Below are 72,089 nucleotides of genomic sequence, written 5' to 3' on the forward strand. Positions count from 1 at the left end.
TAACACTGACAATGACCTCACATAACCAATAAATTAACCATATAATGGCACCAACACATACCAGGTGCCTCCACATTAACATATTAACATATTAACATATTGACCACAATAGGGATGTACCGAGACACCCCTACCAGACCGTTTAACCAAATTATAATTATGTAGGGGCATACCGAGACACCCCTACACCACCGATTTAACCAAATTACCACTGCAGGGGCATACCGAGACACCCCCACACCACCAATTTAACCACACACCAATGCAGGGGCATACCGAGACACCCCTACACCACCCCAGGTTCTGAGCCACAGGCCAGCTCGAAACCTACACCAATAACTTGAACCAAGTCAAATTATTAACCAAAAACATAACAAAACGCCGTATTAGGCAATAATCCCCAACTAACCCCGCCGCTGTGACAAAACGGGGTAGTCACCCCCCACAACCCACCTTAAAGGGAGGGAGGGTGGGACAACTAGGATTTGGATAAGCAGTTAAGTGACAGTTACAAAATGGTTGCCACTTATATACCCTCTTAATAACCCCACCCATAACAACTCTAAGCCAATTAAATTAAAATCCTTCCTTTTTGCACACCACCTAGCTCTGTCAAGGCCCACTCCGCCTAAGCTGCGCTGCTCCATGGGCTTCAATATATATATATATATATATATATTCCATGCGCTTTTTTCTCTAAAATTTCCAGTAGCCGGTTTTGAAGTTCAGAGTAGAGTTACACTTCTGCTGTTCTTCTAAGACATTTTTGATCATCAGTACATCCCTAAGCATGTATCTAAGAAACAAAAAGAAGAGGGAAGTGCTTCTCTGTCTCCAAATTTCTTATTAAACAATATTTAAAACCCCTAGTAAATTACCGGTATTATTAACTATTCTTAACTTGTAATTATTCTTGTTCCACTGTCCGCTTGAAGATCGCCAAATTGTTTACTGAATGCTGCGGGTTGGTGGCACACTGCCAAATAATACTCCACATCAGAGGTGCTCATAGAATGAATCAGTAACTCTAGTACCTCCTGAATCCAATCAAACTCAGATCTAAATCAGGACAAATAAATTATACTCTTAGTCTCCCCATCCATAACACCTACAAGAGCTTACCTCCCTCACACTAAACAAGGCAGGGTGTATGAGGAGTATTTGGAGGCTACTACAGAACCTTGCAGCCTCCAAAGTCCCACTCTCTTCATAGATATTTTAGAACATTTGTCACAAAATGCTGGAAGTAGCTGGTTCTAAAACCAGTTCTCATGGAAACCTTTACTCACCGTGACAAATGGCGACTGAGCCAACTTTTTTTGCAAGGGTTTTATCTATTGCAAAAAGTAAAGGAGCCGTGTGATATCAGTATACAGTATAGAAGGTAGAACAGGGGACCAATAAATGTCACTATGTTCTGAATGTTTGGTGAAGAGATAGAACACCTTTCTATGGACACTGGAGAGTTCCTCATTCCAAAATCAGCCCATCTACCCCATCCACTGTGCCCCCCCCCCGGCCTATTGCTATCACAGTGTGATATGGAGCACTTTAACCAAAACACAGGAATCTGATCTAAAATGCTGGGTACATATAGATTGTCAGCAATGCAGATCTACAGCTCACAATATAATTTTTTAATCTGGGGCTAGAGCCTTGGACACTGCATTGCCATCCTATTTCCCTGTACTGTCTTCAGTCTGTCCTGCTTTATTGCCAGTGATGTTATGCATTATCCTGCAAGCTTAACCGACTGTATGTCACCCTCACTGCGCCCACATTACATGGCACCAGCATCACGCCTTACCAACACAGCTCATCAAAAGCCAGATGATGGACAGGGTGTTGAGACACTGGCCAAGGTACCAGGAGTCTCAGTATCCAGACTGCTCCAGCCAAAGAAGGAAAGCTCTCAGCTACAGAGAATGAAGCTACAATTGGCTTAATATCCTTGTGCAGTTTTCTCTTTTGATAATAAATCATCTGTGTTTAATCTAGTTTAACTTTGCAAAGACTGCAGACCACATTTTGTCACACAATTATCCGAGGATTCAGTTTCACGGGTAACAAACAATGGTGTCTCCAGCAATCGTAATTGGAGGGGGCATGAGAGACAGGGACAAGAGTAGGGGCAATTATAGAACAATATATATATAAATACACAATCCAGCCATACACATAAACACACATACACAACCCCAGACAGACATAATCATACACATAAGCTAACATACCACACACACACACACATAAACCCATGCACACACATTTACCCACACACATACACAAATCCAATACACACACCTATGCAGACAGATACCCAGACACACATGCTTTCGATGGGGGGGGGCACTGCCCTCTGGATTTGCCAATGGAATGGGGCAATTGCCTGTAACCTCCAGAGAAAGCCGACAGCATGAGTGTAAGTGCTGGCCTTCCCTAACTCACCTGAACTAAAAATGTTTTGTTTTTCATATTCCTGGGGCCAAAAGAAAGAGTAGAAATATCTTTGGGATTTAACACCGGGTGGAAAAAAGCGGGTTTTGAAAGATTGAAAACGCTGTTTCTTTAAAGTGAACTTTTGAATTTAGGCATTTAGGAGTAATGCTTTTTCACCCACTGCCTCTACATATTTTGGGGTCTAATTTTCACTGTCACAGTCATGCTTTGGTACAATCAATTCACCTGTCCCACTAACCCTGTCTGCCTGGGACAGTTCAGATACTTAGATATAGTTTACTATTAATTAGGAAAAAAGTATGTACTTACTTTTGGGCAGAAAGTCATTAGTAATCTGACAAACTAGACTTTGATATTCCCACAAAACCACTAAAAAAATAAACGAAAAGGCCAGTGCTACAATTTCGATAAGAAATATTAAACCTAATAAAATGAAATGAAAAATCTGCACTTGACATTTTTCTTTCACATATTATGTAGCTTTCGGTAAATTTCCTTAAATGTAAAGTGTCATTAATTAGTTTTTATTTCAACTGCCTGTAAAAATTCTAGATCCCATTATTGTGCTGTTCAGAACTGTTACATGTTTTACCATAGTTTTATCATTACTTGGGGAAAATGCATTAATTATTGAAAAAAATGATAGGGGTTTAATGTGAAATAGAAATAAAATGTTATTAGGAAATAAGTAAAAATATAATTTGATTTTAATATCAATGCAGAAATGTAAGGTTTATGAGTATTTAGGCACAAGTCATTGGACATATCCCATTTTAAGGTTACTAAGAAATGGTCGACTCCTAACCATGCTCCCCAAGCACCAATATTATATCTATATACACCGATCAGCCATAACATTTTGACTACTGACAGGTAAAGTGAATAACTGATAATCTTGTTATCATGGCACCTGTCAGCAGGTGGGATATATAAGGCAGCAAGTGAACATTTCATCCACAAAGTTGATGCATTAGAAGCAGGAAACATGGGCAAGTGTAAGGATCGACTTTGACAAGGGTCAAATTCTGATGGCTAAACGACTCCATAACCATAACTGCAGCTCTTGTTGGGTGTTCCGCGTCTGCAGTTGTCTATTAAAAGTAAAAGTGGTGACGACAGGGTCATTGATGCAAGTGGGGCGTGAAGGCTGGCCCGTGTGGTCAAATCCCACAGACTAGGTATTGTAGCTCAAATTGCTGAAAAAGTTAATACTGGTTCTGATAGAAAGGTATGAGAACACACAGTGCATCGTAGTTTGTTGGGTATGGGGCAGCGTAGCCACAGACCAGTCAGGGTGCCCATGCTGAACCCTGTCCACTGCTAAAAGTGTCTACAGTTTATCCTTTATTCTGTCCTTGGTGTCATCTTACATTCAGGATAACCATATGCCTTTCCCATTCATGTTTAAATTCCCTTACTGTATTAGCTATTTCTTCTGGGAATCTGTCCCAATTATTTACCATCCTCTCGGTAAAGTAAAACTTCCTTACATTACATATAAGCCTCTGACCCTCTAGATCCATCTTGTTCTAACAGTCATACACATTGAGATCCCTTTCCTGATCATTTCTATCCTGCAAACCGTTCACAATGCCTGAACTTCTGTTTGAGCCTGTCGGTGTAACCTGCTTGCAAACCGTCTTCTCCCCACCATGCCCAGTGTTATTCCTTTAGCACCGGATGAGAGACCGGCCACATAGATGCACAGTCTACATTAGCCTAAAGGCAAATAACACATTTGGCAAAGACTCCAACAGAGTGATTATGGAGTAAGAATGGCTCGTCCCCAGCAGGTCCCCACTATAGTGAGCTGAGACGTGTCCACGAATGGGTTGACATCACATAGCCCTTCAGGAAAACTATATGTATAATATGAAGTACAGGTCCTATCATTTTTTATTAATATTAATATTTAATGTGTGTCCTGTGGTCATGGAGCTTAAGTGCAACTTAAAATTATATAGAGTTAAATATTTAAAATCGGAGTATGTGGAATCACAGTAATAGTAGAAGGAGATTAACATTCATATATGCTGGAAAATTGCTTCACAGATTTCTTGTTTTTCTTAAAATTACATCCAAATGCCGATCCTTTGGAACATGTCATTGAGCATGGATAATATCAGTTCTCACTTATGTCCTGGGAAAATAAATTTGGCAATTTTGCACTATAATAATACAGTAATGCAGTAAAAAGCAATTTGCGCATGCCTGACAATAAATAATTGTAAAAGTCATTAGCGGCAGATATCATTAGTGCTAGCATCAAAGCAGAAGCACATCAAGATCATAGGATCCTGAGGCAACACGGTTGAATCCCCAGAAATTTTAATTAGGGGGGACAGTCAGAGGATGACAGACAAAGCTAGAGGGACTAGCATGTAAAGCAAGTTCATTTCTTACATTCTGCAGAGTAAATTTAAGGAAAAGGCAAGAGTTACTTTGTCAGGATCCCTTTGGGATAATAACTTCTAGCAGCATGTGAGTGGAGAAGAATATCTTAATTACATGGATTTTCCTTTTATTTCTTTAATATTTAGCACTGTTTCTATTTTTATATGTTACTATGGATTGGAGTATGCTTGTTTAGTGTGCAGACAAATATATAAATTACCGTATTTGCTTGATTATAAGACGACCCCCCAAATCTGATTATTAATTTAGGAAAAAAAAGAAAAAGCCTGAATATAAGACGACCCTATAGGAAAAAAGTTTTACCAGTAAATGTTAATTCATGTAAACTATTTTTTTAAATAAAAGCTATGATTGAGAAAAAGATTTTGGTTTTATTTCCTTCTATTTTCCAACCTGCCCCCCAGTTATGCACATCTGCCCCAGAAATGCCTTATACCCCCTATATGACAGCCGGGGAAGGTCTGCACGATGGATGCAGACAACCCCCGCTGCTAGCCACACCTCCTTCCTGCTGCAGTGGAAGTTGTCTACGCGACATCTACACGCTGCCCCAGCTACACACCGGGGACTCAGAAGTACCGGTAAGTGGGGCGGGGGGGGAGACAGGAGGATCCAGGTCCCCTGCAGCTGCGGGGGATCTGGATCTTAGTCGTCTCATAGTCAGACCTATTTGAGGTCTGATTATAAGACGACCCCGATTATAAGACGAGGGGGATTTTTCAGAGCATTTGCTCTGAAAAAAACCTTGTCTTATAATCGAGCAAATACGGTACATACCAGTAAGTAAGCAACAATTGGGTGTCTCTTGCTACCAGGGGCAGATTTCATTTTTGCCCTCTTATAATCCCTCACTCACCTGCATCTCTAGTTATGTTGGCATGCTGCACTTGTGTAGCAAGTTGACCAGCAGGGTGCCAGCAGAGTCTTAATTCTCCCACAAAGTGGCACGCTAAGGCGGGCATATGGCACCCAGGCACTCTACATGTGTTATGTGGCCTCATGGTAGTAGAGCAGCAGCTCTCACACAGCATGCGTGCTTCAATGAAGAGGGGGCTCTGCGTGAGATAAAAGGGAGAAAGGGGAGCCAGGAAGAGCAGCAATCTGTATTGGAGTGAGATAGGAGAATAGAGGGGAGAGGAGTTAAGGGGCAGAGTGTGTATATGCATGTATGTGTAAGTGCATATGTATGTATGTGTAAGTGCATATGTATGTTGTTAGCATGTCTGTTGGTGTATAGTGTTGGAGTAAGTGACTTAGTGTATCATTATGGAGAGTGCGTATATGTTAGTGTATGGTGTTAGAGTGTGTTCATGTTCAAGTTCATGTTAGCATGTAGTGCTTGAGTGTATGTATGTTAGTGTATGGTGTTAAAGCATCAGGGATGAGGCTAGTGGCATGGGGGAGATGGAGTGGAGATGCTGGAGAAAGAGACAGTGTGTATGTATGTGTATGGTGTTAGAGTGATTGTGTTTTATTGTATTGTGTTAGGATGAGTGAATATTATAGTGTATTTGTGAAATACTGGACCCAGACGGTACTACCCAGGCTTCTACAATTTTACAAGAGGATTGTTTCCCTTCTCTTTATAGTTGATATTGAAGTAATGCTTTCTTTACATAATGAATGCACACAGAGTCTTACTACATTATGAACACAAATTATGGAGATCAAAAACACTGATTGAGATCCTCTTGTACTAAGTGCAGTAATTGTAGCAACCTCTTATGGTACAAGAACATAAGGCAAATGAGTTCTCAGTGAATGATTTTTCATTCTTCTGCTTTATCACCATGCTTAGAGGCCATGTATTGCAAGCCTGCTCAGCCCCCCCCCCCACATTGTCTGGCCATTCTGCCACCCAGTGTTTTTCCCATGCTCAGGCGTGCTACATTGTCTGCATGTTATGGCATGCTTGCACACCCGGTATTATATCTCTGAAGGTGATATGCAAATTATACATTAAGAATCAAAAATCACAAAGCGGCAGCGTTCATACTTTAATCCAAAATGGAGAGTTTTAAGAAGAATGTGGCTCACACATGCTTTTAAGAACTAAAAAATCTGGAATTTCTATTATCTAAACAATGCATATGTTGTAAAAATCCAATGTATTATGTCAACTGGTGTCAATAAACATTTTTTTTTTTTTTTCTGCAAGAGCAGAGGCGAGTACTTCTGGCATTAAATTAAATTCTGGCATTTATTTTTCTGCAAAAATCCAGACAACTGCTTGTAACTTTGATATTTATATAGAGTAAGTGTAATTGCTTACATTGGAGAAGTTACCCTTGAATGGGGAAAGCCGTCCTGTAACCAACTCCACAGAGGGTTAAATTGTGAAAGTTTCAATACTGAACATTTTGTACTTTCATTCAAGCTCAAGGGGCATTTGTTTTAAAGTGGGGGGGGCTTTTATCTTATGTTAATGTTGTTGATATATTGTTTAGTTAAATAAGCTGGAAGATCTAGTGGTTGATGCTTAGTGTCCAGTATATCATGAGGTGTTCACTGTACACATTATTGGTATCTGGGTAACCATTAAAAAATATATACTTGCCTGGCCTAGTCCTGCAGATTTTTCTGATTATGTGGCAATGTAAGAAAGAGTTTTGGTCATCAGACCAGTATGTATTAACGTAGGTAGTTCTGATGTTCTCAAGGGACAACCAGGCTTTGTGGTGGACCTTGAGCATTGGGTTGGGTTTCTATATCTATAATCAAAATTCTAAATATGTCTAAAAATGCATCTTAAAAAAATGCTTGATAAGTACAATGTCTCATTAGGATGATTATATCCCAGTGGCAGCCATACTGGCTCCTAAATCCTCTATAACCTATCTATGACTACGCATTATGTGTTACAGTCAATCATGCACCTAAGCCATAACCATGCTTTCAGAACCATAGACTTTGATGGCAGATAAGAACCATTCGGCCCATCTAGTCTACACATCTTGCCTGATGTAAATTCCTTCAGTGTTTTAGCCTCTTTCACTTCTGCTGGGAGGCTGTTCTCAGTAAAGTAAAACAAAAGTATGGAGTTTTACTCATTACTACAGTGGTATATTTGTCTTTGCATTTTCTAGTAGCTAATGATACATCTCGTTAAACCATTAGTTGTACACATATGTATATTATCGGCTAAAAGAGAAATATGTGTAAAAGGCACAAATAATCGTATAGGAAATCTGCATTTATTATGAAATATATGGCAGGAAAATATATTCAAGTATAAGGTAATGGTACAGTTAAATCAAGCAAGCAAAATGTGTTAGCGACAGTGTTTGAATTTCCATGGATAATTGACCCTGTTATAAGTAGAGAACAGATTTTGGGCACAGACACAAGCTGCCATTAGCCTAAGTGACATGTCTGTCATTCGCTAATTAAGAGCTGAAATAAATGAACATGCATTAATCTACTTGAGGGGTAAACTAAGCTTTGTGTTAGCACAGACAGCATCGTTACTATTTAATAATCTGCTCATCCATCTGGATTCAGAGAGTTTTGTACATTATGGTCCAAAGTTTGTCAAGTGCTCTTATCACTATAGTAACCAGTTGGTTAACAAATAAAATATATGCTGACCAGGGTAATAGGACAGCGCCAGACCAGTCTGAGCTATAGTGAGGACAGGGCTCCTGAGGAGCTGTGAGCATGCTGCACCGATGATAGTACCGGGATAGAATGTGTGTGTATGTGTGTGTGAATATATGGTGTTTGAGTGAGTGTTACTGTAAGGAGTTAGCGTTCCATGCTGTTCCATGAATTTAATAATTAACTAAAAGCAACATTAGAAATATTATTCCTATTGCTGTTGAACGCCCAATCATTTCCCAGGATTTTGCAGGGAAACATTTAAGTGTCAGGTGATTCAAAAGCAGGAGCCATAGAAAATGAAGTGTTTATCTTTATGTGATTACTGTAAACCCTCCGAGAAAAGAATACGATGATAAATCTGCTAAGGTGTATTTGCTTCGCATATTAAAGAGCACATTTAATGTTTTCTCTACGTGGAAAATGTAACTTCAAATGCCAGAAGCTCCTCAAAGTTATATAATAATAATTCAGAGATGATGCCAAGATTTTAAGGTAAGCAGAATCCAGGCCATTGGAACAAATAAGTTAGATTATAGCGTCCAGACATATTGTGTATAGAGTGATACATTAGCGTTTTTCTTTACTTGCCCCACTTAACCAAATTGGAAGAACTGGATATGTAATTGTCCTATGGTAACAATCATAATATAGGTTGTTAGGCCATGATTTTTATAAGGCCATTGACTGCAGTAGACATATTTTATGGTATTTAAAGTAGACTAGTACATTCAGATTCACATGAATTTTTATTTTAACCAAAATTTGCCAATTTCTTTAATTCATATACATGGCCAAAAACTAGGAAGGACTCCAAACGAAAACGAAGCAGAAAGAGCTGATTTTTTTTGTATTTGCTTTTTCACTCTGACTCTTATTCTTGGTCTCTCACACTGTCTCGCACTCTCTCTCAACGTCTTCCTATCTTCTTCGCAGATTGCTTACATGTCTCCAGCTCAGTGTCTTCTCTTGCCTCTTCTTGTTCTTCAGTTTTCGTTCTTCATCTGCTTCTCCCCAGCAGTGCGGAAGTACTCTGAGAGGCCAGAAAAATAAACACAGATTTGCAGGTGCAGAAACACTTCTCTTATCCATGAATCCATTTGCATTATTCTGGACACTTGGAGTACTTCCAAATGGCAGAAGCCTGCGGACAGCCTCTCCTCATTTCTCCAGTTGAGGAGAGGGTGTGCAGAAGTGCTCCAGGAGGCCCGGTGAATGGAGCAGAAGGAAGAGGACAGGAAAAAGAAGAGGCAAAAAAGAAGAGGACCGGTGGAAAATGAGATGGGGACACAAAAATGGCCGACAGAGATGGTAGGGAGATATTGAGAGAGAGCATGAGTGAGAGTAAATGAGAGCGTGACAGTGAGTGAGAATGTGAGTAAAGATGAGTGACAACAAATTTCATTTCCAAATAGAAAAATAGAAAAATATTTAGCACCTGAAAATATAACCTACCAATATTTTTTCTGGTAGTATTGTACAATTCTGGTAGTATTGTAACACAGACATGAAATGTGTACTTTTTATTAAATGTAAAGCGCTTAAATTGATCGATAGTTTCGGAAATACTTTTTTGACAATTAATGTAAAATAAAAAAGTAAATCTCCAAGATGACAGACCCCCTCTGTGAAACATCAGTTTGTACAAGCAATTACCCAGCCACAAAATGAACTAAAAAGGTGTTGTTGGTTGGTTGGGTTGGTATCCATTTATACTGCGCAAATCAATACTTAGAACCCAAAGGAAACACGCAGAAACCAATAAAATGCCTTTTCTGGGGGGGGGGAAACATAGCAATAAAGGTGGGGAGTAATAGAAAACCTAACACCTTACTTGAACAAATCTTTTTCATTTCATGAACAAAAATAGTTATAGGATTTTGTTTTTCTAATTTGCACACCACTATTCTTGCAAGCTATTTCTATTGATCACCATTTTTACAATTACGATGTATTTTTATACTTTTGTTATTTGAGCGACAGCGATTAAACAGGGATATCCTACTAACACCAAAATAATAATAGTATGAAAGACGTGTCTTTTAGGTAAATTTTCAAGAGGATGTACAGAATATTAAATCATTTTTCACTCTCCACGCTTGAACTTGTAAGTGGTTATTATATTCCCTTTGCAATGTGCTCATAAAAGGGAAAAAGAAAAATGTCCTACTGCGTTTCTTTGATTTGGAAAAGTTTGTGGCCATATGTCTGATTAGTCTAATCCTTTGGGAAAGATTTTCAGTGGACAGTAGGTATTGAACTTTCCGCAGTATTCTGTGTGATTGACGCATTTGTCTGATACTATATAGTTTGTACCCCTCCATGGAGTATGTCATGATTGTGTTTTTGTGCAGAATGCTAAAGCAGAATATTACTGATTGCAGACATCCTTTTTTAATTCAACGAGTTGTAAATATGAAACACACAGCCATAAGCTAGAAATAATATGACTTAAATAAAGCAAATTAGAATACATTTAATGAGTCCATTTGGAAGAGCTCTGCAGTAGATCTTTAATAATGCTTCCCTAATTGTAATACCTGGAAACTGTGTGAAATAAAATATCAAAAAAATGAAGTCCATAGTATTTAATAACATTGCTAATGGTATAACTAGATAATAAAGAGATTGAAAAGCATTTGATTACTCCAATTCAATATCTTGATTGCATATATGTACGTATATATATATATATACACTATACCCTATATACACTATATGGATAAAAGTACACCATTACACCAAAAGGGAATTTTATGACATTGCATTAAATACATAGACATTAATATGTAGTTGCCCCCCCCTTTGCAGTTATAACAGCTTCTATTTTGGGAAGGCTTTGCACAATATTTTGGAGTGTTTCTGTGGGATTTTCACCCATTTATCCAGTTGAGCATTTTTGAGGTCAGGCATTGATGTTCGATGAGAAAGCCTGGCTCGCAATCTCCGTTCCAGTTCATCCCTAAGGTGTTGGATGGGGTTAAGGTCAGGGCTCTGTGTGGTCAGTCAAGTTCTTCCACAACAAACTCATCCAACCATGTCTTTATGGACCTTGCTTTGTGCGCTGGGGCACCGTCATGCTGGGATAGAAAATGGCCTTCCCCCAATTGTTCCTATAAAGTTGGAAGCAGAATGGATTGGTCCCCTTTAGCATACCAAGACATTTGGGACAATGCTATGCTTCCAACTTCATGGAAACAGCAAAAAAAAACTTGTTCCATTAAAAACAGGAAAGCAGAGTAGTATATATATATATATTGGCTTCATTTTTAAAATGAGGAACTATAGCCTTATCGGCACTAACTGGTATGTCAGTGCTGTATCGAAATAACAAAATGTGGAATATTTGCATGGGACAGAAAATGGCTAAAGACAAATCGTTAGATGTGGCAGATTCAGCAGTCATTTTCAGATGTACATATTAGACTGTCTGTCATCTTGAGTTTGCCATAACAGAAATATGTTGTAAAGAGAGAGTTGTCATAAAATAAATTCTAATATTATAAAAATAAAATTCTCATAAATTACCATCATAGACAATTTTTTTTATGTGTTTCTAGATTATGCCTTGTCTAATTTATATAGATTAATATGCTATATTGGGCTCCGTGAGTTCTGGACAATTTAAACATGTAACATTTCTCCTGATTTGGTCTCTTGAGTGAAGTCCCCACTGAGATTAAGTGGGGACTCAATTTAGGGACTGATTAAAAATATTGCCATGTTTCTATTTTTTTTTAATATAGTCAATAATAGTGTGACTTTTTATGTTAGTGAAGATTTTTTAGTCACTCTCTAGGTGGCTTAACTTTGAATCATAGCACAAAATCTTCCTCTGTAACTTTATCGTGAGATGGTATATGCAAGAAGAAATGATGGTGTTGGATGTATGCGCATTAAGGCATACACATGAACACTTTAAGTCAAGAACACCTACCAGCATACACACCAAAGATGTAAGCACGTTCTGTGACTTTTTCCCTGCTGGGAACTTTATTGCTTTGAAGGTCTAAAATATGCAGTTGAGCATTCTGCACAAGGACCACAATGCTGTTGTCCGGCATATATAAATAATCCCCTGTGTATTATATATATTTTATGTTTCTTTTTTTTTATTAAAACGCAACATTTGGCCTGGTTTAAGTGATCCTCCCCCTTCAATCCCCTTCATTAGAATTGCTTGCATTAAGCATGACTTCACAAGCATCTTGGCTCTCTAGCTAGCTTATTAAATTCATGATTAAATACCACAATCATGTATATAAATGTATGTATATAAATGAATTAAATTCAATTAATTATAATACTCCTCTAATGTGTTGCTGACTCATCAGTACTCTTTAGGTACTCACAATAACCAAATCCACCAAAAAGGGGTGCTTACGCAACAACAAAAAAACCAAACAAAAAAAATAAAAAAAATAAAAAAAAATATATATATATATATATATACTGTAATTCTGTATGATCACAAAAAAGAATATAATATGCGTGAATGCGCACTCACAAGTAACTGTAAGGAGAAGTATATAAATATTTCCATTTATTTCTTGGCTCTGAAAAATAGTAATAAAAATACACCAATGGCGCAGTATAGCTTTAAAACATATAAAATAATGCAATGTATTGAACCTGCTCACAGACTGGCACAACATATATGTATTGTATATGTATCTGGTGGCACAACACAGATGTACATTGCACAATGTATTGTGCGAACAGGGCTTCAATTAAAAAGTCCACCGGCTGTCCAGTAAAAGTCCTCGGTAAAAGTCCAGAAATTCCTGGCTTACTCAAGAGGAAAAAGTTCAAAACGTCAATGCGGTGAAGTCTCCCTCAAATGAGAATGGTTCTTAGCCAATGGTTATTCCTTTATGGACCAGCCAGTATTTAGATTAAGTGAAAGAGAAACTGAAATTGTTAGTGTTTTTTTCCTCATAGCCAGGGTTTTTGAATTAGCAGCATAATAAGGACCCTTTTTATATTTAAATTTAATTTTTTGGAGTCACAGTGCCTGCATTCCAAGATTGTGAACCACTGAACAGTGGAATCAATTGAAGTCTGTCCTACAGCACAGACTTTTATTACAGCTCCCATGTAGCGAACACACAGCCTACTTAAAAAGGATCAGGATGTATCGTAATATCGCAACATTCTGCTTCATCACAGTATGTTTTGTTTTGGTTCTTTTGAAGACTTGTCTCTGGCTGGCTTGGTTGTCAGATGTCTGGCTTTTGGCACAAGAAATGTTGGGGAGTTGAAAAAAAACAATTAAAAAAAATATGGTAGTTTCTAAAGGTAAGTCTAATGAAATCTTTTAGGGAGACAGGTCCACTTGAAATCTATACATCAAAGGCAAAAGTAAACATATTTTCCTTATGAAACGAGAATCTCTTCAAAGGAAAAACAGTAATGATATCCCTTTGCTAATACACCATCATTGATTCTCTCACGCCACTCGTCTTCCCACATCTAATTAAACTGTGCATACGATCAATGGAGCAGACAAACACAAAGGATGGAAATGCCAATAGTAAATCAGTTAGGAGAAGAAATGTAAGACTGATCAGGCTGAGTTGAAGGGTAGGTTTTCAGATGTTCTTCTGAAGTTAAGCCCCAGTGAGCAGATGAGTTCTTTATGACAGTGAGAAATCCCTGTACACAGTTAATACAGGAATAATTGGGGGTACTGTTTAGCTTGTACTGAAAGGGTTAAAATGAAACTGAATGGCAAACGCGTCAGCTATATTCCCTTGCTAGGCGCAAAAAGGAATACATATTATTGCTATGAATAGTAGCCCATAGGTTGAAAAAGAACTCCTTCCAAAAAGAGGACACAATGGCTGCAGAAGAAAAAACACTTGTAGGTAGACCTTCTTGAGAACCACTGCTTTAGACTCCAAATTATGGAATGAAGACCCGAATCATCCCAACCTCCTACTGGATGAGGATGTATGAGAAAGTCAATACAAGCTGATATTGTAACAATTGTAGATCAGCAACTAACTGGTATATTAAACAGTACTGTAAAGCGGCCTCTACTTAATACAGGTGTAATTGATGAAATGTGCATTTCTGACACTTTGCGATATGCATGTTGACTACAAGCACACATGGAGTTGGTATCAATTCATGCTTTCAGCATTAGACTCCACGGTTTATCATTCCTTACGTCCTTTCCTCTAAAATGAAATGAATATAAAAGTGCTAAAGTATACAGAACAAAGCAGGTGTGTATTGTAAAGCATAATACTGCATATTTAAATCATGAATTAAACTGGATGTGGGAGTTGAGAACAAAATGCCTGGAACTGTTATTATGAAGATCTCTTAAACACATATAAGTTTCTTTTACTTTTTATTAAAATCTATTTATTGTGTTTTCTCTAGGAATGTAATTTTAAGAAGCTGTGTCAATGAAGGAACAGGAAGGAGCACCATGAGCTAAAACCGGAAGTGTCACTGCTCTCAAAAAACTTTTTGAGGAGAAATGATACAGATGAAATCTACATCAGACCGGATCAGACATATTGTTTAGACAGAAGTTGGCTGTTAAACGTAAATCTCTCTGTAACTGTGTTTATGGGTGTCCCAGAAGAATCCTGGATCATTTTTGAATAGACCATCCACTAGGAACCACCGTATCAACTGAAGCCTCCTAATAATTGATTCGACAGTATCAATACACATGTCACCAAATTGCCACGTTATACAAATTAAAGGTTCTAACAATCTTTTACATTAAGTCCTGTTTAGATAGCACTGGTAATGCTTTTAAAAAGGAGTTCTCCAGTTTTAGAAACCGACATCTTAAATATCCAACTCTAAACTGGTCTTTGCCAACTATATTATGGGAGACCTTTTTATATAGTGCAGTACTAGGCTCCCAATGAGGAGACATATTTGAAGTTAATTAATTTACCGTTAAGGCTTAGTAAGAAGATCTAAATCATGGAGACCACAGGTGGTTGGAGTTATGAGCCAGGCAATCTCACTATCTACATGGTCAACCTAAACAGCTCCAACTCAAGCTCCCAATTCACCGGCGTTCAACTCATCCAGTCATATAAACCTCTTATAATACCATGCTACACCTTGGTGGTGCTGATTGGCATCTTTGGAAACTACCTGCTTCTGTATGTCATCTGCAGGACCAAGAAGATGCATAATGTCACAAACTTCTTTATTGGAAACCTGGCATTCTCTGATATGCTGATGTGTGCCACTTGTGTACCCTTCACTTTGGCATATGCTTTTAACCCGCAGGGATGGGTCTTTGGAAAATTTATGTGTTACTTTGTGTTCCTGATGCAGCCAGTAACTGTCTATGTATCAGTTTTCACCTTAACGGCCATTGCTGTGGACAGGTAATATTTCCTTGTTTCAGTTTTTTTCATATATGTTTAGTTTCTCCTGTAAATATGTTGCATATGATCATTCAAAATATAGTGGGGTGTCTAAAGACATCCCAAAAATGGCATATTCTTGTTCATATAAAAATGACACAGCATTGAAGGGACTTGCAAATTGTATACGTGGTTTTAACATGTCTTGGTTAATGTTTTCATATGAATACAGATATATTAACTTTATCTATACAGTTCTGTTTACCCATCAGGGGTATGCTTAATGCACCAGTTCTTATATAAAATTATACAATTTTCGCATTATGAGGCAGACAATATATAATCGCTAATGGAATATCATGAAACATTTGAACCTTTCAGAAAAAAAATCACATATAGCACTTTTGTTAATTTGATTTAACATAAATATTTTTAAGTAATAGATTAGCATTAGCGCATAACCATTCTGAACTGTAGAGCATTTCTGTTTTGTGCCTGCTTCATTCCAACGAGTTTCTTATTTTCCTTTTGCTCGTAAGATTAATCAGACGCAGCACGCGTGTTGAATACATTTGAGTGCTTTTGTGATAGTGAGAACTAAGGCCATCTGCAAAACAGCATGATACGTGATTCAGCTTGAAAATGAGGACCGCAGATAATATGAAATTTTGTTTAGTGCCCGGAAGGTGATGTATCCTGTTGTTTAGATATTGTTTGTTAATCCAATGATTTATGGGGAAATGTAATAAATATTTCTATTTTAAAATAACCAGTTTCATATAAGACACATGTAAATTAGACAAGGGAACCCCTGAAATACGGAGATCACTCATACTCCTATTCCACGCTCAGACGACAAGTGATTAGATGTCATAGTTAATGGCTTTAATTAGTTAGTGATTCCAGTTTATTAAAATCACAAGCAGACAGCCTAGGACAACAGGTCCAGAGTTCAGCAGTCCTGCTGCCAGGCCAGGCAGGCATATTACGTGATCAGGCTCTCCAGTGCACCCCTGTCTAATGGGCTGGTTACAATGACTATCTCCCCAGCTGTCCTATTTTCAACGTTGAGAAGCTCAGCAGTAAGGTTGATGGCTGATGTGTTACCCTGATACGTTGTGGATCACCAGTCTTTATTCATCCTCCTTTCTTTATACCAGTGCTAAAAGGGAATTTACTCCAGTTTTCAAATTAAACTGAGAAATAATAGTAGGTGGATTTGGGATGGCTGCTCTGCACACCTACTCTACTGATCAACTTGTCCTCTTGTAAGTACCGCTTCGTAGACGCATATTGATTTAGAGCTATCAAATTACTCCTTAGTATACACTAGATACAGTAGAGACTGTATATACAGTATCTCACAAAGGTGAGTACACCCCTCACATTTTTGTAAATATTTTGTTATATCTTTTCATGAACACTGCAGAAATGACACTCTGCTACAATGTAAAGTAGTGAGTGTACAGCCTGTATAACAGTGCAAATTTACTGTCCCCTCAAAATAACTCAACACACAGCCATTAATGTCTAAACCTTGGCAACAAAAGTAAGTCCACCCCTAAGTGGAAATGTACAAATTGTGCCCAAAGTGTCAATATTTTGTGTGGCCACCATTGTTTACCAGCACTTCCTTAACCCTCTTGGGCATGGAGTTCACCAGAGCTTTACAGGTTGCCACTGGAGTCCTGGTGGATGTTAGAGACCTTGACAGGCCCAGACTACGACACTCCCACCACCATGCTTGACTGTAGGCAAGACACACTCACCTGGTTGCCGCCACACACGCTTGACATCATCTGAACCAAATAAATTTATCTTGGCTTCATCAGACCACATGACATGGTTCCAGTAATCCATGTCCTTAGTCTGCTTGTCTTCAGCAAACGGTTTGTGGGCTTTCTTGTGCATCATCTTTAGAAGAGGCTTCCTTCTAGCCATGCAGACCAATTTGATGCAGTGTGAGGCGTATGGTCTGAACACTGACAGGCTGACCCCCCACCACTTCAACCTCTGTAATGCTGACAGCACTCATACATCTATTTCCCAAAGACAACCTCTGAATATGACGCTGTGCACCTGCGCTCAACTATTTGAGTTTCAGGTCTAGGCAATCTTCTTATAACCTAGGCCATTTTATGTGGAGCAACAATTGTTTTTTTCAGATCCTCAGAGAGTTGTTTGCCATGAGGTGCCATGTTGAACTTCCAGTGACCAGTATGAGAGAGTGTGAGAGCAATAACACCAAATTTAACACACCAGCTTCCCATTCACACCTGAGACCTTGTAACACTAACGAGTCACATGACACGGGGAGGGGAAATGGCTAATTGCGCCCAATTTGGACAGTTTTACTTAGGGGTGTACTCACTTTTGTTGCCAAGGTTTAGACATTAATGGCTGTGTGTTGAGTTATTTTGAGGGAACAGCAAACTTACACTGTTATACAGGCTGTACACTCACTACTTTACATTGTAGTGTAATTTCTTCAGTGTTATCACATGAAAATATATAACATATTTACAAAAATGTGAGGGGTGTACTCACTTTTGTGAGATACTGTACATCTTTGAGAGGCTTGTTAAAGTAACACCGCAGCCCTGTATAGAAGTAAAACACACATGTTGTGTGCAGAGCTCTGTTATCGTTAGTACTAATGAGTTATGCCATTTAAATAAAACGTAAAATGTGTTCGAATCTATTCTCCCTGTAAATAGGTCTGATAATAAGTCTGATAATGGGTGGTGGATTAAATCATTGTGCAAAAATACTGGCCACTAAATGTATTACTACAGTATAGGATGTTAACATAAATGAGACAGAGTAAGATTTTTTTGTTAAAATAAAATATATTCAGGTATAATGGGTCCATAAGACACTGAAAACCATGCAAACCTGAATGGAGAGAATCAATCCAAGAGAAGACAAAGCTTAGCTTTCTAAAACCTCATTAAATACATTTGAGACTCGGGAATGCAGCCAGTCTCTTTTTTTCTATGATGTGCATTTAAAGTTTATTTTTCTCAGACTGTAAGCACGCATGAAAAAGCATTTTATCCAGAAGACAAATATTTTAGAAAAACCTTCTTTAATGCTCCGCCATTAGACGAAAAAAGAGAGAGAGAGCGAGATAGCGCTGATGGAAGTAATTGCCCGTTACTTAAGAGTAAACCACAGATTCAACTATGACAGAGTTCAGATTGTTTCTGTGATGTACTGAAAGTATATCTCATCAGCCAATTATGGTTCAGTTGCCTCTCTCTCTTAATACCATTAACAGGTTGGCCATTTTCTGCCTCCTTAAATTACAGTGATATTAAATACTATATTTCTCCTAATCTAAACACAAACATAAATAACATTTAGAATAAAATTTTTTCAATTATGGATGATTAGTACAGTAACCTTGGACCCCCATTTAATGGGCGCCAAAGTGGATTATCTTTAATTACCGGGACTTCTGGTATTAATTGAGAAATGGTATGATAAATGTTCTTCTAAAAGGTGGATGACATAAATGCTTCCGTTAAACAGAAAAGAACATGTTTTAAAATCTATAGGCTTATTCAGAAGAAGACAACTGATATAAATACAGTAAAAGTATAATGAAGTGTAACAGAACATATGTAGCAGCCATGCTATCATTTCCATGATGTCACCTTCCTACAACATACTGTTCTTGTATAGAATATCTAACATCTGACAGATAAATGCAGAAGAAATCTTGAATGTAGGTCCGTCAAAGTACGACTTTTTCTTCATGGCTTAGAACTTTTTTAGTGGCAAATATACCTATGGATGTGATCCCTGAAAGTTATTCTAAGTAAACTGTAAACCAGGACTGGAATAGTGGTCTTGTCACTACACTATTCAGCCAACAAATGACATTATATCCCAAAGCTAAGCATCTCTGAGCCAGGGGATCAAGATCGGTGGGGTCTTGGCAGACATACCCTACAGAGTCAGTGCTGCTCAGTCTTATTACTGGATTTCCTTTCTGCAGTTCTGGAACTTTTTTATTCAACCAAAGAGAGTCACAACATAATTTAGCCTGGGATTAGAAAGGTCCAGTCGGTGGGATTCCACAGAAACATATTTAAGGATACGGTAGGGGGGGGGCCAAAGACAAAGTCGGTTGAAGCACGCTAAGCAAGTTTTGGTCCCCACAAAGCCCCCTAAAAGCTGTGCCAAGACAAATCTGCAAAACATTTTTTACATACCATCACTAATAATTACTATGATTTTTGTATTTCTATGATTTTAAAAGAAGGCCCTTCTTGTCCTCAACAAAACAATGTATAATTTGTGTGTGTACATGCAATACGGAAAAGGGGAATCATTTTTAGCAGACGCTAAAAATCACAAAAAACTCCTGGCTTTGGTATGTATCCAAGCTGCCGCCTACTTAGACTATCTCTGCGACCGTGGCTGCAGACTTGTGCCTGGGGAATCCTGAAACAATAACTCTGATCTTTTCAAGCACAGAACAATGTCGCTCCCACTCTTACTTTATTGTAACATGTGACTTAAAAGGAGCTTCTTACTGACCGATCCAGGCAAATGACAGGAAGTAGTTAGGACCCTCTGCCATCTCTGATCATGCTCCAGAAATGGCGCCTGACCGTACCTCCTGCTGCAGGACAGGGTGCCCATGCACCAAGTAGGCCCCTTTATGGACTCCCACATTGCCCAGCACAACACGTTCTGTACTCTTGTTGTGCATTGCAGACAAATACATTAATTATATAAGGATAGTGTAGTAAATAAGCAGTGGAAGCCACCAGGGGCCCTTGGGCACATGACCTTTTTGCCTTATTGTGAACTAGACTTTACTCCATGCATAAACATTAACATGATATATCCAAGATAAGGATTAATTACTACAAATAATAGTAACTGAGTATCTTCCCTGTGAGTCTACAAAGAGGTACATTCTCCTCATAGATTATTTTCTGCTCAAAGATGCAGGCTTTTTGTGCCCTAGGGTTTAAACTGATAATGTTTGATAAATGAAGCAATATTCTGACCCTTTGCCTCTTTTGTAGCAACAAGAAATTGGAGTATATCTCATGGAGACAACGTAAGGAGTAGAGACAAGGATTAATAGAGGACACAGATGTAGGAGAAGATAAATATGTTTCTACCAACCAGGGAAATCAGCTACAGAGAAGCATTTAGCAGGACTGTCTTTACTAACAGCAGTTATAGATTAAACTGGTGACATGTTCCAGTTGAATTGTTATAAAAAAAAGTATACCTGTAGGAATAGTACAATACCACTAATTTGTTATGGATGCAGGGTACATTTCAGCATATATATATATTTATAAATATATATTTTTATATATATATATATATATATATATTGTGACAGGGCATGGTGGTGGATAACATGTACATTTCCCACAAAATACTGCAGTGCAATGTATTCGATAACCCCAGGGAGAATGTTTTGTTACCAACAAAATAATGGTAATGTTGTAGTTGTGTTTGGGTCCCTGGGGTGGAGCATTTGGAGAGAAGGGAGGGCCAGTGCTCCACTCCACAGTTTACTTGCAGCAGGTGATGAAGCCAGTCCAGGAGTTCTGGTTCTCTCAGATTGTTACTCACCTGTTACCAATGAGCAACAGGGGGCTGCTACAAAAAGGAGCCCTGTGAGTTATTCAGGTGAGAAACATACAAGCAGTGAGTGAGACTGCATTTTCTCCTTACAAACCTGCTGAACGGTTCCTAAACGAAAAAGGTCTGTGCTAAATGTTTTTGTTGGTAGCGGGTAAGCCGTCCAACGATAGTTAGTTGCTGTTTGTCAGTAAGTGCTCAGAGAACAAGGCTTTTCTTTTTGTTTGTTTTATTTATGTTTGTTTACAGACCTTTTAATAAAAAGGACTACAATTCTAAAAATAATTTAGCCTTACGTGGTATATCAAACCTTAAGACTGTGTGGTTACATGATCCCAGCTCACAATATATATATATATATATATATATATATTGTCACGCGCGCCGCTGTACCTACCTCTGACGCCAGGGCTGCCTCGCCTGGTCCCGACTCCTCCATCGCTGCGGTTCCCGCCGTGCGCACACGGCGGTGTCGCGGTCCCGCATCTTCCACCTCTGCTGGGACCGCGTCTGCTTGCCGTGGGCGCGTCGGTGCGTCTCCCTCGCGTACCGAAGGGGACGCGGTTATGACGCGGCGCAGGTCCGCATCGGGCGTACCGCTGCGTGCACTGCGTACGCGGCGTACGCAATCTACGCAGCGTGCGCAGTCTACGCAGCGTGCGCAATCTATGCAGTGTACTCAGCCTGTGCAGCGTACGCGACGTACGCAACGTACGTAGCGTACGCTACACAGCTGTTTGCAATCACTCACCTATTTAAACGCCACTTTTCTCTCCTGTCTTCACCCGTTCAAAGTGTAATACTTTTTGGGTGTGCTGATTGCGTTATATTATCTTGAATTCCTTGTGTACCGACCTTTGCCTGTTTTTGACTACGATTCTCGCTACCTGCCTACGACCTCGGATCTGTTTACCCGTTTTGCTCCTATTCTGCCTGCCTCGACCTCGGACACGTTTGACCTCGCTGCCTGCCTTTGCCCTTTTGATTACGGACTGTATACTGGACTTCTCTACAGTGCTTATCTGCATAGTAGGATCCTTCCTCTCTCCCTGACCCCGTGACATATATATATATACACATACATATGATGTCATGAGCGCCCCTGGGCTCCCGCTGCTCCAATCCGGCTCGCAGGAGTAGTGATGGTGGGCACGCCAGCGGCAAGCTCCGTTATCCCAGCAGGAATCAGCTAGCACCAGAGCATTAAGATGCCTTGAAGGGTATCATTACCTATCGCCTCCCGAATATCACAACAGATGTTGAATACAAATTACTTTGGGGAAGAGGAAATAATAAATTCAGAAATCGAAAATTATTTGTCTGTAAACCCTAAATGAATAATTAATTTTATAATTGCCAAGACAGGGAATAAAGATGAGCTTCTGCAGACACTATAGGTCAAAATGCCACCATGAAAAACAGCTCTGTTCCACAGGTCGCTTCATTCGTCTGTTGAAAGGTTATAAAGTTTCTTCTCTATAGTTTAAGGCAAATGTTGTATCTCTCTATACATATTAATTAAACATAATGATCAGACTAACCAAGGATTCCTGACCAGCATGTTTAGAGATTGGTGTGGCCAGAGAAAAGCCAAGGTTTTCAAAAAAACAAGAGCTCTGTTACAATATATTATACAATTCAAAAATATATCAACTGTATGTTGCTGGTGTATCTAAAATCTAGCTATTGTTTCAGAAAAATGCACAATTGGTTGTGCCTGGGCTCCAGCTAATCATACACCCCGAGCCCTAGTGCTCCCAGTGCCCTGGACAAACAGTGTTTTAGGTGATCTCTTAAATAGAAAGAAACATCTAGACAGAGTGGTTACCTGCTGAAACCTGCTTAGTGCTATATGCAGTCACCTAGATTGCTTATATGAAGGTCATCACTAGAAAGTAGGTTATCAACATACCCGGGAATTTCCCAGGACAGGCTACAGAGAGCTCTCCCTTTCCATGAGGGGCCTCGGGTAGCCATCTGTGGAGGCTGGACCAACCAGTGGTGTGGAGCCAAAGCCTTGAATAGGTGGAGAGTAGGTGGGGGGGCAGGGAGTAAACATGGGCAAATGCTGCTGGAGAAACAAGAAACTGACCTGGATAAGTAAGGCTTCACCGGTAGACTATTCGTGAAACCTGGAGTGTTACATCCCAAGATGTAACTTCCATTATTCTTTGTAACTGTCCCCAGTTGTGGAGACAACAGAGAAAAGTTCTGTGACGGAAGCTTCACGTCTCGGTGAAGACAAACACAGAAAACAGCCAGGGGCCAAGTTCAGGAAATTATTCTTTAAAAAAGCCCCCTTCTGTAATTCAGCCTGTATTGCTCAGTTCATGTAAAGCCAGTAACCTACTTTCAATCCATATGTATAGGGTAGATGAGGTCTATAAAGATGCATTTTTATCTGTAATTTTATCATATAAAATACAGTATACAGTAGTTCTTTCTATTCGTTTAAACAGACATCTTACTAGCTCAGTAGTAGGTCTACTAATAGTTCTCTCTTTAGAATACAAAATCAGTCAATCAAAGATAATTGCTCTTAATGATTTAATATAGGTTTAGTGATGCTGATGCTATGTACAATGTGTTGTGTTCTCTCTTCAACGGGAGGTCACTTTGTGACAGTAATTTGTTTAAAACGATGGATTTTCAAGTGGTATTTGCACAGAAAAAGTATATACAACACAGTGTGTTTGTGTCTTTTCTGCTAGAGAGAGAATACTTTGTCAAAGGAAATAATGTAGCAGACAGCAAAGCCAAATGATGTATGCATCGGGAATATAGTGTTTAGTTCACAGTCCCTTGGCATTTGCTCTCACAGATTGGATAAAACACTCCAGAGATAGCTGTTCTAGTGAGACGTGGTGTAAATAATTCGCAGCAGATGGCACATTATTGCAATACTTGTCAGACCAACACCTGAGCTACACGGGAAACCCAGAGCAAATGTCTGCAAACAGAACAGAATGGATTTGTGTTTCTACTTCAGTAGCCAATACATAAACAAGAATTATTAGCATAAAGCTGACCTCGCGTGAGCGGTTTCATTTAGATTATGGCAAACAGAATTGATACAAAAATATGTTTTCTTATGGTGTTGTCACTAGAAAGAGTAATAGGTAGACCAGTAGTAATAGCCCATGTTTAATTGTCATAAAATACCAAAATGTTTTAGGTTTTTAGAAATTTGATGCAGTGTGGGGAGCAACTTAACAGAGAATCAACTGAAGTCTGTGAAGTCTGGTTAAAATGGACATAACTAGGAACCACGGGCGCTGGTGCAAAAAATCCCCCCCCAACTTCAACAGCTAGTCTGTGCCATCATTGCCCCTTGCCCCCACTTCCAACATATACCATATTGAAACATACGTACACAAATTACACACTTACTCATACAGTAACAAACACTCCACCTCACTTACACAATTACGCATCCATTTTCATACACACACACACGTATACATCCATGCTCACACACACAAGTACACATACATGCTTACATACATACATATATGAATCCTGCAAAGTTCAAACAAAAGGAGCCAAAAAAAAACCCCACCCAAACAGAACCAAACAATCTTGTCAATCTTTATAACGGTCCAGTTATGGACACTAGACCAGCAATTGACCACCAGCACCATCAAGTTATCAGAAGAAAGAAAAAAAAGCAGGTAATTTAAATATAGGGATGTAAAATGAACATAGCAGGTGAAACACGCAGCACAAAGTAGTAAAGACATTTACCCATTTTACCCCATTGCATTAAAACTTCTCCTTATAAACAGTATAACAAACAAAATATTTGATCTTGACTACTCTAGATATATTTGTATTTATATTTGAGTTTCTTTGAACTGGCCCCTGAAGACACAGCAGGCAGATTGTACTAATTGGCTACTTGACAGATAATAACATGGTACCTCGGTGTTATAATGGGATCCATGAAGGCATATGCGTGCCTAAACTAATAAAATCCCAGGTACGACTCACTGGTCCTTAATGAGGCAGTTATGAGCTGAAGGATTGCCTCAACAAACCAGTCAAATAAATTAACCTCTCAAGTATAATATATCTAGTGTTCGGTGCTGTTTACAAAAGGTATTCACTTTTTGCACACACTTTGCAATTTTGCTTATGAATTCAAACACAGAATAGGTAACAGTGCAAAAGACAAAACATAAATTGTGTTAAGCAGGCCCAGACTGGGACAAAAAATAGGCCTGGGCATTTAAGACTGAGCAGCACATTTTTATTTATTTATTTATTGTTAAAGCCCACCCTTCATGTACCGTCTTTGCATTTCCCAAAATCACTTAAACATTCATGACAGACACAAACACTTACTCACTTATTCACACAAGTCATTAACACATATTCATTAATGCAGTCTCACAAATCATTCAAGCAATTCATCCACACGTGAATTCATTAATTCTCATCCGCATTCACACAATTCATCCACACATTTATTCATTCATTCTCATACGCATTCACGCTACCCCCTCTCCCCATCTACCCCTCCCCTTCTTACTATGTTCCCCCTTATCACTATGTACCCCCTCTCCCCCTTTTTCACTATCTATCCTCTCTCCCCCTTTCTCACTATCTAACCCCTCTCCCCCTTCTCACTGACCCCCCTCCCTCACCCTACTTACCTTGTTGCCGGAGTAAGCAGCAACTGCGACCGGGCCCGCCACTCTAGGGGGCCGGGCAGCCCCAACCAGGGCCGGCCGAAGGGGTCTGCGGCTGCACAGAGCTTAAATTAAAACATTGTTTTGCTTTTTTACTTTATTTAACATCCTCCATGTTAAATAAAGTTAAAAAAAACCTTTATTTAACATGGAGGATGTTAAATAAAGTAAAACAAAAAAAACCCTGATGTTTTAATTTAAGCCCTGTGCGGCCGCACACCCCTAAGGCCGGCCCTGGTGGGGGCTGCCCGGCCTCCTAGAGTGGCAGACCCGGTCGCAGCTGCTGCGGGCTTATGGGGCAGATGCCCCTTATGCCCTGCGTTAATGCGGCCGTAGAGGCCGCATAGGCCCAGTCAGTTCGGTCCTGACTGGGCCTATTTTAAGGTAGGGGCCTGGAGCTGCAGCTCCATCAGCCCCTCCGTCAATCTGGCCCTGGGCCACCCGGCCCACCGGGGAAATGCCCGGTGTGCCTGATGGCCAGTCCGGGCCTGGTGTTAAGCAACATAAAAAGTGCATAACAATATATGCGACACCCCCTTTTTCCAAGGGAGATGAGGTGTCTTTTTACATTTTCAACTTTTTTTACACAAAAGTTACATTCAAAAGAGAGGAATGCAACACTACTACACATCCCCTTTGGCGTATTTGTAAGTGCCTCTTGTAATTAAAGAGTACCCCTGATGATGTAATGGTGACATCACTGGGTTTGTTTACTGATAACAAAACATGTAATATAAAAGTAATAAAACTCCACATTAAAAGTATATCACGCGAGCAACCATGTTCACTAACTTTTCCAGTGGCCTGAATAATTATTGCTCCCTATTCAGTTATCGCTCATTATCATTAAGTTGGTTGTTAATTAGTTCAGGCAGCCATAATAACGGTGGAATGAAGGAACAGTGGTGTTGTTTTAAATCAAATGTCTCAAAATAATTACACTATAGATAGATTCAATAAATTAATTTCCCCCTGTTATGTAGATTATAACATGCAGCTGTGTTCCATGCGCTCCAGGTTTGTGCGCCAAGAATCCTTTATTGTGTAGAGTTGAATAAAAAGATGATTAAACCAAAGAGTCACACATTAACAGTGTTTCATTGCACCATTGCATTAAATATGACAAAAAAATAGACAAAACGAGTCAGAAATAACTGAAAAGAATAAAAAAAACATGGCTGGCTGTAGGGTTTAAGGTTTGGTTATGAGTAAGGACCAGACTCACAAAAGTCCTGTATAAAACGGACTTTTGTTGTTTATTTAATAATAAGCTACAATGCGAATTGTGTGATGTATTGTGAAGTACACACAGTCACCACCGTACTGTTTGGACCTGAAAATGTGTCACACCGAGAAGAACTTAATGAAACATAATTTAATCTCCATGTTCCCTGCCTTGCAATTAGAAACAAATTAAATTTACTCAATTAGGCTGTGCTAGTCACAAGCTTAAATAAAATAAAACATAGTGTGAATAGATTAGATCCACGATTTAATTGAGATATACTACACAAGGCTCTGTTAATGTAGGAGTATCTTCTATTATCAGGAAGCATTAATAAAGTAGGTAATTTTGTTCTATTAGCTAAAGGGGCTTATAATAACTATTATTACCAGCAAAGTTTTTCAAGTGTTAATGGAATAGGCACAGAATTCTATATTTTGTGTTCTTAAGTACTATACATGAGCCCAAATGCCCTGGCATATAAATAAAAAGAAACAAAGAAATTATAAAACAAACCCAGAAGACATTCAAAGAAATGTCATCCATAAGGTAATAAAATATAAAATACAAGCCTATCCAGCTTCCATTACATCCCTAGCAGGGCAGAAGGTTCAGGATGAAGCAGCCCCAGGGCCACAATACCAGGAGCAGATCACCCTACTGGGCAATCTGGTTTTTTGTTATGCTGCTGCTCAATGGTCTGGTTGGAGATCTGGGAGATCTCTGTTGCAACCAGCCCATTTGTACTATGAGGGTTTGTTCCTAGCCACTTTTCACCCATGGTACTCGTAATTTTGGAGGGACCTCGGTAGGACATCATGTCCTGGCGCACAGGACATATAGTGCAAGAAAGACGAGACACTGCTAGATTAAGGTCCTAGGGGGTATTTGTCAGGTGTGGGCAGGCTTTTTATTGTTTTTTTTTTTACTGAAATGGTAGGCATTCTTTCTGACCTTGTAGAGAGTGAAGACTGTTAGCTTTTGGTTGAAAACTTCTTCCATTAGTTTTCTGCACATTCTGTAAACTAGTATTGTATAGTTGTGTATCAGCATGCTGTGATAGATAAATGGCAAATTTGCTGAAGAAAAAAACTTATTACAAAGAAAATATTCTATTTCTTAGAATAAAGACTCAATACAATTCACATTCATTTCTACGTATTGTTACTGAAAGCTTTCAAGACATGGAGTGCTTACAAAATTAGATGATACATCCTTCGCATTTCGATAGGACAGGATGGATCCATAAACAGATTCTGCTTAATAATTAAGGACATATTTCCTAGCCTATAACATGGACACTATGGCAAGCAGAGGTTACAGTGTTATATGAAGAGCCTCCTGACACTTGGTCACCATAGAACATTTTTAAGAGTGCAATACACTGGTTTATTTTGAGCTCTTTTCCCACAGAAATCTTGTGGTGCTACCACCACATTATGGGATCCTTTGTAGATATGTACAAATAGGGCCAACAATGAACACATTTTAGCCTCTATATCCACTTTACACATGGGCCTCTTGTATGCTCGGAATTGGGTGATCTCTTACACTCTCTTCCTGCACGCTGTGTCTGGCTTATACAGCATGCAGGAAGTGACATTACATCCACTTCCTGCATGCTGGATCACAGCACTACTGCAGGTTAGTAGTGTGAGCAGGGGCCCAGAAAGGCAGTTTGGGGAAAAATATGGCACAGCCAGGCTGTTTGGGGGACTGAAAAGTTGTTTGCAGAAAAAGCTGTTTGGGGGCACTGTGGGACATGTGGCTTGGTGAAGTCGTGGGCCCTGGGACAATTTTCGCACCGGGGCAATGTGTTTTCTAGTTACGCCCCTGATACTTACAAAGGCCTAAACACAGAACGTTTATGCATGGTTAGATTAGTGAGATTGTTCTTAACCTCCTCACCTGTTGAATTTACAAGTGTTGGCCCTTCAAGAAGAGTCAAGTGAAGGAGTTGAAAAGACAACTCTCCCACAAACTACCCTGTCAGATATGCATCTGGGAAAAAAACCTACTGTAGCTTATGTGGAATAAAATGTTTCTATGTAGGAAGTTTAGTGTGGTATATAATGAGGGTAGGCAGTTGTGCTTTTTCAATCAGAAGAATTCTGTCATTGTGTTGAAGGAAAAACATCATACTAACACACGAGTTATGTAACCAGATGTACTATTTCATCACAACCACTTAAGTGCCCCCCGAAAGCGGGCCTTGGTGAGAGGCTGTCACGACATTTTATAAAAATAAAACTATAATAAGCTAAACCTCGACCACGATCACAATCATTTTTTCTTTTGTTATTGCTCCAAGTTCATCTTGAACTGACCTGCCAGTGAAATAAATCATAGACGATCCTGTTTGTTCTCAGCCTCAGAAATGTCCTCTCTGGGCATCTCTGTCCAGTGCAAGCTAATTAGCAGCTAGAATGCCAGGTTTCTATTGCTGGAGGGACATATTAATTCATCCTCCAATTTCCATTTCTGTGGCATGCCCCAGGCAGGTTATCCTTATTTGAAATCAACAAAGGTCAAAATGTAAGTGGCATGTTTTAATGAAAGACACAAGATAGGACAAGAGGCCATGCTTGAACGCTGGAGGCTGGCAACATGTGGGAAATGGACAAGATAACATACATTGCTCAATAAGTTATAAGCCTGCACATTACATGGAGGGTTTGGGTCACAGTACTTTGCATTAAGAGCCACTAGCTAAGCTACTATACAGTTCGTAGGCTGATCATGTTTTAAAATCATAACAAAGAAAATGGGTAAATGGGAATAAATAAACAGGGCTCCACAACATTATAAACTAGATAATAAAACCCGCAGTAATGCAGACACATTGGATGGGATGATAATTGTTATATATCAAAAAATTGTGAACATTTGGGGAATAAACTGGAGGGTACCAAACAACCCTGAGTAAGAGTATGAAGAATTTTCACCTTGACCGCCTTATCAGCTGTAGCTCAATTGTCCCAGAATAAATACAGATCGGGACAAATATATTCCAGTCTGACCCTGAATTTGGTTTCTGCTCATTGCAAAACTTAAATGTCCTAGAAATTGCCTTTCGGTTCAAAATAAAAGGAAAACCACTCTGAGGGGCCAAATCGACATGGTATCCATGCTTCTGTACATAATAGTGTCGCCAGCCACGGGTTCTGTATCAGTTACCTAACATTTGCAACAATGTATACATACAACCAAATGTTTTTTTAACCTAAACGGCTAATAACAGTATAATGCCAGTAAAATTGCCTCTAGGGGTTGACACGTGACACTGGTTATAAATCAATTACATTCAACAGTGTATTTTGCTTTGAAGACAGGTGGGTGTTTTGCTATTAGGTTAGCTTTGAAAAGTATTTACTGAGCTCTTCCATTTGAAAACAATGTGATGGCATACTGCATTACTGCGTTACCCAAGTCTGTCTAATTATAGAGATAATATATTATTATTACATGACAAAGGGTATTGGAGTTATAAAAAGGTAAACAACATATTTATCAAAAGGCTGCTACAGGCTTTACAATAGACTTATTACTGATCAGTTCTAGGTTTTATCATTTGAGATAAGTTTACCTCTGGTTCTAGAATACCAGTTCTCCTTCAGACCACAGTGGAAACATTTTAGATAAAATTTAATTCAGATAATGCAATCTAGCATCAGCGGGACCTCCCACCAACGTCAGTGGGCAGTCCTGGCCGTGTCCTGCAAGGGAAGGCTCCAGGTTGCCGGAGGCCAGAAGTTCCCAGATATGCACATCATGCTCAGCTTAGGCAACACATAGAGTCTACCCAACGTGCATATGTGTCATGACTGTGTTACTAGGACACAGGTATTTCACAAGTGCTGTAACCAGAACACTCATGGAAACACAGGTTAGGACATCCTATCAATGGGACACAAATTTTGCTCTCAGGATTGTCTCACACAATTGACAGTGTTATCAGTACCCTGGTCTGGATTTCCAACAAAATGCTCTAGCACAAATATACATACATTACAATGTGTTTCCCCTGATATTCCATATTTTTGGTATCTGTGCATGTATGATACCTATCTACTGGCACAAAATACACAAGAAAAATAGGTTAGATGTGTCTAGGTGTCATTATAGCTATATATATATATATATATATATATATATATATATGCACAATTATTTAAACCAATCGAAACATACAATAAGCATTTTCATAGAGTGCAATTTTATGGGGTACTAAAAATAGCCATGGTTACCTACTTTTCACTTAAGGCATGCACCTCTCTTTTTTAATACTTACTTTTATTTCATGTTTTTTGCATATGAGCAATACAAAAAATAAGAAGTTGAACATAACTTGATTGCCCGACGAAATATGAAATGACAAACTGCGGGAAATAATGCTGATTTTGGACAGTAGTACAAAGTGCGGTAAGACTAAGGTTCAAGGGAACTAAAATCCCAGTTCTTGTAACATGAAGAAAGGCATGGCCGCTGCAACTGTGAAAAGCGGAACTTGAGTCTTCTCTACTATGTGTTTCCATAGAAACTGAACACATTTATAGTTTCATCTAGCTGCGACCCTTGAATGCACAAAAACATATTCAAATAAATAGTAGGTTTCAAGGCAAAGTTCTTCTTTTTCTTCTCTATGAAGAGGGGATAATTGCATTAATTAGCTAACCTATAATATGTGCTTTATTGTGGCAACTTTTTTTCTAAACTATTTCCTTACTACTTTCTGTTACTTGAAACTTGTTTATACTGATTACTTATTTATGTATAAAATATGTAAAATACTTCTAAAGGGTTGGTGAGTGAATAGATTCAGAATCGCACCCACATTTCTTAGCAACAGCCCTGTAAATAATTTACTTCACTCAGCAATAATGTTTTGGGGAATGATATTTTTTTTTCTCTACAAGGGATGCAATGCGATCCAATTCTGGCCTCTCTCCTATCAATTTACAGGGTCATGGATTACTTTGTTGAGAGGTTTATGAGGTTTTGAAGTATGTACTTCTGATTTTAATAGTGTTTTTAAGGTTTGCCTTAGTTTTGCCTTTTTTTGGTGCAATGTGAATTTGTAAATTAGTATGGCTTCTATAGAGTTAGTTGTGTCTACAGGTCTGGGATACAAAATAGAGGGGGCTTTGGTTCATTTATTATTTCATAGGTCCAAAAGTGATCAATTGGGTAGGCTGTGATGCACAGCTGCAGATTTGCTTCATTCTTTCTGTGTTGGAGCAGCTTTGGAAGTTGGCTCACTGGGAACTCCATAGATTAATGACTAAGAAGATCGGCTGATGGTGGTCTTCATGTTTCATATTGTATCTTAGGTCCCATCTCCTGTTTGGGACATTGGTCTTGTTTTTGCTTTTAGGCTTCATGGAGTTTGTTCACATATGATGGAGTCAATGGAAATTATCAGTGGTAAGGTGGGATATCTTAGGGCCAGGGCTTGTTGAGGTTTTATAGGTCATCTGGCAAGAGATTGAGATGGTTCCTTTCCCTTTTGCATTTTTGTGTCGTTGGCTATTCTTGTTTTTATTAGGCTGAGAAACAGGCAGCTGACAGAAAAGTTGGGAGCAGGATTTTTTAAATCACATCACAGGTCAGGTGGATAGGTTTGAGGGGAATGCATTTAGATTCTATCCCTCAGGATGCAGTTTTCTGTGTGGCCTTAATGCGTGACTGTGTATTTTGCTGCTTCACACATGGGGCAATTACCTATATGCTGCACACCTTGTCAGTATGGACAAGGTGGGCACACTTCTTTAACATTTTACGCTTTTCCGGAGGATCCCTTAGATTTTACGGTGTCTGCTAACAGGGCTGTTTTCATGGAGAAAATAAAGAAAACTTTAAGCAATATTTTAAGCTATAAATATGTGACTTTTTATTGTCTATTGGTAATGATTAGATAATAGTTCTGACAAGCCTTACTTTAATATGTGTTTTGGACATCAAGTCAAGGACATTCTTGCTTTCCGCCATTTGTTTTCTGATAGTACATAAGCAGCGGCAGGCAGTGCGTGGGTCACGTCCCACCGAAAGAGGAAGAATCTTTTTAGAAAAGTAATGTGCTACATGCTGCAGGTAGTGTAAATAAAGTGTGATCACCGAGCACTTTCTGATCTGAGCAACCTTAGAGATCTGTAGAAATTGATTTGTTTCTGGCGGCCAGCAGCTGTTAACTACAAAGGGGATGTTTTCAACACAGTCTGTGACAGAAATATATTGATTATTCTGTAAAGAAAAAAAAAAAGTTACTACCGACTTTTCAAAACACTGCTTTTCTGTTTCATCGCACATCAGTTTGAGCAAAGACACACCGAATCCGGTTTCAGTATGGAACATATTTAGAACATATGCTGTAAAATAAAATTACATAATGTATTCGAACACAATGCTCCACTGAAACAAATTGTATTATTACGGATTATTTACAGGATATTTCTGCATCATGAAGAAATTCAATGGTCGTTAAATGAAGTATGGCTGATAAGTGGACCTATGGAGTCATTGAGTGTGTTCCCAGATATTAGAACATGAGAATGTATGGATACATTAGGCCAGAATAGGGTGGTAAGCATTTAAAATAGTCTTCCAGGGGAAGTCGCGGAGGTCACTATAACATTTCACTATGGTGAAAAAGTAAAAGAGGGACAGGCATAAACATAAAACAGCATGAAGATTTTAGGATTTCATATTAGCGTACAGGGTTGGAGAGTAAAGCCCACCTTGAGGCAGTTTGGAGCTATCTCCACTTTCGCAAAGCCTCATGGTTGCCGATCCACAGAGGTTTCCAGTTATGTCCACCAGGCAGAAAAATGTGCGGATTAGAACAGCCTAGCGGACCTTATCTGTTGTCAAATGCTGTGTTTGGATGCCTCTTTTCCACAAGATAACATGCGCCAATCCCATTGTTGAAAAGTGCCACAAACCATGCCATTTGATCGACAAGAGATTATGTGACGCAACAAAATCCTAGTTTGCATTTGGCTGGAAGCGGTTGTAGTTGATGGCAGCATTCCTGTAAATATGCATGAATGTTTGAAAATCCAATTAAAGATTCTGTTTGTGTCTGGTTTACAGCCGATCTCCCCTTGCAGTTAGATTTGAAATCTAAGGAGTTTTGGGATGTGCTTAGGACCCCTTCATTAATAAATCAGGTGAGATTAAGCAGCTATGAATTAATGAGCAGACAGACACGGCCTTCTGACGGAGTACGGTCAGCGGTCCTTGCACATTTTCATTAACCTGTGTTACTTCTCACCGCCTCTCAATCATATATTCTGCTCACTTCTAAGATGTGAGCTCTGAGGTCTCTCTGAACAGACTATATCAAAAGTGCACAGGAGGAGGACTGCTTATCAAATATTCCACCGGCTCCTATCTCAGCGCAGGCAGCGAAAGTCATTATAGGAACAATGTGCTGTTGGTTAGCTTTGTAGACAGCTGAGGTCCACTTGATAAATCAAATTGCAGCTTTCGTTGGCTCTCTGTACACGTTAATGCCTATCTGTACTGCAGGGATGAAGGGATTCTGAAGACATTTTGCAAACCAAATAAGCACCTGTGTATTACACTGTCAAAAAAAGGAACAGGGGACCATCATACAACGACTGTTACATTAAAAGTGTTGAAGACAAATATGAACTTTCTCTCTCAACTTTAAGAATTACTCCCAACTCTTTCATTTGGGATACTGGTAATATTGTGCGGCTCTTCACGGGCATAGCACAAAATGGCATCCTATGCAATGAACCATAGCAACGACATGGGATGCTGCAAAGAAACCTTTCCGTTTGCTTCTATGCGTACTCGTTGACACCAGGTATATGGAGCTGCCTCAGAAATGACCATTTCATCGCCTTGCCTATTGTGTACCCGAATGCGGTCTTATCACTTGATCCTAATGATTCCCCAAAACATGACAAACCTAAAGTAATAGAGTATTTTTTCTTATTTCTGAAGAGAGGGTAATTTTCTTTGTTGTATTATCTGTATGAAAAGAACATACATAAAACTGTGAATTATGTGTGGTAAAACCCCCATAATCATTAAAGGGTGGGAGGTGGTGGTTGGTCCTGCTCACTCTGCACCCTTTTCATTTCTTTTAGAGGATAAGGCTGCCCTCTTGAGCCTCTTAATCCCACTCTACCACTTCTGATTAAAGGCTGATCCATTTATCTACCACGCTCTCTCAGTTAACTAAAACTTCATTACATTAACCTCTGACCTCTAGTTTTACATCATGACATCTTCTTCTAATATTTCTCCTCCTCTGAAATACATGTCTCTCCTTCTATCACGCCTCCCATTCCTCTTCTCTCCTTTCCTCCAGGCTACACATATTGAGATCTCTTATATTTTCCTGAAAATTTCTATCCCGCAAAACAATTTACCATATGGGACATACATGGGACACAGCATGAGTGTAAATATTTTTTAAAAATTATTAAATAAATTATAATAAAATCAAATACAAGCTGTCTGTGGCTTATAATGTTACTGTTGGTCCTTAACTCTTTGCTACATCAAATATTTATCTATATATCTATAGATCTATTTTTTGGGTGCAGAGCAAGCCTTTGTACATTTTACCTGATTTCTGCATTTTGTCAGGCTTGAATGCTCCTTATAAATAACCCAATTTCCTTAGTAGGAAAACCAACAACTAAAATGCTTGGTTGCTACTATATTTTCCCATATTTGTTAGCTCCTCGGTAAAACAACCTGAAAATCAGCTTCCGTTTTCTTCCTATTATGTGGAATTCTACCGGTTCCAACACATTACTTATAGCATTGGGATATCATTTAACACTGACGTGAATGCATTGGGGGTTATATAAATATATCAAACAACTCTAGAAAGCAGAGCAATCAGCAGGAATAAAATTTCATCGATTGCTATGGTGATTGTACCTCGTTTACCACGTTGCGACAGAATTGCTATTTATAAATAACCCCTATTATCTCAACATGTTAAATTGGTCCCTGATTAATTGAATAGGATAAAGCCTTTTCGAAAAAATAATTCTACCCACATCTCCCACATGAGTTGAATGCATAAGAGTGGCAACAGATTTGAAAAGGAAGAACAGTCATAAAGGGAGCGTGAGAATATAAACAAAATAGTAAATGTAATATTTAAATGAGTTGCTAGGTAATAGATCTCCGCGGACTGCTCAGAGCCATTAAGTCGTCTCTGCATGGAGCAGAGAAAGAAGTAAACATATTTGTTTCCTAAACTCTTGTTTTTATAAAAACACGGGCGCTGGTCTCACATTTGTGAATTTTTTCCATGCTGTAAACAAGTTACTTAAGATATTCAGTTCCCTGTATCCAGAAAATAATTACTTTCTGTGGCGAAGCCGATGACACGATTTCAAAGTCAGGGCAATATTAAAGAAACAGACTCAGGATAAAGAAACCGGAAGATGTGTATCGACAAGTAGCTGCCAGGGATAACCGCCAGCTGGCACACTTATGGATACAGCTTGCCTGAATACAAGTTCTAAGGCATAAGACTGCCTGAGCACAGGTAGGTTGCTGAACTAATGAACCGATGAATAAAATAAGCCTACCTGGACACAGGTTCATTGAATTGTTCATAAGACAAGTGTAAGGCTGCTTGGAGCCGCTACCGGCATCTTAACTGCAAGCTGGAGCAAGGTCTCTGTGCAGCGTGAACTTACCTGATGGCCATCATCTGCCCAGTCCAGTTGGAAAGCGTGGAGATGAGTAATGCCTGCCTCAGGGAAATTCAGGCTAGGCGCCAGATTTAACAAATCCAGAACTACTATGTAGAGGTACCCTGGTGTGGTCCTGCTATTTGTTGTTGCTGAATCAGTTCCTGAAGTTTTGTTTTGGCTCCTGGCCATGCCTTTTCGGTTTTGTACCTTGCTGACCTGATCTGTGTACGATACCTGGCTATCCTGACTATCCGCTCTGTGTAGCTACCTTGGCTTCATTTGACTACCCATTTAGTCTACCGTACTCGGCATAGGCTAACTAACTGCTCTGCATACCTGACCTGGCATCCTGTGGTATCTGTCCTGGCATCTACCTACAGCATTATCTACACAGATATCCAGCAACTCCCGCAGTGCTTTGCTACCCATACTCAGTGCTTATTTATATCTGCTTATACATGAGTCTCCTCACTGTTGGGATCATTAAAATCCCTGTCCACCTATCTTGGGGCTCAACCCTTGGCTAGGTGTTTCAGAGTGAAGAGCTAATGTGGCGTGCACTACTGGCAATCATGACACCAAGCACCAGCTAACTAAACATGGGGGTCTGTGCCAACATACTTCCTTGGGTGCCAAGCAGCCCCAAAACAAATGGATTATGCAGGTCTGTGTCAATGGAGTCACCAATCTTGCACACTGAAGCTTTCTGGGCCAGTTGAAGGAGATCACTGATCTCACCAACCAGTCCAGCTGATGTAATGTAGTATCACCTGGGCATGTTGTACCCCTGAGGGTAGTGCTACAAATTAGCATGATGTAAGTAGCGATTGTTGATGCCCAGTGAGCTCTCCTCCAGTATAAATGAAGTATTATCTAATATCTACCATACCAGTCTAATCAGATACTAATTAAATCATACTCAAACTCCACATGGTGTACATGTGTATTTTAACACTCCTGACATATGAACAGGTCCAGCTGCAAAGCACTCTTGGCACAGTCCAAAACCCAGTCCTGGATGCCTTAAATTATTAAAGGTTTCCGTCACTTTACGTTACATTAAATTAATCCAAGGCTGTCCCATCAAATACAGCAGCAGTATGACATATTCACAAGTCTAATGTCCATGACCCATCACCCATGGATCATACCAACGCCCGTCTCAAAGAATCCCATAATGATTTAATGAAACCTAAAATATGATTGCTGATGAAAAAGATATTAAAGTAATATGAGAACTACCTGGAGATATTAAAGTATTATGTAGGAACATTCACATCAGATGAAAAAGAACTACAGTGTAATCCGACTCAATTTGTATTTAAAATTGGCCTTACCTAAATCCCACCAGGAATTATTATGAATTTATGTATCATTTGTAATATGCCTTTTACTTTTCATTTAGTAGCACTGCAGTTCTTTCATCTATATATTGATATTTTTGATTGTACAGTTGAAGAGGTGATCGGGAACTGAATCCTACCTGTGAAAAGTCAAAAGGGATTATTAGTCCTGAAGCCAAAAGAAGAATTTATTGTGCCTTTATATTAGCATAGGTATAAATGTATTGTGTGTATAGGGGATTATTTAAAAATGTAACACAATAGGAAGTCATTGTGTTTGTGTTAATTGCATATGTGATGTTTGACAAAATTCTTTGATTTCATAAATCATGGGTAACAAATCTGGGGAGGGTCAAGATCAGAAGGCGCTTTAGTCCTAGAATTGTAGAAAGGAAATGTTTGTAGAGTCACAACACAATGCAGCCTAACATTTAAAGCCTCTCCATTGCATGCCCAGGAATCATGGAAGGAGACACGAAGGGCATCATAGACAATTGGGTCTATTCACTAAGAAGTTGAGTGGTCCGTAGAATTAAGGGTTAACTGAATTTACCAGATCTGACTCCAGTTATATGCCCTATTAGCCAAGGGGCAGTGATGACCCCCTTTTTTCCCAAATCCCTGTGTCCGGTGGGATGAGAGGTACTTAAGTACTTATAAGAGGCATGGACTTATATATTATATATATTTCTCTTAATGAAAACAGGGTATGTTTATGTTTGGGGAGAGCTGTCTCTCATAAGCTCTTTAGAATTGCCACATAAAAACTACTGATTCATTCATATTAAACTTATTAAACCCAGCTGGTAAATTAACTGTATAGTTATTATTTTATTCTAGCAAAATCCTAAAATAAAGGTAAACTAAAATAAATCATAACTCAGTATTATAAAAAGCTCTATATTAGAATTATTTTTTTAAAAATATTCTACTGATATCCAAATTGCGTTTTAAGTGCTGCCAGGCTAGCAAGTTGAACCTTAAAGAAGATTACCTTTATCCATCCGTGAAATATATTAAAGTGTTTCCAAGAGTTCAATATAAACCCCTATTTTTTCATAGTGGTGTGTTATTTTCTAATTAATGAAGTGCTTTGTTGCTCTGCTGCCAGGAATATATTTTCCTGGTTCAGTAAATAGCCAGCTCGGTAGACCATGATCTACCAGCGACACATGCGGCTCTACTTGTTACAAGGTCTCAGCTAGCATTGCAGATATCTTAGTTTATATCAGCGGCAGGGTAATAATGCTGCTGTGTTTTTATTCTGTTTAAGCGTACTGCTGCCTTAATATAGCAGTTTCATTTAATTCATAAGATTTTTGATATTTTTTTGTATAATGAGGCCGCAGCAGCAAATAAATAAAACAGTAAAATAACCTCTTGTATCCTTGGCCGGGACATAAAACCCTCTTGTTTCCAAGAGCTCAAAATGTTTGCTGGATGTCACAGCGCAATACAGCCCTAAATGTCACAATAATACGTACAGAATCTGTGCAAATGTGTTTACAAAATCAATCATGCAAATAAAGCCCATTATTCATCTTCTAAATTCCTTACCCAGTTAGATAAATGTCTACCGATTGGTCACAATGGTACGTTAAGTCTGCCCCGTATCCACACCCCCTAAACAACGGAAATGTTGGGGTGTATGGTGTTGCAACTGGAGGTTCCAATTGGTTGGGTAAGGCATCCAACAACTGGAGCAAAAATTGCATGCATAAGAAGCGTAGATGGTCCTACTGAATGTCCTACATATGTGTGTGTGTGGGGGGGTTGATAGAGCTAGATGACGCACCCTGAGATCAGACTGGCCCAGAGGTCTGCTAATCATATGTAATACCCACAGCATCCAGTGCAATTCTGTAAATTCCAAGATTAGCCAAAAAAGGCAACCTAGGCTACTGCCTAATATGCTTGGCAGTATACTTTGGGCTCTAGTATGGTACCCTACTAACAACTCAGGTGCGTTTTAATCTTGCTTTCCTGTTCACTCCTCTGCCTATTGCCGTTTTTCATTAATTTATTATTAACATCATTTCATTAGGTTTAAATGACCATTTGTAATTCATTAATCATGGCCTCTAAGTGGCTGCCCACGGCGATCCATTCCTGATGGAGAAGAAAGCAACGTAATACAGTATTTTTGGAGACTAATGAAATAAGTACATTTACTATAACGAATGCAACAATGAAACAGGCCCTGCTGGCACTTGGAGAGTTCACTCAAATGACTTTTATTTATTTTCTATTGTGTGTTTAAAGCTTCCTAATTCAATAAATCTGCAACTACAGGGCAAACAGAAGTGGTTTTAAGGTAATAACAACTTGCTTTTCTGCCAGGGTAGCAGCTGGGTAATTATCCCGGTGGTCCGACACCCACACAATCTGATTTGAAAGAAACTCCAATTTGTTCTAAATGAAGTAGTTGTGCCATTTACAGGGGACAAATCCGTGTTTCCGTTGTGCTGTTAGCCCACAGCTAATACCGTATTGTGTAAAGGGTCAATAGTGCTACCTTCATGAAAACAGTAATACTAAATGGCTGCATTCAACGTATAAATAAAACCATTAGCTAAAATAAAAGTTACTTTTATATAACATCTGCTCGCAAGTGATATACAAGAAAAAAAGGGGCATCAATTCGCGGGTTAAAAATATTATTTTGCCCCCTTATAAATCAATGGTAAGACCGCACCTTAAATATGCCGTGCAATTTTGGGCACCTATTCTAAAGAAGGATATCATAGCACTGGAAGTGCAGAGGCGGGCTACAAAATTAATAAAAGGAATGGAGCACTATAGTTAGGAAGAAAGGTTAATTAATTTAAATCTGTTTAGTTTAGATAAACGGCGCCTCAGAGGGGATATGATAACAGTACCGTATTTGCTCGATTATAAGACGACCCCGATTATAAGACGACCCCCCAAAATCAAAATATTAATTTAGGAAAAAAACAAAAAGCCTGAATATAAGACGAACCTATAGGAAAAAAAGTTTTACCAGTAAATATTAATTCATGTAAATTATTTTTTCATGTTTAATAAAAGCTATGATTGAGAAAAATATATTTTTTAAATTTCCTTTTATTTGCCAACCTGCCCCCCCCAGTTATGCCACTCTGCCCCCAGAAATGCTTTATACCCCCCTATTTGCCACTCTGCCCCATGATATGCCTTATACCCCTATATGCCACTCTGGCATATAGGGGGTTAAAAGGCATATCATGGGGCTGAGTGGCATATAGGGGGTTAAAATGCATTTCTGGAGGTATATAGGCATATCATGGGGCTGAGTGGCATATAGGGGGTTAAAATGCATTTCTGGAGGTCCAGAAATGCATTTTAACCCCCTATATGCCACTCAGCCCCATGATATGCCTTTTAACCCAGCATGTACTGGCTGCCTTGGCTTGATAGGAGTGTGATTGCTGTTAGCAGTTTGATATAGATATATATCAAACTGCTAACAGCAATCACACTCCTATCAAGCCAAGGCAGCCAGTACATGCTGGAACCTGGGGATGATAGTAGTGGGATTACAGCCTCCCTATGCCATGCTACAACCCCCACCCCCCTTACACATCCATGCTATCACACACAAACACATTTAAATACTCATTCATTCCATTAATCACACATACTTCACACATTAAACACACATTAATCACACATACTTACCCAAAAACCCTCCCCCACCCCCTTACCTGAACTGCAGATCTCTCACTCGAAGACTTCTGCAGGGGACCGGCTGTAGAGCAACTTCTCTGGCCCCGCCCCCAGAGGAGGGAGGGGGAGATAGAGCTCTGTGAGGACGCTGCAAGCTTCCTGTCCTCCTGCTTCTAACAGAAGAGACGCTGCACGCGACCGGTAAGCAGCATGGCGCCAGCAGACATTTTTTGGGGGGTCTGAGAAGACGACCCCGATTATAAGACGAGGGGTATTTTTCAGAGCATTTGCTCTGGAAAAAACCTCGTCTTATAATCGAGCAAATACGGTATATAAATATATTCGGGGCCAATACAAACCATTGTGTGGAAATCTGTTCATAAACAGGACTATGCATAGGACACGTGGTCATGCGCTTAGACTGGAAGAAAGGAGATTTAGTCTAAAGCAGAGGAAAGGGTTTTTTACAGTAAGGACAATAAGGATGTGGAATTCTCTGCCTGCAGAGGTAGTTTTATCAGAGTCTGTACAGACGTTTAAACTGCAACTGGATGGATACCTGGAAAAACATAATGTTCAGGGATATAATCTTTAATTATCAGTCTAACTATGTAACTATGGAAGAAACGGGTACACATGTGTGCAGCTTTAATGTATAACAGATAAATGCAGTGTTTATTATACACTATAAGAAGGAGATATGTTGAGAAATATGACTCATAATAAATAAATACACACATCATTAAAATCCATGCTAGTGTCACACCTATACCTGGGGGCTTCCCAGATGGACTATCGACAGCTCTCCTTCTGGGCTGGGAGTAGTAAGAGAAGTAGGCAGGGGGTCATAATGGCCAAATGCTGCTCCCCTGCCCAAAAAAAGAAAGTGACCAAGAGGTTCAGGGAAGCAGCACTTCACCCTGAGACACCAGGTCAAATGCCAGAGCGTTCCAGGTATGATCATAGTGGCCCTTTGTGGAGCCAGCTTGCCTTTACTAGGCACTTCACTAAATTGGCTCCTAAAAACATTACTGCAAAATATTTCATATATGGCACCTAAGAAAATCATGTTTATTGCTAAATATCTCATTCTTAAGTGAATAAACAAAATATTTATATATTATTAATTAATATATATAATGTAGTTAATTTACTACAATATATAGAAAATTTACATAATCACATTATTATTATTATTATTATTATTATAACTAGTAGCACTCATTTTTTAATTGTATTGCATATGTGGGTGGTTTAAAAACCTCTGTTGGTTACTGCCGTTGTCTTTGGCTACAACATTACTTATCAGAGGTTCTCAGAAGATTGTTAAGAAGGTACATTGTGAAATAGTAATATCTTTGATTGACAGTATTTCTTTTTTGTTTCAGATACTATGCAACAGTCCACCCTTTGAAGAAAAGGATATCTGTTACTACTTGCGTCTATGTCTTGGGAGGGATCTGGCTTCTTTCCTGTGCCTTGGTTGGACCAGCTATTGCACATACCTATCACATAGAGTTCCAGCAGGAAGGATTTACAATTTGTGAAGAATTTTGGGTGGGTAAAGAGACAGAGAGACTGGCCTATGCGTACAGCACCCTGATAATTACCTACATCCTCCCCTTATCAGCTGTATCCTTGTCCTATATCTGCATTTCTGTCAAGCTGAAGAACAGAGTCGTTCCTGGTCACCCCACGCAGAGCCAAGCTGAGACTGACAGGTTGCGCAAGCGAAAGATATTTAGACTTATTGTCCTGGTGGTGACAGCTTTTGGGATCTGCTGGCTTCCCATTCACGTTTTCAACATCATCAGGGACATTGACATCAACCTCATCAACAAGCACTACTTCCTCCTTATTCAGCTTCTGTGCCACTGGTTTGCCATGAGTTCCTCTTGCTGCAACCCTTTCCTGTATGCTTGGCTACATGACCGATTCCGCAGTGAGTTGAAGAAGATGTTCACGTTTAAGCGTAAAATCATTCCCACTAACAACTGCGTGGCTGTCAGCGTGATGCTTTGAGGGGTCTACTGAACTACAGGAAGCCCTAAGCAACCAATTCTATGTATAGAGCCTTTAAAATGACTGATATCATATCAAATGGATCATCCAAAGGACATACAATTCAACTGTTTTGTATTTTGTTTACAACTTAAAAAGTTTGACACAAGTGATTGTTGTCAGACATGTCTCAAAAATGCCTTATTGTAGCTTATCTAACCTCCCTGAGATGCATGGTCCTTCAGGTTTGAAGGAGCATGGAGATCTTCGTGGTAGGAGTCTACCCACCTCTAATCTGGTTTGTTTCTAATCTTTTTGACCACCATCAAACATTGCAGCGAATCTAATGATGATTATTCTTATGTATTGCTGCTCACCCAATACACAATGATTGTCTGACTTTCCAAGCAGTGCCAGTTACACAGATCACATTAAACCTGAGCTGGGCTTTTTGGATTAAACCTGCATCAAACCCATAATCCTCAGCATGTTTTAAGGTATTGTCCACCAGCAACCCCAATATAACCAATGATGATATCAGAAGTAATCTAACAACAACCCACTCTCTCCTAGAGTTCCCCATTTAGTTTTTTTCTTGGCAGTGTTTATGTATACAGTGAGAGTTAGATGTGGCTTGATAATTTTATTGTGTATTGTCATTCAAAAACAGCGCATTTTCACCTCTTTGTTAACCTTTGCTTAATTCTGAGGTCTAAAATCTTTTTCTCCACAGTCTACAGCAATCCTGTTAATGGATTTATAATGTATCATAATCATATAGGTTTCTTGTTCTCACTAAAATTCATTATCGATTAGCTAACCATCACCTAGTAATCAGTGTTACAATCATCTTTCCAGCATGGCCGTTTTTTTTACTGTGTAAGAGGACATTTAAAGATAGCAATCACTTTGCTTAACAGTTCAGTGTAATGTGAGCTCAACTACATCCTACCACAATGGTTTTAACACTACCCAAAACATGGACTTGTTGAACCAGGAGCACCTTATGCCTTATTCTGGAGTCCAACTTCCAACACTCTCAAGTGATGATGATGGAAGTTGCATTACGGCGATGAGGTTCCCCATTAACCCGGGCCATCTTATTAACACATGCATGTGCAGATCTATGTTAAAACTCATTGTTGTCTTTTTAATATGGGATCTTCTAATACTCATAAGTTGATGTTAAACGATAACCAGAGTTGTGCTTGGGATGATCACTGTTCTACAATAGGTGAAGAGTCATAAAATCATCTTTATACCACCTCCATGTGTAAATGCCTGCGGAGGCTCCTCTGGCATCGAAGATAATATACAAATATATGGTCTTGAAATGAAAAGAGATTACACGTTCTAGCTGGTGTAATATATTGTGTATCACTGTGTATCACTGTATTCATTTTCTGGAGGTCACCAAACAATCAGAAGTGCATTTTTAGGTTAAGGGATTTGAGTATTTCAGGGGACAGAAATAAAATGTTTGGATATCTTGATATGTCACACTAAAGCACTGTCTGGTTTGGAGAACGTTACATTACAGTAAAATGACACGCCTTATACATCTCTGTATAAATATTATTGTATTCTGTATACATATTTTGATATAAAGTGCCTAATAAACCTAACTTACTGGATCACATATAAGCCTGAGTAGCATTTCTTTCTATCAAATATAATATGCCCATGCATCATCTAATTTGTTTAATAATTGGGTTGGGCAAGAGGAATGGGAAGCTTTATTTATGAAGAAAGGCTAGAGAAGTGGAATTTACACTGGAAAAGGTTTCTTTGAGGGAACATGTTATCCTTATACAGATATATATACAGACACTTTCTGATGATCTGTTCATTTATAGGACTGTGTAATGAACAATCGGTCATCCATTCACACTTAAAGGGGATTTTTACTTAAAACAGCAATATGGGTTTTTTGCCTTCTGCTCAATCAACAGGGTTGAACGTGATGGACCTGTTTAAACCTAAATTACTATGTTATAAGCGACTCCTTATGGGAAATCCCTCTTCAGTGGTATGTGTATGAGCAGAGCTTATTCTGGTCTAGGCCAATTAGGCCTAGGGCAGCAAGTCCAAGGGGGCAGTGGCAGTAGCAGATCACCCTACTGTATATACACCATGGAGCCTCTTAACAAACAGCTCCAGGACATCACAGTGGCCATGGTGGGAGACATGCCCAGGCCATGTCTAAATATGTAATAAGTATGAGTTTAAGAATCAGTATGCTAATTTATTTGTTTTCTAAACATTCTATATCACTAGCACATAAAAAATATAGAATACATTGTTGCATTTTTGTATTTTCATGTTTTAATGCACATTGAACTCCATTTTCAATGACTCCAGTGTATTTTACTACATGAAAATTGTAGCATTTATTCTTTAGTTATTGAAGTTTCGAGAGCTTAATTCCTTCCCTGGCTGCCTCTACTAAAATCAGGAAACTTTAGCATGGAAGCTTCTTTGCACATGTTTAGTAGCACCAACCCAGCAGGCAATCACATGTATGCTAGCAAAACAGTGCTCAGGTAGCGTTTGTGTGACTGGCTACTGCTAACCCCATTTATTTTTATGGAAAGCTCTCTTTGGAGATCTACTGAGTGTGTACTATATGCTCCCTGCTTCCAGTAGAGGCAGTCTGATAAGGTAAGGGCAACCAGGCAGGATTTATGAAGAAAGGAACAGTTGTTTCAAAATAGACAAAGTCCTAGCCACAGGCTACAAAACTTCACAGGTCACATTTATTGTCTTCAAAAATTCTAGAAACTCTTGTATCAAGTTGGGGGAATATATAATACACAGAGCAGCTTCTGGGCACAGAGCGAGGTTTAATGTGCCATATTAACTCTTGTGCTCTGTGATGTTTTTAGCAAATAGCTGGCAGATCACACGAGTGAACATTCCATCTGGCTGCAGTTCTGTTGACCGTACACCACATGTGCCTCCGTTTCAAGCTAGGTAGAAAATAACAAATGACGTTTTCATAACACAGCCTTCAGTTCACAATATACTGCCACAAACCTTTTTATTTAAGCACATTTGTATCTAAAATTGTCATGACAAATCAGTTATAAGCAGATGTTTTATGATACTGAAAATGTTGGTAAAGGTTTGGTCCTAGACCAGGGGTGTAACTAGAAACCACAGGGCCCTGGTGTGAAACTTGCCTTGGGGTCCCCCAACTTCAACAACTGGCCTGTGCCATTATTGCCCCCAAACAACTTGTCTCTGTTTTCTTTGCCCCCCCCATTCCAACATGCACTCTGGCACACATATGTAAACACACGTACACAAAAAACACACACACATTTACTCATACTCACTAACACACTTACACATCCATGCTCACACAATTACATACCAATGCTCACACACACACAATCACACATCCATGGTCACACAGACACAATTACATTTCCATGCTCAAACACACACACAATTACACATCCATGCTCTCACACACACAATTTCACATCCATGCCCACACACAAGTACACATCTATGCTCACACACACATACATACAAACACATATACATACATACTCCCTCCTGCCCACTCCTGCAGCTCGCTGTCTGGCTGCTCGCACACTGTGCAAGAGGCCTCGGTTTCACCGCAGGGTTACGTGACGTAATGTGACCCCGGTACATTTATGTCTCCCCATGCCACCTGGAATGGTGCAGTCCAGGTTGGAAGGGCCCTTTCTAAACTATATTGAATCGGCATGAGGAGACGTGAACAGGAGTTGCCCCAGTCCCCCTAGCGGGACAGGCCCCGTCACAAATATAACCGCTGTGACCCTTGTAGATATGCCACTGTCCTAGATAGGTTACAGAGTGTAACCATGAATGAGTTGACTGACAGAGAGGTGACTGATGCTTCAATATCCCTGGGTACTAAGGTATAGTAAAATGGTTCCTAAAGCCCAATGAGGAGACTGAACAGAATCAAGTATCAGAAACATACAGTAGGTTCAATTTATGTATGTATTATGCTAGACAAGAATAGAATTACATTTGAGGGTCTTTTCAGAATCAATGCACCTTTCCTAATAAGCATTTGGAGATCAATGGTGGAGATACAGTAAGGTAACCAAGTGCCCCATTAAACAAGGGACATTTGTTTTTTGGGCCAAACTATATCTGGAACAAAATGGTTCATGGGAATTAGAGCATGGCATGAACCAAAGTTGTAGTTTGTTGGTGGCATCAAGAGGACACAATTGTGCCACCACCTGTGTGTTTTGTGTGCCATCACGCCAACCTACAATCTACTAACTGTATAGTAGACATTCATTTGCAAGCAAAAGGTACAGATGATTCTTTTCCTGCTAGGCATATTAATTTGAGCAGGATGGTTTCCCCTCATACAGTTATACCACAATGACCTAGGTCACCTTAAGTTTGAAACAGGACACATGGTGATCTGGAGATAACTATTTTAGACATCATCATGGATTATTGTAGCTCCAAGAAGATAGGTTGCGTAAGTATGTACAAGAGTCAATTACCGGTATATCAGAAGGAGTTGTATGATTTATAGATGTAATTTTCTTAGTAACAGAAAAATAAAAAGTACTTGACTATTTAAATTGCATCTGGCTTACACACCAAATTGTTGAGAGGCATATTCAGAGGCACTTAGAGGTGAGTAAGAAGAAAAATTGAAAAAGCAGAAAAGCAGAGATAGTTTTCCTAGAGAGATAAGCCAAACCAGAATCTTGCAGTGTTTATAATTGAGTGTCACTACAGGTGGTTTTCAAGCTGGTGGAGTGAGGGGACACTGGATACTCAACTGTGAGAAGTGAGTAAGGTTTTAGTGCACATATAAGAGGTTGTGGACATAGGTGTTTTTTTCTGGGCCTTCAAACTGAGTGAGCCCAATAAAATGCCTATGGGACACTAATGAGAATAATTATGTGTCAGATTCTGACATACTGTGTAAAGGGGGAAAATTGACAAAATCAATTGCTCCCGTCTGGTAATTTTATGACAACCCCTTTGTACACCAGTCAACCTCAAAATGATAGAAAACATTGAGCACATATGTAGAACCAAGAGGGAACAATTTTCAAGCAATTAAGACATTCTATTTAAAGCTATAACTGTGATTATTTAACAATGCATTCAATTTGAGATATTTGAAGGACAACACCTAACTTATAATATGAGTTTTATACACAGTATTGTGTAGTTCACTTTTTTCAAATCATGTTGCCAAGTGTAGTAACACTGTTATCCTAGTGCCTAGCAGTGAACTCGAGAATATCATTGTCGTAGACTCCCAAGAGGATCTAACTAATCAAGGTCTATGAGGAAAAGAAACTACAGCATCAGCTATGCTGGGGTAAGATCACACTCCACTAACTTGAAGAACTACTGCCAGCTAGAGTCCATCAGTACTGTGGAGGTCATGGATTACTTTTCAGGTGCCCCCAATACACTGTGGACAACTAATGTTCCAAAGGTCACAAAGTAACTGAGCGGGATTTTTGTTGTTTGTTTTTTACATCTGTTTTTTAGTTTCCTAAATCTAATCATTTTGAGACAGCTCTTGACATTTCCAGTAAGCTGTTTTTATGTTACATTAACGCAGAACCCCCATTCTTTAAGATTCTAACCCATTTTCTAATTACAATTACTCACTACCAGGGTACCTTTATAGATAGACACTTGAATGTTCTTTTTGGAACTTCGCTTTGCTTCTCTTTTAGATTTTCCTTAATCGTATGAAATAGTTTGTGCCTTTGCCTTAAATGCAGGCATTATAAACATTTTACTCATTTTAATCGCTTGTTATATGGTATCATGTGGTCAGTGTCCCAGTGTGATGTTTACAATGTTCCCAGCAATGGTTATTATATAATTACTACTTACAATAGATGGTAACTGCTGAATTCACAATTCCTAAATATCAATTGCATATAATAAAACATAAATTATTTTTCACTGGTATTTACATGGTTTGATTGTATAGCTTAATACTAATTTTTGCAGAATCATGCAGTTTATAACCAAGATGTATCAGATTTATGATACACAGAAACATTACTCCCAGCAATCTCAGTTTTCACTGGACAGTGCTTATTTTCAGTTACTGTCTAGCTGTTCCAGGTAGCTGGTTTTGCTTTTTTTCATGGGCCAGGGTGGTGATAAATCTACGGAGGGACATGCTCATATCTAGGAACTCGTGGCCTCCAGCTACTCGGAGCCTACCCATGCGGGACGTGGCCAGGACTGCTCACTGACGTTGGTGGGCGGTCCCGCTGACATCCTGGGAAACACTCTCATTTAAAAGGAAAAATGGGTGAGGTGTGGGGCGTATCAGGACCCCACTCCTGCGACCTGGAGAATTTGAGTCTCAAACCGGAGAACCAGAGAAGGGGGGGCTTCTCTCAGAGTTCTCTGGGCGACATCCGTAGAGTTCCCAGGTATGGACATGCTGTTGTAGCAGATACCTCCACTGCTGCTCTTACTTTGCCTCCTCATGCCGCTAGAGCCACAAGGTGGCTATTCAGAGAAGTTGTCCACCCACCCCAGCCACTTCTGGTGATGACCCCTCATCACCTCTTGCCCAAAACATTGTGCCCTGATTTGGACTCCTGAAATGTTGGGGGGTGTAGTAAACATAGGTATGTGTGTAATGGCCCAACATATTTTCCTACAGGCAATCCTTAATGCAATTCTTTCACATAGCTAGTTCCAGTACCTTGCTTACATCCGTTCTCCACAGAACACTTTCCCTAGACTTTTATTTAGTATTTTGTTATCTGGTCTGAGATAAAAATTACTACTGCTTCATTTAATTTAAATAGAGTTGCTCTCATTTACCCTCCCGCTATGCTCACTACTTGCGTTTAGCTTTGATAAGCCTACAATTTACCTGATAGACAGTTAAAGTCCCCTCCAGTTCAAAACCACTTACACTGATTGCTCTGTTCCACTGAAAAGCATTACTTCTCCACATATGTCAAGCACCTACTCTCCCTGCCTTGCAGACTTGTCTAAAAATTCTCCTCTTGAAAAAAAAGCACTACAGTTGTTTGCCTACCAGATGCACTTAGATTACGTAATCCATACCATTGAAGATTACTCCAACACATATCACCCTCATCATTTCCCTGCCTACATCAGAAATGACCAGCTCCCATTTATTGAGAGTCAACGTCATATATATCAACTAAAATGCTTAGATGTTTAGTGTCCTAGTTAGTCTAGTATACTGTATGTGGTATGTGTGAGAGCAGTAGTTAAAAACAGTCAACTATTTGTGCAGCGTGCAATGTCTTCCTTACCTGTCTCAAATGAGACAGACATATATATGAAGTGGAGGAGTCTACCTGTGAATCGATGACTCACATGAAAAGTGAGATCTTGAAAGATCAAATTCTGGGAGATTCAATTCTCTTAGAAAGGCAGGGACATCAGGGAGGGGTCTCAAAAAGGCTGAAGTCTCACGCTAACATTCAAAAGAAAAGTCCCACCTGTAGAGAATCCCAACAGAATGTAGGTCTTCAGTGGGTAGACAAAGAACTCTTTATTTTTGGAAAGTAGCCCAGGACACATCTGGAAACAGGGATATTTTACTCCCTTTGTAATCTAGTTCATCCACAATGCAAACTCTGCAGAGGATAGCATACATAGCATAACCATGCACACAAAAGATCACATCTCATATCGAAAATTCTGGAGGTCCTATAGGCTCTGTGTATCCTATCAAGCTTTGTTCTTGGGGCTCTGTAGGATTGCACTGAAGAGGGTTACAATCACCATCTAAAGGTCAGCTAGGGGGATAGCCTTGGGTAAGCACCACATACAGAGGTTATTGTGACCTCCCTAATTAATCTGCTTTGTGTACTTGGCAAATTTGACGAGAAATGTCAGGATCATGTGTTTTCATGTCAGCTTCAATAGTTGGGAGTATCACACAGCTGCTGGATGTCAATTTTATTGAAGGGGTAATGTTATAGTTCTAGTTATCTACATATCATAGCATATAATATAATAAGGGGAGTACCAAGGTATGTTTCTCTGGGTAAATTCAAGATACCACCAATAGAGACCTCCTCATTTAGATACATGCCACCACAATCCCTTCAAGTCCTTTCAAGAATGTTTATGGTCGGTACTTCTCCAAACTAGAACCTGGAGTCTCAAAATCATCAAAAATATGAGCAAAAATATATAAATAAAACAAATATATAACAACGTGGTAGACCAATAAAAAGGGGACAAACCTTATTCCAACTTAGTCCTTGGTCCTCAAAGTCAAGAAGAGATGTTGGCTAGTACTTTTCCAAACTACAGCCTAAAGTCCCAAATGGCAGGAAAGACCAACATATTATTGAGATCATGCCTTCAATATTATAGTAAATACATATTTTTCTGGCGTTTTTTCTTGTCTGCTAGCGCATGGTATGCATCATAAAGACACCGTGATCTCAGACAAAACTCGATTACAGGTGACTAATGGTAAGGTGAACTCCAAGATTTAGAAAAGTAATATAACTTACGGTATTTTAGAGAAATACCCAAGCAGTAAATGTTTGGAACGACTAGGAGTAGGTGCAATAATGATGACAAATGTGTATTTAGGAAGTAGCTGAAAACATTACAAGCATTTGCAGCAGACAAAGGTAACTCTCAAAGGACTCACTTGAAGACAAACCTTTTTATGTATGAAATTGGAATATTGCTCTGAAGCTTTGAGACCGCACCAGAACCAAAACAATCTTCACAATATTTTTCTGATGTCCTGAATGTACAAATGATATACTGTATATCACTGTTTCTTTCTAGAACCAATGGAATTCTTTTTTATACATGAGGCAGGACAAAACCAGATGTTTCAGAAATTTGATATCATGCTTTGTGTGAATAATCTTATAGCTATAGGTTCCTGGCTGGGGGATCCAGTCATAGTAACTCTGAGCTTTGTCTCTTCCTTACATGCAGAGAGCCACGCAGCCTCCCTCCGTCCCTGACCTTTACACACATACACATTCATGATTAAGGGTCCCTGACCCTTAGGTCTGGTCAAAACTTCCAAATACACACAAAAAATACAAAAAGGCAAGCATACCCTAAAAAGGATATACATTCCAATGTAGGTACCAGGAAAAATCAATGAGGAGACACCCTGCAGCAGTACACCTGATCTGTTACTAGATGTGAAACTATCTTTTTTTCTATTGAAACCCTGAAGTCAGTGACTTTGCTGTGACAAAAATAAAAAGTGCAGAGTGCCATAATGCCACAGGTCCCCTTCTTAATTTTCTTTGGGGGTCACACTCCTGAAGGATATGCGGTCCCTTCCTTCCCTCCCTGGCCATAAGGCCTGCAGGAGGGCCGGATCTTCTTGGTCCCTCCCCGCAAGGGTTGGGACCACTGAAATACCAGAAAAACAGGACATTTTTAGGGGACCCGGCACGTCCATGGTTGTCCAGTGTTCAATACGTGTCCTGTGCCGTCATTCTGTTTGTATTAATAAAATCTAATTTCAAAAAGTGAAAAATAACACACGTGCTCTGTGCAAAAAAACAAATCATGTGAAATATAAGCTATATACAAGTGCTCCCCATGGAAGCCCCAGCCCTTCGGCTGGTGTGATAAAAAATGTATCCAGTACGCACCGCGCACCTAGCCAAAAGGCTGGGGCTAGTGCATACAAAAATAAAAGGCGCATGGAAAGAGTCCAAGGTGCAAAGAGTGCTTACCGGCATGTGACACAAAAAAAGTGAAGTGCGCTTAACCTCACACTACCACAGCTCCCAGTCCTGGACCTGGTCCATAATACAACCTCGGGGCTTCATGCTTTCCCAAGCCTTAGGCCAGAGGACAGAGCTTTCCCTCTCTCACAGGTACTCACTCGATCTTAGCCAAAAGGCCGAGATGTTAAACTATTTACTAGAGTTGGTGGCATAGGACAAAATGTTGTCCCCACTTCAAGCTTTCTTGAGCTCTCCCTCTCCAGTATGTAGATGTGGATCATAACAGTTTCAAAAAAGGCAAAACAAACAACTAACGCATTATTTTACTTAAATCATAAACCAAGATCGGTAATCAGATTTCACATAGAATATATAAATACCTGTACACAAAATAAGGTGTTTTCTTCCTTTAAAGCAATTCCTTTGTAGGCATTGAATTTCATATTTTACACAAAGGATGACTTTGTGTTCCCCATAAATCCCAGGTTTCAAGATAGCCGTTTGCCTTTATCTCGCATATATATATATATATAGTGTTATATGATTTAAAAATCCCTTATGTAACTGCCGAAAGATCATATGTTGCGTTCATGTAACAAAACAAACTGTAATCTACAAATCCCTTGACTGTGTTTGCATTCCACTATAACTAGTTAATGATTGAACTAAATCATTTTAATGTTCCACGAAGATGATATGATTGCAATTTATAGACACATATCCCATATGCTTATTGCAATCAATATTAGATCAAGATTAGAACTCTCTGATGATAATTTCTGAATATAGATTATCTTTACGATCAGTACAATGCCTTCAAGATCCATAGTAATGAATATATGTAGTTTCTTGGGGCTCTCTTAATAATATAATATAATATAATATATATATATATATATAATAAAAGTCTCTCTTGCTTGATGAATAAATGTATTAACATATCCATATAGATGCCAAAACCATGTAATATCGAATGCACCCTTTGGCAAGAAAAAGAAACAAGCAGCATACAATCGAAACCTTAAGCCAACTAAGAATTAAATAGATCTCAGTCCATACCAAATCCTATACATTCTTTCAATCACTCACTAAAACTAATATGATAACAAGAAGAAAACTAAAAGTGAATAATAATGATGAAAATGATAGTACTGTGGTCAGCTGTTAAAAAAGTGTATCTACTGCCACTTATGTGATCACTCACTATAATAAAAAAGGCTTTTATTTCATGATTAAAATGTAGGAAAAGTTGTATTAAAAAAAAATATATATTTTTTTAACGGTTTTACAGGTTGTAAATGTCAACAATTTCTCACAATCCATACAGCCCCCTAGTGTACAAAAATACAAACAATTCACAATAAAATATAGCACAAAATTACACCATAAATAGTGCCCAAAGTGTGGAAGGGTATACTTATATTCCGAGTACAGACTATCCAAATGTTCATAGGGCACGTACATAAAATTAGAACAAAACATACAACAAGATCATAGTGTTCTCCGCAGTAAATATAAATATCTACATATATAAACACAAACACCCCCCACCCCCCATTAATAAACTCCCTAGAGCAATTTCAGTAAACAGGAAGGTCGATAATGCCTTGGAAATTATAATCCCAGAAAGGAAATGCTTTGTGACGACATCGGTGTGTGCGACGCGTTTCGCCCTACCACAAAGCTTCCTCAGGATATTTTTTCCCTTCCTCTTGCCCGTCCTTATTTTATAAAGTTCACAACATAGAGAAAGCACGCATTCTAACCCTTACACTGTAATAGAGAGAAAAAGTGAGAGGTTTATTTATCATGGAACAGCAATTACAAAACACTGCTGCTTTTTTCAAGAAACAACCGAGAGTGTATTATGGATCGCAACAACTTTTTTTGAGGTGATACTTCGTCTCCTGAAAGCCATGTAAGGATAATAAGTTACAGATTCGTCTTAGAGTTCTTCGAGAACCGCGCGATATTATTGCTCTCGGACACTAGCGGCATTTGCTTGTCAGTTTTGTGGTTTTGTACATACTAATCAATCGCTGCGGGTCTGATTTGGAGCTTCACCTTTTATAACCAGTAAAGGATGCATCCGTGAATTGATTCATTTATTACGGTTCTGGCATCCTTTGTATAGACAAAGGATGAAAACGGAGATTTGACTTATATAGTAGTCCATTTAAGTAATTATTAGTATTAGTTTTATAATTTCAGGTAAAAATGAATAATACAATGCTGATTATGTTTCCTTTTGTACATCTGTACATCTCAAAACATTCAATAGGGCCATAGACTGGCCAACAAGGCTTCTTGAGATCATTTTATGCTACTGAAAGGGTAGGCAGGCTTCCACTCCCCATAGACAGTTATGGCTTTATGTATGTGTTTCTACACATAAGCATTTGAATATTTTTTTCTCCTATCTTTATTCAGTTTTGATTGTTCTCATTAATTTGGATAAAATCAGTGGCGAGTGTCCATAACCTTGAATCATCCAGGAAGCACAATCAGCGTTTATTAAAGGTAGGTCAGAGATGACCTTGATGAAGTGAATAATAATCCAGCTTTGCCATAACCTCGTTGACACTGGGCAGAGTGCATGGAATAACAATGAAACCTGCGAAGGCAACTTTCAAGCTTTATTAATTACCATATTTAAGTTTTCATTTATGCATGAACATAAAATAGCTTTCAAGTCAATTAAGATGTCAGTTACCATCAAATGTATGCTATGGTGCTTTCCTGAACATATGCATGTGGAAGAATGTGTGTGTGTGTGTGTGGGGAGTAGCCTCCAAAATGCTTCACCCAACGCTCTGTGTGCCCTGGCCACCTGCTATTGTCTTCATCCTTTTCCTCCTTTTTTGATAATATGTAAGAGAAAGATCTCTTATGTGCTGTTTTCTTGATGTCATTGCTCATCTCATCAGCTGAGGCCATGTGCTTCTCACTCCTCTTGGAGCGAGGATCTCTCATTTAGACTCCAGTAGAGAGATCTTGTTAAGAACACCCTCTATGATTCTAGGCAAGAAGTACGGTACTTGTAACTGCTGCCTTCTCAAAAAAAAAAACATTTAACTAAAAGAGGTAGCCCTACGCCACCCCACTCTGGGAACAGGGCTCAATGTTGGTCTCCGCCTGGATGCGTACCTAAATTCGAAAGAAACCACACTGCTAGGGCCAGTTATTGTCATTGGTACTCCTGTGTAGGTTATAATAATTGTAGCCTAAAATCCTTGTTTTTAAGATAATCACTACTGCTCTGAATCTCTAATCCAGGTTTTACAAGATTAGACATATTGCCCATGTTTATAGCATGTATTATGCATCCTTTTCTTAAAGGAACTCATTTAATATATTTGTGTTCATAATTTAAATTATATTTTAATCATGACGTGTATAAGTGGTTTAATCTGAGCTTACTAATAACATTAATAGTTTTTTTTAACCTGATCATACTAATAATGTTCTTAGATGTTCTATGACATTTTGAAGACAATGCTTGATGCCCAGCTTTTTTTTTAATAAATATGCAATTTGTGATAGATAGATAGATAGATAGATAGATAGATAGATAGATAGATAGATAGATAGATAGATCGATAGATAGTTTGTTTGTTTTTTCTTATTATGGTTAAACAAACACATTGCAATGGCACCACAAACTCTTTTGTCCTTGACGTTCATGGGTAGAAAATATTTTTGGTCATGAAGTAGTTAATGTACAACTCATTGTAAAAACGACAATAAGGGAATTCTGTCTCATAAACTATTCATACTTGAATCCAGCCATTAAGTCGACTACTTTCACAAAGACCCATACCTTGTTCTACAGCACAGTACGGTTATTTTCCCCACACTCTGTAGATTTCATCAAGCTATCATCGCCAGGTTAATCTTTCTCTGTTGGATCCTGATGGAGAGAACAAGTTTACACCCAGACAAATAACATCCCGTAGAGCTATTTCTGTTTATATGTGTATTTATAGGGGTTTGGACTGCTACGGACAAAACAGAACAATTAACAGCAAGCCTTTGGCTTTCATATATCAGACGTTCAAGTAACAAAAAGAAACACAGAAAGCGGAATAGGACTTGGTGTTGCCATGGCAACGCACAAAGATACGGGAAGCTCGGTAATGAGTATTAGACCTCAGTCTGAGAAATGGACGGGACGATCAGTTTCATGTAACAGCAGAGTTTGTCTAACACAACTGCCCAGCGGTTTTTAAATAAAAAATTGTACACGTATAAATTGTAAACAAGTCAACAAGCGAATAACTGTCTCGCTGGAACAGCACAAAAACAGGAGCTCTCACTAAATATTCACGATGGGCAGACCTCAATGCAGATATTTTGACCCAAAGAGCAAAGAAATAATTTTAGAAGAAAGAACAACAAAAATAATAAGTGAGAAGGGCTGACGTGGCAAGGTTTTTATTTTATATCAGTTGGCAACGCCATTGATGGGTTCACTCACATCTGGGACACAATTCACTAGAATCTTATTTGGATTTGTTATAGTTCTCTAATCTTATATTTAACAGATCAGTACAGCTTCACTTCCCATCAACTTATCTGGTTTAGATAATATACATTTGTTTTGGCATATTTTAGTTTATTTTTTAGTCAGGGCCAGACTGGGGATTAAAATTGGCCCCGTCACTTTAAGACCAGACGAGGGACTGATAGGGGTTTGAATCCCTTACATTGGGAATCCCTTAATGGTTCTTATCTGCTGTGAAATTCTGTTTCTATGTATAACGTACCTTATATGAATTTGAAACAAAAGCACACAAAAAATGTCCCATTTTGCTTTCTGTAGGCAAAACGTACTAAAAGTTCACCTATTGTCAAGTGTATTAATTTAATTAAAAAACAGCATTTTTTCCAGTTTAGTGTAAATGGATACAGCCAATAATAATGATAACAAAGAAAAGGAAACACATCTGCAGCACACATGCAAATTCCTCCTTAAAGCAAATTTAAGAATATCATCCTTCAGCATTTACTTACTTGCCTAGTAAGAAAACATTGAAGCGCGTGAATGTGGATGCTTACTACAATCATGATGTTTACATTAGGTGAAACCAAGTGGTTTTTTTCATTAGAGTTTTCCCCGAAAGCACCTCTTTCTTTCTCTTTTTAGAAATTGGATTTTTTTTCCCAATGTAGGTTTCATAAATAAATCACATGGACTATTTTGCCAAAGTGAAAAAAATGCATTATTTATAGGCATACCTGGGAACTCTCCGAGTTTGACCCGGAGCTTGCCGGGTGAGCACTGCTTCTCCGGTTCTCTGGGTCAAGACCCGAATCCTCCGGGTCGCGGGAGTGGAGTCTTGACACGCCCCGCTCCACGCCCATTTTCCCTTTAAATGGGGGTGTTTCCCACTGCCGTCAGCAGGAACGCCCCCGATGTCAGCGGGAACTCCCAATAACGTCAGCGGGACCGACCGCCCCCTGACATCAGTGGGCAGTCCTGGCCCTGTCCTGCAAGGGAAGGCTCCAGGGTAACTGGAGCCCAGAAGTTCCCAGGTATGGCAAAAAAGAACAGGAAGTATACAATGTATTTGTATATAACCATAAGTTAAACCAATCATTTTTTAACATTAAGTATCCTTGTTATATTTAATGGTTGTATTCAATAAAATATATTGGCAAGTGAGGATTTTTATGATGCAGTCGACTATGGTAGATACCTATAATGGAATTTTAGCAAAAAAAAAAAACAAAAACGAATGGTTATTTGCAGTCACACATTATGCTCCTGTAGTGTGTATGGCTGGGTACAACCAGCCGGCGGGTGAACACTACTCCATCTGATCTGCCACTGGAGCCAGGGCCGGCCTTAGGGGTGTGTGCCATGGTAGCAGGGGCACCTGCCCGGGACTTAACTTAAAACATTGTTTTTTTGGGGTTTTTTTCTACGCCAGAGGAGTAGTCCGCACAGGGCGCCTCAACGCCTAAGGCCGGCTCTGACTGGAGCAGGGGGTCGCGTGATTGTGGGGCAATCCAGGCCAGATAATAGGGAGCCATTGACTGCTTTCCAGGTCTTCTCAAAGTTGCTAGCACCTAGTACAATTGTACCACCTTTTGCATACCCCTCTAGCGTTGAACGGATTAATAATAATAATAATAAGGAAAGTACAGAAGGTCTCTATGAAACATGAGAATAAAGATATACCTGCTGTAGGAATTTAAAGTGCCTCTTAGGTTTCAGTATGAACTGCTGCCTGATGCACACTCCTAAGGTTATTGAAGTACCTGTGTATCTACCACCATTGATCACAAGGACTGCTTGCAGTGGGTCAGGATAACCTGATTGCACAACGCATGCAGCCTATGTTATGTCATCCCTAATGAATTTTACGACTGAAGCATTGTGAGACAGGGATTTGTGGGGAAAAAAAGTAGAAAAAAAAAAGCATGGCGCTCTTTGTGGATTTATAAATTATGTGAGAATTAGGTTGGTAGCCTATTATTAGTTAATAATACAAATATATCTGCTAATATTGAAGCACAGTGACAGTGAAAATTATGAATCAAGAAACGTATTATGATCATGGTTTTTTTCATAGGTCCATAATGACACATGAAAATGTTCACCCAGTATCTCCCACTATCTGTATCATTAGGCAATGCAGGACCCTGGCTGTTTAGTCGGACACCTCTTTTGGTCCTGAATAATCTGGAATCTATAGATTTGGGCCTGGACATATTTTTGTATGATACTGGAATTCTTGCTTTTGTCCGAAGCCTACCCCTAACCACATAATTAAAGCCTGCGACCCTGAGCAAGGGAGGTTTTGCACATGCCCACGCCACCACCAGAAGGCTCAATAGACTGTAGCTATAGCAAATAGCTGTTGAATTCTGGATACCCAGAAATGGCAGCCCCTTTTGTCCAGAGATTGAGTCCCTGCCACCAATGGCAAGCTTTCAAATAAAAAAGACGTAATACCTAGGCACAAGGGGCAAGTGGAGGTCAGAGGTCGATAAATTATTGCATACAATTTGTCCACATTGCATCAGCGGGTCTGTAAGTGCATCAATATAGCAACTAACAATTCAAAACTGCAGTGTTTATGTAATCCATTCACTAAATCGACAAAGAAGTGTGCTTTATGTTTAATATTTAATCAAATTTTGTATCTTTTATTGGGCCAACATAAAAAATGATGAGATAGATGTTGAATTTTATAAATTAATGAAAATTATATTGTATTGAATATTGTATGAATATGCAGTGGGTATAGAGATGATGGGAAGTTATGTTATGATTGTGGTACAACATGGAGTAATAATGGTAGTGGATGAAAATGATGGTGAGGAGGAATATGATGATAGGAGTGTATGAATATGGTGGTTGGATGATAATGATTGTGGTGGGAGATTGGAATTATTTAGGATGTTGGGGCAGCTCTATACTAGCATATACATATACATACCTGGGAACTTCTCGGCTCCGGCTACCCGGAGCCTTCCCTTGCGGGACGCGGCCAGGACTGCACACTGACGTCGGGGGAGTTCCCACTGACGGCAGTGGGAAACACCCCCGTTTCAAGGAAAAAATGGGCGGGGAGCGGGGCGAGAACCGGAGGAGCAGCGAGAACCGGAGGAGCAGCGCTCACCCGGAGTTCCCAGGTATGTATATATAGCAACTACATTACACGTTTATTCATACACATAGCCACTCTAACACCCTAAGCTCCCGCTGGTATACCAGCTTATGCTGATATTGATGCCAGTGGAAGTTTGGAACTCTTCAGCTATGGAAGCAGCAGAGCGTTGGCGGCTTTTACACATCATGGGCCTCTGGACAGAGTGAGTTCCCGCTGTGACTTTACGTGGTCTTCGGCTTTGTGGCTGAGTTGCTGCCGTTCCTAAACTCTTCCACTTTCCAATAATAGCACTTAAAGTCGACGGTGGAATATCTAGCAGGGATGAAATTCATGAACTGACTTATTGCAAAGGCGGCATCCTATCACAGTACCACGCTTGAATTCATTGTGTGAAACGTGTGAAAACAACCCATTTTTTCACAAATGTTTGTAAATGCAGACTGCATGGCTAGGTGCTTGATTTTATACACCTGTGACAAAGGGCCTGATTGAATAACCTGTATTCAATAATTAAGGAGTGTGCCCCAATACTTTCGTCCATGTGTGTGTGTGTATAGGGTCATTCAAAGTCAAGACTTTGTGTCTTCGTGTTGGTGAATGTTTGGTGAAGAATTAGAATAAAGGACTTGCAGGCACATAAATACCGGAAAATATTAAACATGCACCGGAATGAGGAGTATTATACTATATTGTTTCTGTGGTGTAAAAAAAGTCTACAATTTATACAGTTTGTGGATTTCCTACCATTTCCTTGGGCAACAAACATAAACTTCAAAGCCATATGAAGCACACGCGTTTGTTTTATGTTCCATTCAGTAAGATTTTTCTAAACCTTGAGATATCTTTGAAATGTAGCTTTTATCTCTGTAGATTTGAGATGGATGCCCTAATACGTATTTATGCCATTTTGTCTTTTCATTACAGTTTGCTTAGATCATTAGTTAAAGCTTGCTATATGGTTAATTATACTTTAACTATTATGTTAAAAAAGTTTGAATTGCACTCTGGTTTTACAACTTACTGATTTTCACCCCCACGCACAAAACAAATATGTAATTAACTTAAATATATGTCTGGGTGGATGCATTGCCCTTTCCATGCTTGAGGAATCAAAAGATGTTTGAAAATAATACTATTTCAGATATAAAAATGTAAAATGATATACTCCTGAGGTCCTTCAAACTTTGTCATCTTGTTAAAAATGATTGCGAACCTTTTTCATTTGATGGTAGCGAATATTCCAGTGGCTTTCTATCAGCTGCCAAATCAAAATATTGTTAATTTTGTGCTTCAGTATCCCCATCATTGTTTGAATCACTGGATTTAGTGTGTGGGGTCTGCTAGATCCATTTTTTCACTAAGGTTTATGTACATTGTGTTTATTTTGTGCAGAGATGCTACTTCTGGTTCCTCTCAAAAGGAAATTTGCTCTCAGTGGAGGCTTCAAGTGGTTTAGGACAGGGTACGTAGTGATGCACAAATGCACTCAAAATATACAAACAGTAATATTGCAGCTGCTCAATATGTTGTAAATTAAGGCATGTGCATTAGCTTTCAGACTTAGTGTGGTTATCTGGGTAAACCAGGATTGTGTGTCCTCCCCAGCAACCGCCTAAGAATTTTCTATACTTCTTGGTCGGGTTGTCCAAGTGTCAATTGTAGCTTTGGGTTGCAGCCCCAAGATAATGTCTGTGATCTATCCGGCATGTCTCCTGCAAGAAGTGATATTTAACTATGATTATACAGGGCCAGCTCAGCCTTGTTGTAAGATTTTTGTTATGGCAGTGTCCTTTTGCACAGGCTTTGCTGGAAAATGAACTCAAATATGCTGTGGAGAGAAAGTTCATCTCCTACTTTTTCCAGAAACTCACACAGAGCATGCCATTGAAGAAGCATGGCGCCTAATGTGCTGTGTTTAGGATGCTAGAAACCCCTTGATCCGAGACTGTGGCAGGCTAAGCCTCAGCTTACAAAAGACTACTCCGTCATTGACAGTTTCAAGGAGGAAGACTAACTTCCACACCACCTCTCATCTGATCCTTTCAATACCAATCCCAGGTGTCATTCATGCGATAATACCATGTTGTTTGCACCCCTGGAACCGTTTACTTTGTCTTACTGTTCTTTATAATATGTTACAGACTAATTGATGCTGTGCTGAAACACTACTTGCAAATGTATGAGTGTTTTGATGTTGAGGGTGTATTGTGTTCATATGTTAATATTATTGACCACACAACACCCAATGCCCATATATACTTGGTAAAGCTGTCAATGTTTGTGTTGTAGATGAAAATCACCAGGTTCCCTTTTTTCACAGTGTATGGAAAGTAGTGAGATGGACTGCTGAACCTCAATTTACCTTTAATTTACAGTTTAGTGAATAAGACCCTCTTTGCCCATAAATCTTTAGATCTTTGGTATCGTTACCAAGATATTGATCTAAAATAGGATTAGTGTGAGAGGACTGAAAGTGGATATTTATACTCAAATCACATTTCATCATTATTTAAAAGCTCTGTGTATAGGATTTTTGGGTTTTTTTCTTTGCAAAATACACAGTTAGTAAGAGACAACTGAGGCAAAGGACACAGTGGGAGAAAAGAACTAATATCTGTCAAGTATAAGGCTGGCCTCATTAAGAATTGTCCGTCGTGCTGGATCCAGCTTGCTTGCAGTCTTTTGAGCCACGGGCTTTATGGCTTATGTTTCCTGTGGGTTCCATCTCAGAACTGTAAAACCATGTGAACTGGAATCGCCAATAAAGATATGTGAATAAAGGAGTTTGTGTCTGAGTTCCTGTGGCAGATTTTCAGCCATATCTTTTACATTCCAAATGGGAGATTCTAAAATATGCAACAAGTGGAGTTTGACAGCAGAACCAGCTGCTTTCTGTTGGTGTGGGACTCAGAAGCCATGGAAATCTATTAGCTGTATAGGGATCTAGACTGCATTCTTAATAAGGAGCAGGGGAATTATAAAGTCAAATCAAACATACTGATTTAACTCTGATCATTAAAAAAAACCCATAACAGCCTTAAATAAATATTGGACCAGAGTTCAATTGAATCAATGTTTTAGTATTGTAATGATTGAAGAATTTCATGCTTCTTTAGACCCATGCTATACATAGATTTTACAATAATTTTGTATAATTGTGTATAAAAGTAGGTGATCTATTCATTTTGTCCAGATATTTCCAGGAAAATATGCAACGCAAAATCACATTGCCAGGCAGATTTATTTAAAAACTATTGCCAGCCATTAGGAATTCCCTGAGCAATGTATGAAGGCTCCCAGGGGAAAAAATAGGAAATAAAATTAAAAGCTAAAAGGAATAAAATAATTAAAATAATCTTTATAAAAACACTTCAGCAACCAAAGTACTGGGAGCAGTCGTGTGGTAACCCCAGGGCGATCTGTAATTATAGAGGGGCTTTGGGTACGCTTCCCTCAGTGAGCCTCTGTCTTTTCCATACGAGCTCCAGAGCCCCCGCAATCCCTGGTGCAGCTGCACAACCTCCACCACTATTGCATCAGGGATTAAGAAGATTTTGGAGCTGGTATGAGTACGTATGACAAGGTCATGGGACCCGCTGAGGGAGATTTGCACTGGGACCCTCTATGATTTACGACAGCTCTGAGGTTACCAAACCTATGGGGGATTCCTCCTCTGGAGGGTAAACCATTTAGCTGGTTTATAGCACCTGTGAAATAGAGATTTTTATTGTATAATTTGTATTAGAATCAACTTGTTCACAAAATAGCTGCAGAAAGGAGGGCTGGGTAGAGTGTCCATAGTAGGTCAGTAGTGCTGGATTAAGATCCTCACACACAAAATTGTTTTACCTGCAGGGACTAGGCTCTGCTTAGAAAGTGTGAACTACCTAATTAACATCATCTCCTTGAGTTTTGGTCTTGCATATACAGTATAGCCAGATTATGTATTAAAGCACTGGAGAAGTATGCCTAGGGTACCTTACTGGTAATCTGGTGATGCATGTGACAAATCGTATGGCTCATTAAAATGTACACCAAAAACCTGTTTAGTAATGTCTTTGAAAACTCAACATTTATTACTGGCTAGTGAAAGGCTAGCAAAAGGCTTACTTGGAGAACAATACTGCCACCTAGTGGTCTTACAAAATACCTGTTGCTCTGGTGTTTTTCAGAAAGTTCTGCTAACTATAAAAACAGACAAATCGTGACTACATTCTATAGCTAGGCAAGCTAGCATTGGTACGAGCTGGGTTCATGTACCACATCTGGCTCGCCCTCGTCTCTTGAACAGGAGTATGAGCTAAAAATAAGATGATAAAAAGATATATGAATACCTCAAATATCTGCAATACATAACATTATATATATATATATATATATATATGTTGATGGCCGGGTGCGTGTGCATTGCTTGCCTGAAGAACACATGGAACTAGGATGCACTTTGGGAAGAAGGCAAGCCTGCGGAGGCAGTGTGATGCTTTGGGCAATGTTTTGCTGGGAAACCTTGGGTCCTGACATTAATGTGGATATTGATGACACGTACCAAATACTTTAGCATTCTTGCCGACCATGTACCCCCTTTTAATGGGCACAGTATTTCCTGATGGCATTGGCATCTAATGCACCCTGCCACAAGGCAAAAATGGTTCGGGAATGGTTTGAGGAACACAACGAGTTCAAGGTGTTGACTTGGCCTCTAAATTCCTCAGATCTCAATCCAATTGAGCATCTGTGGGATGTGCTGAACAAACAAGTCAAATCCAGGGAGGCCCCACCTCACAAATTACAAGTTTTAAAAGATCTGCTGCTAATGTTTTGGTGCCAGATACCACAACACACCTTCAGAGGTCTAGTGGAGTTTATGCCTCAACGGGTCAGGGCTGTTTCGGTGGCAAAAGGGGGACCTACACAATATTAGGCAGGTGTTGATAATCTTTGAAAATTATGGATTTTTAATATATTTTTTAAGGGCATTCCCCTACATCACTAAATTATTTTTAAGATGGGGGAAATTTATGCAGAAATATATTTTAGTTGGCTTTTTTTTTTTGAGTTTGCATTTTCTAACAAGGGTGAGAGACACTTGTTAACTTTGTGCAGCTGGTAGGGTGAGTTCAGATGCAGCAACGTTTATTGTTTAGAAGTTGACAAAGGCTAAGAGTTAAGACACAGAATAAAATACAGGTGCAATGAAAGATAAAAACAGCAGAGGGAGTCAGTTATGCACAATACTTTGAGTTACTAAAATCATGCATTTTAATGACCCTCATACTCTATACTGCTTCTATCCCTTCGGCAATACTTGATATAAAGATTTGCTCAGAAAAAAATTGAGTTATGTGTATAAGTAGGCCATAAATTACCTACTAATTAAACTGCAAGGTTAAGCTAGTTATGTGTAGTTATATAGGGAATTTTTAAAATTTACCTGTAATCAGTAAGACTTTACCAAGGTAATTAGGTTTGTTTCGGTAAGATTTGAGGGTTAGTGTGGAATTGTTAACTTTGGTGGTATATTGATGGATAACAGAAAAAAAGTTACATTGTTAGCATTAGAATATTTGTAATTGTAAAGATATTTTGTTATTAGATCCTCATGACTCATATTACTGATAACCAGGAGAGGGCATCAGAACCCACTGTACTACACCAAATACCAGCCCATATCAGGTATAATTCTGAGGAAGAGGGACCTCTATCTGGATACACACCAGAAATTGAATTGCATTACAAATGTGTGTATATGTGTATATGTATATATGTGTATATGTATATATATGTATATATATGTATATATATATATATATATATATATATATATATATATATATATATGGCCCAATCCTGCTGGTAGAGTGATCACATACCTGTCATGGCGTTTTACTAACATAGCTAGATTAAACATATCAGGGTCCCTGGTACATTAATGGAAATACTAATTTAAAAATACAATATGGTCATAATGAAGCAGACTACTTATACAGCCACAATCGTGTTAAAAAATGATGATAGGACATAGATATAAGTCCCTTCTACACTTTGCAGACAGAAGCAAATGCTTGTCCAATGAAGTATAATAGTCTCCTTGTAATTACCGTATTTGCTCGAATATAAGACAAGGTTTTTTTCAGAGCAAATCCTCTAGCCTGACTATAAGACTAAGATCCAGATCAGCAATGTTGCAGGGGACGGGGATCTTCTCACTGGCAGCCCGTGGTCATCTGCACAATGCGCATAGACAACCTCCACTGCTGCCTGGCACTTCTGGTGGCACCAAGATTTTGTTGACTTGCGCTGCTAAGTTACCTAGACCATACAGGAAAAGGGGAAACATTGCTTAGGGCTTGAATAAAAATAAAAAAAGGTATCATGTTTACAGTTATTAATTGCTGCAAATGCATTCAGATTTATTTTGTTTAGAGACTGTGGCCTGTACAGTACAAAAAAAGAAGATTGCTTCTCACTGGCATAGAGACAAAAAGAAGTTGTGCCAAAACATTGCTAGTCCCACTCCAGGGTAAAGCTAGAGTTAAAAGGCAGCTGGCTTACCTCTAATGCAGCCATACCTCATAATAACAAAAAAAATATGGCAAAAATGTCTACTTGTTTTGATAAGAATTCTACAAGATTGCAAGTGTGTGTGGGGGGGAATTTACATATGAAATTTTGAATTACAATTAGTTTCGGGGATTTTGTTTTCAGACGATGTACAGACAATGAGATTGCACAGAGGGGAATTTCCACCTTTTTTTTCTGGTTTGTTTTCTTCAAGTGTCATATTTGTATTGTAAGTAGGGTAAAATGTGTGCTAAGTAGATTATTGTTACTTGAAGCAGAAAAGAAAGACAGCTTAAACATTTTGGTGTTCGTTAGTTCCTGTTTTCCTGATGTGATTTACCTGCAGTATATCCAGTGCTCGTTACAGTTGCGTGTCGCCTTTCCTAGCTGGACCTTGGCCACAAAGGACCAGTACTAGCCACAACCCACAACAGAACAGCTGTATATGAGACCACAGTATTTTTGCAAACAAAGACAAATTTTGCTATTCTTGCAACAATATATGAAATCTACTGTTACTCTATGTTTGAAATAAAGGGTCCAGGAACAGCGTATCACATTAAGGAAACCATTAGTTTGAAAACAGTAATTGGCATCTTTTCATATTTGCCCCATGACTACTAAGATAGGTTAACGTCCCAGGCATATTAGGCTTTCCCAAATTCAAGCAAGTAAATGAAAAAACTTTAAATTTGTTTTATTTTTTTGTTTGCACTAACTTTTAGGTAAAAATATGGGTAAATACGAAAAAAAAAATTCACCTTTTATATATCATAAAACCATGGGTATGGTTTCAAAAGAAAGCCCTACTTGTCCTGGACCCCCCACCCCCAATATATATTACCGTATATGTGTAGGAACACTAAGTGAGATGTATCTTATTTTTCCCTTTTACTTTTCTGAATGTGTGCTGGAAAACACCCTTTTAGACACAAGCCCTTTCTTTACCAGAAAAATGACGCAAACGTCCATCTGTCCTTGTTATGGGACGTAGCCTAGGTGGGCTCTCGGCTTTATACATTTTACAAAACATACCTTCTGTTGCTGATACCTGTAGGGAAGCCCCTTATGAGGTGCAGGGCTCAGGTTGACTTTTGGGGGGCCGCCATTAACAACAACATCAAATTATTCTGGCAGAGAATATGCAGACAACATAAGAGTTCGATGCTTTTTGTCCTTGATGACTTCCTAGCAACCAGGGGCGTTGCTAGGGTGTAAACAGATCTGGTGTAAAGCCCAACAAGAACCCTGAAATATGCAGAAAAAATGTACCTACTTTCTCTGGAAATTCTTTCTGTATGCATGCGTGTCATGGTACATATTTCATAAATATTGTCACGTGCAGCATTTTTTGTCACTAAAGAGGAAATTTTTTTTAAATGTCCTTCCTGTACACAACAGTGACTGACTTTTCATTGTGTAGAAAACTCAAACTTATCAACATTTTCAGAAAAGATTGACACGAGGTAGGTAAAGGTGTATTGAGTGCCAAAATGATGATAGAGAATATATGACTGTAGTTTTATATATATATATATATATATATATATATATATATATATATATATATATATATATAGCAAGATATGTGTGAGGGAATAATAGGCTAAAGCGGTAGGGACACAGGTAGTTCAGGGCCCTAAAAACCTTCACATAGCCTGGGACAAGCCCTGACAATCACATAAGAGTGAATCGTCCCCAAGGCATTACTTGAGATCCCTGCAAAGTTATATTTACTATTTATTCTTTCGGGTCATTTTGAAAGTAATCATTATCACACCAGCAGCCAATAGGCGAGAAAGGAAGAGACATACGCAAGATTCTGCGTTCCAGCACTCGTTTCCGGGTGTGCACCTGTTCGTCAAACTACCTGTTACATCCACGCCGACACGTACCTCCATACGTCAATCACATAAAAAGTAACAAAAGAAAAAAAAACAGGTTCTGTGTTAGCGCGGCTGTGATTGGACCACAATTGGTCCATCCGTATGACAAAGTCTTGTAACCTGCGGTCTGACGGAGGAGATGCAAGCCATAAAACAGACAAGGCGCAGGTTACAAAGACTTACCGGGCTGCGCACCATTGATAAGTAGCCCTCGAAAATCCTAGCAACAAGGAAATACCTTACTCTTATAGGCCGGGGGCAGGCCACGTGATGTGCTAGGTAGCGGTTCCATAGCGCCCGCTCTGTTTCCAGTACATGAGTACAGTCTCTCCCTGGTTGTCAGGGAGAGCACACAAGGGAGTGGAGGTTACGTCTCCTGCTAGCACCGCCTACCTGTTGAGCAGCGTTACAGTTGCCGCCCCGCCCTCCATATACCCAGGGCGAGTCGGCAGGTAGATACGCACTTCGAGGTAGAAGTCCCGCCGACCAAGATGTCTCTAGCCCAGCAGTCTCAGACCTGGTTTCCCACTCACGTCCAGGTTACCGTGTTACAGGCTAAAGCGCTCAGGTCAAAGGGTAAGGCCAGCACCAACGATGCCTACGCCATCATTCAGCTAGGCAAAGAAAAGTACTCCACCACGGTAGCCGAGAAGGCAGTTGCTCCTGTGTGGAAAGAGGAGGCCACCTTTGAAGTTCCACTACTTCACAATGACAACCAAGAGCGGTGCACGGTTCGGGTCATCGTCATGCACAGGGCCCTGGTGGGGATGGACAAGTTCCTGGGACAACTGGAGCTTAACCTGTGGGAGCTGCACCAGAACAAGAACAGGAGGAAGGTCCAGTAAGTATGGGGTCCTGGGCCGGGTGTCTGAGGGAAATCCACCACCCAGGCCAGGTGTCCCTAAGGAATGGGTTCACACTTTAAGGATTTAAGGAACAGAATTAACCTCCCAATAATAATAATTAGCTGTTAATAATGGTTATAAAACTAACAGCAACAGTTTATATCACTAGTGGTTCTGCAGTATAACCTCTGTAAATTACCCCAGTACCAGTCACCATTTAACCCCAAATTCCTTATGTTCTGCGTTTATACGTTTGTTAAACTTTCTATGTAAAACACAGAATCTGCCAGCAGGTTAGATCCATTTGGTATATTTAATCCTGCTTTAAAAACATAGTTTTAGGTCTTATCTTAGATTCAGGACAGCCATATGTCTATCCGGTGCTTTTTAACCTCTACTGCTTTTTCTGAGAGGCTGTTCCACTCATCTACAACTCTGGTCTCTAAAATATAAATATAATGTGATCCCATAGATATCCTGACAATGTATCGGTTTACTATTTATTTATGCTGTGCTTAGTTTGTGCAGCGACCCCTAATATGTTACTGAGTGTTTCCCCCTCGGTCTGTGGGCACCAACCCTACTCCCACCGAGTGTCTTCCAGGGACATTACCGAAGAAATATGCTCCCGTACCTTTCCATTCACACCTTTCAGGTGTCAGTCTTTGAAGCCGCAACGCTGATAGATACAACGGGGCTCGTTGCTGTTTTTTTTTTTTTGTTGGGATTTGTTTTATTTACACAATTCCTGAGTGAGTGTAAATATTTTCATGCATCAGCAACGAGTCACATGTTGCTGAGAACTGTGTGATTAAATAGGCACGGCGAAGGAATGAAAATAATTGGATGACTAATGGCTGTTGCAGGCCTTTTGTGAATACTCTTGTGGTTTTGTGGGGAAAACTAACTTTAATAACAAAATGAAATATATACCTAGGTTAACTGAAATCAAATAGATTGTGAGATTTCAAGGCTACTTAGGTGTCTTCTTCAGACTTATTCATACTTTAATATTTGTAGAAACACTCATTCTATCGCCAAAATACCATACCAAATGTTCACTAGTTCCAATAAGCCCCCTAATAGAATACAATGTACAAAAAATCTCACTTTTATGAGCTGATTCACTGTTTTTGATGAAAAGGAATTAAATACAAAGCAGAGTTGGGACCCCAAATATTTTACTGTAATTGGGCAATATTAGCTCGCGTTAAATAAATGCTCAATTATCTGTATCCATTTAAACAATGTATATGGCCGTAATGCAGATCTGTCGTCAGCGGCACATACATTAATGTGTACATCTCTCTCGCAATAACATTTCATAATTTGCATTCCATAATTTGGACCAAGCTGCTATAAAACGTTAATTACCTTATTTGTTAGAAGAAGCCAGCT

At 39.2% G+C, this 72,089-nt stretch overlaps 2 protein-coding genes across 2 annotated transcripts in view; both read left to right on the forward strand.

Annotated features, from left to right (window-relative positions):
• The first annotated feature begins 15,423 nt into the window (after positions 1 to 15,423).
• Positions 15,424 to 44,076, forward strand: PRLHR (prolactin releasing hormone receptor). Its single transcript, XM_053464276.1, has 2 exons — positions 15,424 to 15,839; positions 43,443 to 44,076. The coding sequence occupies exons 1-2, from the start codon at positions 15,424 to 15,426 to the stop codon at positions 44,074 to 44,076; spliced, it is 1,050 nt and encodes a 349-aa protein (XP_053320251.1).
• A 26,108-nt stretch (positions 44,077 to 70,184) lies between these two features.
• Positions 70,185 to 72,089, forward strand: part of RAB11FIP1 (RAB11 family interacting protein 1) — a 21,012-nt gene continuing 19,107 nt past the window's right edge. The window contains exon 1 of the mRNA XM_053463544.1: positions 70,185 to 70,687. Coding sequence (XP_053319519.1) covers positions 70,338 to 70,687 — 350 coding nt within the window. The 5' untranslated portion in view covers positions 70,185 to 70,337. The remainder of the gene's footprint in view (positions 70,688 to 72,089) is intronic.

This window comes from Spea bombifrons, chromosome 4, assembly GCF_027358695.1.
Source record: "Spea bombifrons isolate aSpeBom1 chromosome 4, aSpeBom1.2.pri, whole genome shotgun sequence".
Taxonomy (NCBI): domain Eukaryota; kingdom Metazoa; phylum Chordata; class Amphibia; order Anura; family Pelobatidae; genus Spea; species Spea bombifrons.

What these genes read in the sequence shown, in the direction of transcription:
- PRLHR (XM_053464276.1), top strand. Translation starts at nt 15,424, where the DNA reads ATGGAGACCACAGGTGGTTGGAGTTATGAGCCAGGCAATCTCACTATC. An exon ending in ACGGCCATTGCTGTGGACAG is followed by an intron (nt 15,840 to 43,442) that starts GTAATATTTCCT and finishes TTTTTGTTTCAG; the next exon opens with ATACTATGCAACAGTCCACC.